The sequence below is a fragment of the Camarhynchus parvulus genome, chromosome 4A (genome assembly GCF_901933205.1).
Source record: "Camarhynchus parvulus chromosome 4A, STF_HiC, whole genome shotgun sequence".
Lineage (NCBI taxonomy): Eukaryota > Metazoa > Chordata > Aves > Passeriformes > Thraupidae > Camarhynchus > Camarhynchus parvulus.
The window spans coordinates 14,669,160-14,740,752 of record NC_044600.1 but is presented as its reverse complement, the minus strand read 5'-3'; the positions used below and the strand labels follow the sequence as shown (position 1 = coordinate 14,740,752).

The window sequence follows — 71,593 nt, the reverse complement described above, 5'->3', positions numbered from 1 at the left end:
TCTCTATTTTCCAAGGTCACTAAAGGAGTAAGTAGAAGGGAAGATAAGGGAAGATAAGCTTCCAAGGAGTGGAACTGTAGAGAAGTGAAAAACATCACACCCACCAGATTGTTCTGCTTCCAGCTCACAGTGAGGCAGTCAAACCATGCAGGGAACAGACCCAGTGGTTTCACAGGGCACAGCAAATTTCCAGTGCAGCATGAACTTCAGTTTCTGCTTCCAAGCACTATTTGATACTGTTAGACTGAGAATTTGGACTTTTAAACAAACTATTTGGCTTGACAGAGGGGAGGAAATTATTTTTATAGTTGATGGCTCTGATTTGGTTTGGGTTCAATGATTTTTTTTTTTAGTTTCTTTAAAACCTCTACAGAAAACACTCCACTTACCCCAAAAACTATCATCTGCTGCAGGTAAAAAACCCTATCAACCATTCTTGGTGATTTTTTTTATCATAATAGGTTGGATGCAGCAGCAAAAAGGTGTCATTTAAATATCCAAGGTTGTTTCTGTTCTCACCTGTGGTGAACTCTGCCCCTCAGTAGCAGCCATCCATTTTCCCTTGGCTTCTTTGGGCTCTGTGCACAAGAACCCAATCAGGCTCCTTCTAGTGGTGCCCAGTGACAGGACAAGGGCAATGGGCACAAACTGAAACACAGGGAGATCCATCAGAACAGCAGGAAAAGTTCTGTGAGAGTGACAGAGCCCTGGGGCAGGCTGCCCAGAGATGGTGGAGTTTCCTTCTGAGAGACCCAAACCTGTCAGGATGCGCTCCTGCCCAACCTGCTCTGTGTGAACCAGCCTGAGCAGGGGGGCTGGACTAGATAAACTCCAGAGGTCCCTTCCAACACCAGCCACTCTGTCCTTTTATGACCAAGCAGCAAATTTTATTCTCCTGCATAGAAAATGCACTGCATTTTTGTCCAGGCCTGGATTTTTCTTTCTTTAATGCTGGTATAAGTAAAACAAGCAAGTCCTGGAACACTAAATAATTACTGACTGTAGGTGTTTTGGTTAGTGAAAAGATGCAGCAGAGTCCCAGTTTGTAGTACTGGGTTTATTTTGATTGCCAGAGCCCAGCACTGCCTTTCCAGCAGAATTCCTGTCCACAATGTTCTGTTCCTCCCCCAGCTGATGTGTGGCTCTGCAGCAGCAATGCCTGGGCTGGTGGAAGGGCTGCCTGTGCAGGGCAGGGTGTGCAGGAGGCAGCCTTGGTGCACAGGTGCTGGGTGAGCACAGAGGTGATGCAGACATGGGGATTGTGGGCACCAGGGTTAAACACTGCTTTCACATGCCAGAAGAAACGTTGGCATCTAATTGGAACTTGTCACACCAAATCAGCCACAAAATTTAATCCCTTATGATTCCAATCTTTTTCTTTGATTTGCTGGCCGTGTATTTTTTCTCTGTGGAGCGTTACTGTGTTGAAGCCTGGTTTTATTGCATACTGTGGCACAGTAATGATTTTTTTTTTTGGTGTACCATGCTGTGAACATCCAAGCCAAATTGTTGACAGTCTTAATGTGTTTTGGAGCAAATGCATTTCCTGAGGTACAATGTGTTCCACCTTATCCTTCAGTTAATATATCAATTCTTCTGCCTCAGGCAGAGATAGTTAGGCTCATGTCTCTTGGTTGTTGCTTTTAATTTGAATTCAGTTATGGACATTGAAGAAACTGCCTCAGACATTACAATTGCTTTAAATTCACAACAGAAATGGTCCATGAGCCATCAGACTGTTTTCAGACATTCACAATGAATGCTGAAATTCAGGCATCTGGCTTAGACTGTGCCAGGCAGCTGCAGAGTGATCACAGACAGCAGTGATATTCAGATTCACAGACAGCAGGGATATTCAGGTTATGCTGTAGTTGAATAAGGTGGGTTGAGCTCCTCTGCTCAATTAACTGCTGAGCATTTAGCTGCTCTTAAAAGGAAGGGTCCTCTTCAGGTTCCCCCACCCTGCCTTCACTCATGGCTCTGTGATCCCAGCACTTGCATTAATTTTTGCCTTCACTGAATCCATTAGTGACTATTTCAACTCATTAAGTAGCTGGGATATTTCCCAGCTGAGAAAAAACAATAAAATCAAGGCAGAAAAAAGGGGAAAAAAACCCTGGGCTAGTGAGCTGATACCGCTCATTCAAAAGTGCTGAATTTCAGGCATGATGAGTTTCCAGCCCAAAACATGCCCAAAATCATGTTTTCCCTTGGGTGTCTGATGGAACAGCACCGAAGCATGAAAGTTCTGTGACATAGTCACGACTGTCTTAATTTTACCATCTCCCTCTGTCTTTCTGTTACTGCTTCTAGTCTGACAAGCAGAGTGGTTACCAAAGAGTTCCAGTTTGATAGAAAGGTGTGCTTTGCTCTCATGGCTGAGCTAAAAGAGTGAAAACCTTGAGTACATGCAGTCCAGGCTTTCTGGAGAGAGAATCCAGGATGAACCCAGCTGGGGTATTGTGTCTACTCTATTACTTCTCCCAGATTTTATTTCCAAGATACTGGGTCTTGATTTATCTGCTTGTAAACTGAACATAAGTGTGGTTTACATGTTGTACAGATATTGTGTGTCTGAAAGGCTGTTTGAGAGCCTGAGATAATAGAGAAGCTGTGTAAGAACTTGTAATGAAGGAATCATGATAAATTAGCTGTTAGGCTTTCTCTAAGAGTTTTCCTTTGAATATACCCATATATTGGTGTTATAAGGATACTTTGAGATATAGTCTGGTGAATTAGTTCACCTGAAGAAAGAACATGTCTAAAATGTAGTCCCATTTCTCTCTGTAGCTAACACAAGCTGATTTCTAAGACGCAAAGCCGGGTTGTGGTGTTCTCCATTTTGCTCTTTCTTTCCCGTCCAATTTGACAGCTTGCATGGCTCCTGCCACTGGCCCAGGTATGAAAGTGGGAAGCTGGTTGTGTTGGTCACAGGACACCTTCAAGCCTGGCTTAAAGCAAGACTTGCTGAGGATTTTGTGGGGATGCTTCTCCACCATGACCCTGCACTTGCTGTGCAGTTCACCAGAGCTGCCCTGGCCCTGTTGGATGGGACCTGGGGCTGCTGAAAATCCATCAGTGTCATTAGGATGTGGTGCTGAGCTGATTAGTCATGCTGATTTACAGCAATGACTAATGGTTGGTGAACTTCTGGGTGCAATCTGAATTTTGGGCAAAGCTCTTTGCTCTGTGGCACTTCCTTGGTTTTGCATATGATTGAAAGAGAGCGGCCTTTCATCTGTAGGTGAAGCAATTTTGGCTGCCCTCTGACAGCTTCTCACAAGGATACTGGGCCTTGAGACAAACATGAATCAATTGGCTTCTGAGAGAAATTCTGAGAACTGGCTCTCTGCCACTCTGCCTGGAAATGGGACAAAAGTAATATCATTGTTCCATTCTCTTTCACTTTGCTGAAAATTTTTCTGGCCAAAATCCTCAGGCTAGAAAAACAGTCCACAAAACCAAAAAAAAAAACCCCCAAAAAAAAACCCTCGGCAATGTGGTTTTGTTGTCAAAAATGACAGGATTCAGGGTGACTGAAAAAAACCTAAGTACTTGGCTTTCCTTGGAGAACTGAAGCAGAGGAATATGGATTGAACAGTCAAGTGCTAATCTGTGAAGAGCAAGTGGTGTGATTTTTGCCTCGGGAGGAACTGGTGGTGGGCTGTGAGCGGAGCAGGGCTGGGGCTCTGGAACTGCTCACACCTAGCAGCTTCACTCCCCAGCGCTCCCCCAGAACCTCCTGACCTGAAACCTGGGCTGCAGGGAAGGTGTTGCTTCAAAGACGTGGTTTCAGGTTATTTAGTCTGTGAAAATTTGGTGTGTGAAAGAGAGGAAAGGGTCAGGGCAGGGGAGGATGAAGCAGGAGTTTGGGGAAACTCTCCCCAGTGGTTGAGGGCTGGGACTGCACCTGCGGGCAGCAGAGGTGATTATTCATCAGTGTGGAAGACAGTTTACTTTTAGTGATGCAAACACACTTTTAAAAAGTTTTAACAAGTTCTCAGAATCTAATTAAGGGAGTTTGTGCAGTCAGCAGCGGGGCAGAGCCCCTCCTGGAGCTGGTGTGACACGTGGAGCAGTGTCACCTGCTGGGTTCTGGTGCCAAAGCTGTGACATTCCCCTCTGGAGTTAACCTCTGGCAGCTGTGCATCTTTCAGCACCTTAAATTTTGTCTAATTTATTGACAGGATTAATATGTTCATATTTCATAGCATTTTTGAAGATACAGAACCAGGCTTGTTTCAGTGTCATCACTGGAATGTAAAAATGCATTTTTCAGGGTCTGTTATACTCAATAGCACATTTTTTTTTTCCATTCTTGTTTAATTAATTTTGGATTAAAAGGATACCTCTAGAATTAAGTATGTGCTTGCCAGTTTAAAATCACTTATTAATAATCTATTTGGACCTTGAACAGAGATTTAGTGTTATTGTATTATTTACTTTAAGGCAGCTTAAAAATGTTAATTGTGAGAAAATTCTGCCTTGAGTAACTAAGGCAATAATTCTAAATGAAACTGATTTAGCTGATCTCATAAATAATTAGTGAAATTGTAAATCAGAGACATGCTGATTTATTAGCATCTGGTTTTAGATTGTGAATGTAAGAAAAATATGAATGGGAAGAGGATGCTGGAAGTGTGTCTGTTGGTAAGTAATAATTAGAGAGGGTAGAAGTAATTTATTTGAGATTTAAGATGTCCTTAGCTGACATTATTCAATTCTTTCCCACTGTGAAACGGTGCTAGGGAAAGATTTCCATTCTTATAAAATAAAAGTGGGGGTCATCAAAACTGCTTTGAAGACCATGAATTTATTGAATAAACTTAGATGAATCAGTAACTTGTATTGAATAAGAAAAAATGAATTTATTGATTATTCTCTGGATTTTCATCTGGGATTTTGGGGATTGCGTCATAGAATTGGTGAGAGCAAGATGAGGTAAATGAATTGAAACACAGCAAAAGCTGAAGGAAAAGCTTGTCCCCCCCACTGCAGGGAAGAAACTTCATACCAGCATTAATTTCTCTTAGCTTGGTATCTCAAATACAGCACACACTGTGGTTGTGCAGCTGCTTGGTGTGAGCTGTTAGGTGCTGCCACTCTTCTTCCACATGCAGGGTTTTCTTCATGGTGTTTGTGGGCAGCTGGTTATTGCATTTGCTGGGAATGTCCCCACGAAGGCAGGAATGATGCATCTGATTCCATGTTCTCAGCAGGCTAATTTATTATTTTATGATACTATATTATATTAAAGAATACTATACTATACTATGCTAAAGAATACAGAAAGGATACTTACAGAATGCTAAAAAGATAATAATGAAAACTCGTGACTCTCTCCAGAGTCCCAGCTTGGCCCTGATCGGCCAAAGAGTGAAAACAACTCACAGCAGAATCCAATGAAACAATCACCTGTGGGTAAACAATCTCCAAACACATTCCACATGTGAGCACAACACAGGAGAAGCAAGTGAAATAAGAATTGTTTTCCTTTTCTCTGAGGCTTCTCAGCTTCCCAGGAGAAAAATCCTGGGCAAAGGGATTTTTTCAGAGAATGTGAATGCCACAGCTGGTGATGTGGCTTCTGATCCTCACTTTTAATCCTGAAAATGCATGAAGTACTTCCTTCATCTCCCTCTTCTTTGTGGCAGAGTTACCTCAAGGCTAAGAGCTCTCTCTGTCCTTGGCTCTTGAGCCTTTGTTGTGTTTTCTCTCCCCTGTCCAGCTGCAGAGATGGAGAAGCTCTGGAGGATGTCTGGCATCCAGCCAGGGCCAGCCCACTGCAGCTTGGTCTGTGAAGGGCAGGAATGACAAGAGCCATGGGATTGTGTGCCTGCCTGGGGTCAATTTGTGCTACAAAAACTGTCTGGGAATCTGATATGAAACACCAGAAGATATCCTATTGCTGTAATAATTTTTTTAAGTGTTGGATCTGCAAGAGACTCCCTGCAAACCAGCACCTCTGCAGTTTTCACAGTGCCTCTTTCTCACACATTGCTGTGCCCTAGAGAGCAGAGAAGGATGGTGATCTCATCTCTTTGGAAAGTTTATTCTCATTCCTGGCAGTGGGGTGGGTTCCCATTTCACATGGTCCTTTCCACCCCCTTACACCCCTAAAAGGTTTTATCCCCACAGTGGTTATTCTCTTCTCTGAGCTGCCTTTTGGTGAGCAAGCAGAGGTTGTGTGCATGTGGAGGAACTGAGCTTTAGGTGCCAAAACAGACTTTGGGCAGGCTGAGATGAGTGCACTGAGTCTCTGAGCCCAAGCTGGAGGTGAGGGATTGCAGGGTGCTGAGCTGAGAACTCAGTAATGCATCCTGAAAGTCCTTGGAAAAAAGTGTCAGAGACACCATTGACTTAAGGTCTGTGGGAAGCTGTTTTTAGCTCTTGCTCATGATGTTGGCATAAGCTACAGATGGCTGGGTTTTTTGTCCTCTGCTTTGTATCTAGTATGCAATGAATACTTTGCTCAGCCTGTAGTGAGACAGTGCTGTCATTGCAATGATTCATCACCTCACTATTGTTCTCTACACGATTTGTCAACCCAAACTCAACTTTAAGAAAATGCCCAATAGCTTTACAGGATGGGAAAAACGCTCAATAAAGAAATGAGCTCAGTAGATAATTAGAGATTGTGCTCATGGCTAATACATTATGGAAATGGCCAGTTCTGTAGATATATGGCTAAAATTCAGAAGTACTGAAAGGTAAATTAACAAATAGGAATGGTCTAACCATTCAGTTTGCCCCAGTGTAGCCCCTGAATCTCTGTGAGCAAATGTTTATGAGCAGAATTAGCCCGTTTGGCTATACAGTCTATGCACTGTGTACTTGCTTCCATTTGCAGTAAATTTGCACAAACCCTCTGTATTACAGCATTCTTCTCACAAATAAATCCATGCCCTGGGTCTGCAGGCTCTTTGGTGATGCACAGTGTAGCTTGGGGCAGAGGCCAAACTTCAGATGAGTTCTTGAAAAGGTGACCCAACAAGGGAACTGCAAAGCTGTGCTCAAGTTCTGCAGTTATGGTTTTGAAGAGCAAAGTCCCAGCTCTCTCCTTCTCTACGTCCTTTTTCAGTACCCTCGTTGAAAAACTGGGAATGTTTGGAAAAACTCAGACTGGGCATGCTTCCTTCTTTAAGGGTTCTCTATTTTTTATTGGCCCTTTTAAGAGTAACTAAATGCATCATAATACACTTTCAATAGCCCTCTGACAGAAATCTTTCTTTTGCCCTTCTTGCAATGTAGGTGGCCTTTATCATGTTTTTCAACACACTCAAGAAAAAAATATTCACAAAGTTTCAGAAATCTGAAGCAATGTGGGCTTTTATTTTGCTGCTTCCTTCCTGTTCCCATCCTATCTATCTGAAAATCAAGAGATTAAAAAAACCACACTTTTCCATTTCAGACATTTATTTTGTAGCAACCAGAAAAGGGACCCTGCCAGGTCATGATTTTCTTCATATGGTTCACACAAGTCAGTTTCCTTGGCTGAGTGTTCTCGAGGATGATCTCTCTGTAGCAGAAAAACCTCAATTATTGCTTTCAGCAGAGGTTAAACACGTTGCCATCTCGAGCAGCTTGGAGGTAGTAAATTGTTGTGAGTGGAGCTGAGCATCCCACGTGAGGCTCTGGCCCTGGGCGCACACAAACTGTGAGCTGTGCTCTCCATGCTCCAGGGAATACTCAGTTAAGAAACATTTCTCTTTGTACAAAAACTTTGTGGGTGATATATGCCAGAATGACACACGGATTGTCACATTTTTGGGGCTCTGATGTGTTCTGTTTGCCAGGGAAAGCATCGCTTACAGGCGGAGTGACAGCCTGTGCACCTTGGGAAGCAGTGTGTGTAATCCCGGTGCCACCACAGAAGGAGGCTCCCAGAAAGGCAGCCCCAAATCTGTGCAAGTTCAATAAACTTTTGGGAAGTTCAGAGGACTCTCAGTTGAACCATAACTAACGGCAACACATTGGAAAAAAAAAATTATCAGGTAATTATTAGAGAACAATAACATTGTTAGGCTGATTGGGCTATGCACCAAAGAGCTGTCAATCATGGTTGTTATGAAAAGCAGAGCATTTAGAGGCTGTCAATCACACCTGTTTGTAAAAGCCAAAGGACTTCAGAAATTGTTAAGCCTGAATTTACCAACTGCAGGAATAACAAAAGCAGCCGAGTCTCACGCAAGCTGATATTACAGTTTGTGGAGAGGCTCCTGCGTAAGTTTGTGCCTTTATTAATCTGAAAATACCTCATGGCACTGGCAATTTGGAAATGTCTCTTTTTTTCTGATAACTCCTTTATAGCACTGATATTTTATTTTTTTTAAGGCTGCTTAAGTGTGTCAAATCTCGTAACAAAAATTGACTTTTGCTACATTCCTTTTCTGTGAAGCAAAAATGTCTGAGTTAGTATCCAAATAGCAGAGAGCTGGTGCTGGAGCCTTTCAGCTTCTTGAGGTTCACACATTACTGCATATCCAAAACACTGTAGCAAATACCAGCTGGAGAATTTAAAAGGATTCTGGAAATCCTTAACGTGGAGGTACTCACCCATAAATGTTGTGGGAAATGAGCTGACAAAGACCTGTAGAACATTTACTTTTGAGAAAAGTGTGGAATGTACGTACCCACCTGATTTAAACCAAAAGTAGAAGTTAGTTGTGTGTGTGTGTGCATATTGTGTTTCCCTTCCCTTCCCTTCCCTTCCCTTCCCTTCCCTTCCCTTCCCTTCCCTTCCCTTCCCTTCCCTTCCCTTCCCTTCCCTTCCCTTCCCTTCCCTTCCCTTCCCTTCCCTTCCCTTCCCTTCCCTTCCCTTCCCTTCCCTTCCCTTCCCTTCCCCTTTCAAACTCAAATTGTGGAGTTTTTGGGAGGAAATATCTTTCTGAAGATACATTTCTGCATTTGAAAGGCTGTACTGTGCATCACCCCACTGTGCCCTGGATTTGGAACTCATCTCATTTCATAACCAAGGCCAGGTGCAAGCATGTCTGTGTGTTCAGTGTTTACAACTGCTTGAAAACCTGTTTCTTACTGAATAAATCATGGGTTCCTATTGCTATGAAAGGTTTCCATCAAGGAATCAGTGTAGTTTGGGTTTATCTCAGAACCCCTGGGGCTTTCAGCAGGTTTCTTGCTGCTCTGGGCCCTGCGGGAGCCCCAGCATGAATAATTGTGGCATTAAACACTACCTAGGCATGAAGTTTTTTATTTATTTTTTCTCATATTGGGAGCTTCATATTACCAGACCCAGCATCAGGAGCTGGGTACTAATACCCTCCACCCTTGCCAGGAGTTATTATTGCAATTTTTACCTCGGTGTCCTGTATTGGGCACTTTATTAATCCTGGAGGGAGGGAAGGAGGAGAACGAGGAGGAGTCCCTGCTCATGGCTTGACTGTCTTAAACAGATGTAGAAAGGAAAGGGAAAGAGGAAAAGCTGCCCAAAGCCATCTGGTGAGCTGATGGCAGCCCCAGGGGCCCAAACTCCATCTCTGCAACATTCAGAGGAGCTCCTTAGGTGGACATGGCCCTCACCACCTCCTCAGTGCAATGGATGCTCCTCAGAGCATCATCCTGCCAAGGCAGGAGCTGCACTCACACAATGGGTAGTTAATTCAGTGAGTTATTAATGCAAATGTTAATAATTGAGCTCAAGTGGTTAATGAGTTTCTAGAGAAAAGATCAAATTATACTCTTCAGATGCGGAGTTAGAATTTTGCCTAATTAGAAGAAATATGTTTTTCCCGTGAGGGGCAGTTGCTGAAGTGACAGTTTGGAGTCTGTTGTGACAGCATTTGCAGAGATGGGCTCCAGCCAAAGAACAGAGCTTTTTTAGTATCTCTGATAGCATAGTAGTTTCTTTTGGAGGCATAATTATGTTGCATTCTTTGCAGAGTTCATTAGGGAAAGAAAAACAAAGAACTTGTGTTCCATGTGGTTGATGTTCACACATTTTTATCTTAGTGTGATAGAAGAAGCTGTTGGATCCTGAGAGTAACATGGTGTCTCTCTCTTTCACTGCTAGCCTAATAACTCAAGCAGTGCTAGATGGAAACAGCTCTTCTAGCCCACAGCTGTTTTTTCAGGAGTCCATTTTTTTTTTTTCTGAGTGAAATCTCAGAATGTGTAAAAATGTTTGAAGGCTTATGTAAACTAGAAAGAAGTTTGTGGAACTATTCCCAAGCAGCTACAGTATTAATTATTTCCTTCCTTCCATCTTAGCATTTGCAAGCAAATGTGGTGAGTGAGATGCTGGAGGGTGCTGGCACCCCTAAAACACAGCCTGTGCCAGGGCCCAGGGGAAAGTGATGTGCAAGAGCTGCTCCTTTTCTGACTCTTGTTTTATGAAATCTTCTGAACCTGGGACATTTACTGCAGACATTTTATGAGGTAATTTCTTAGAAAGCCCAGCCAAACCCTCCTGCAACTCTCTGTTGGTTTATTCACACTTGCAGAAGCCTTTTCCTCTGCCTAGGGCAAAAAGAAATTCTTCCTGCTGCAGAGGCTGGAGAACTCACCAGAACTAGGTACAGCCCTCCAAATTTTCTAGAGAAACATAATGTGGGTTTAGTCACTTGGTAGGGCTGCTCCAACCCTTTCAGGCAATTTGCAGCATCCTCCCTGCCACTGAGGAAACTTTTGCAGCATGTGGGAACACACAGTGGAAATATTCTCTTGTTAAGTGTATTTTCTGTCTGTAACTCTAAGCTATGAGCTGTGAAGATAAATTATAGCAGCTGTGGCACATTTGTTTTGGAAAGAACCTAGTGTTACCCCAGGATACAGCTGTCACTGGGAAAAGGAAGGGTGGAAGTTGCTTTTTAAAAGTCATGTAGGAAAATGGTGCTCAGCATTGAATTCATCCCAAACCTTCTTCCAGGTAAAAAGGTTCTTACACAAATAACAGGGATCTGAGGCAGAGATTGTGATAAGAAAAATGACCCAAACCCAGAAGCCTGCTATTATTCTCATTCCTTTTTTTTTTTCCTTTTGCCCTTAAATTTTTTAGAATAATAAATTATTACTGTTATTTATTAATGACAAGTGGATTTAGATCAAAATCACGCATGGATTATATATTTATTGGTGCAAATGTATTTACAAACATGTACAGAAAACTTATTACCTTCCAGCCTGAGCTGGATGGTGATAAACTGGGAAGAAATCTTAGTTTGACATGGCAAAGTGTTCTGGTAGGGCAGGCAGGCTCTGTTCTTAAATCACAAAACAGTGCAGAGCTTGGTACTCTGTGAAATGTGCAGAGTTTGGTACTCTGTGAAAAACCTCAAAAGCACCAAAGGGGGAAAATAAACCAAACCAACAAACCAACTCATAAAATAATGGATATCCTGGCAGGAGGAATGGAAGGATTCAGGAATTTCCTGGTGGTTTGTTGGTATCACTGGATCAGCTCTGCAAGTGGGGCACGTTGAAGCATGGCAGGAAGAGAGGAAGGTGGTTAAGTGCACAGAGGTTGTTACTCAAAAATCGGGCTAAAGCTCATAAAAATCAGCACACCAGGCACACAGGGGTGGGTATGGCTTTGCTTTTGATGGCTCTGTGTGAGGTATACCACAGCAAATGGGCTTCTTTTTACCTGTATTGATAAAGAAGTTTTCTAAATAATATTTTCTGACTTCACAAAAGGTCAGAAAAATAATCATGCAATCAGGAGCTCCCCTCTGGTGCAGTGTGATCAGGGAGGTGCTGTTGGGGTGAAATAGTGCAGAGCTGTTATTTGTCAGTGCAGCATTGGGGGTCCCAAAGCTCAGGTTAGGACTGGGGGATTGCCTTTTTTTCTGTGTGTCTCTAATTTTTATTTTGGCTTCTTTAATTTCTGCTGTGATGCTGACAGCAGAGATTAATTTATGGTTAAAATGGTTTTAATCTGAGGTGATCTCACTAGCAAGGAAATGTTCAGCTGACTGCTGACACAACATCTGCAGGCAAAAGGCTGGTGAAAAAGCAAGCACATTCCTCTTCTGGGAGGTATAACCTGTGGTTTTACTCAGGCTCTGTGGACTTTGGCTCATATAAGGTTTCTGTTATGCTTTTCAAATATAAAAAAAAAAAAGAAAAAGGTGTTCTGGATGTGGAGCTTTAAAAAAATCTCTCATTGAAGTTGTTGAGTGCAAAGTCACTGGCCTCAAGATAACTTTAAGAAACAGGAGTCAAGTGTCCAAGATCAGAAAATCCAGAAGATAACACACCCTGCTTTTATATATATTTTTGCTTTCTGTTTCTGAAGCCTTTAGGAGGTGTATTTTTCTTGTTTTGTCTGCAGCCCTGAGACCTTCTGTCTCAAAGGACTGGAATTTAAAAACCCAAGACACAAGACACTAAAAGACTTGCAAGGAAAACCTATGGCAGTTTGCAGTACTGGACCAGTTTCATTTTTCCCAAAGTAATATGAAAGCAGGAATGGAATAACTCACACTGCCATCACTTCTCATAGCTGGTCTGGGCTTTTGCAGCTTAAAAGAAAGGAAGTAAAAAAAATTCGTTTGGTATTAAATAGTAGAGAGTAGGAGCAAGAAGTATTTTAAGTTGTTTACAAGAATTCCTTATAATCTTTAAAAAATAAATTTTATGATTGAAGTTCAGCCTTGTCCTGTATTTCAATCATTTCAGTAAAAACAGCTTATTCTGTGTTTTTCCTGTTATGTATAAGACTCAGATGTGTGAGGGGCTATCTCTGTTTCCCTCCTGGGGAAGGCAGAATGGAGCATTTGGCTTTGATGTAAGCTCTTGCTTTTCCTTGGTCTTTATTCTTCTGTTTTTAAAGAAGTGTATTATTTTAACAAGCAGGCCACCAAAATAGCTCTACTTCTCAAGGAATAAACCTTGTTCTCCCAGCTTTTCCCAGCCTGCCCTCCCTGCTGCACTCGTGGCTGTTGCTGTGCAGCCTCCCAGCCCCTGTGGAGCAGGGTGAGGAGTGAGCCTGTCCCTGAGCTCTCAGGGTGGTGCTTTTGTCTCACCCTGCACAGCAGCAGATTTCTGCTGGCTCTGGGTGGGGAGGGCAGCCCCTGGGCTCTGAATGAGCCCTGGGCTCCCATTCAGAGCTGGGGCTCGTGTTTCAGGGCTCTGCTGTGCACCACCAGGATGCTGTTGTTGGCAGAGCAAAGCCCTTCTGCATCCAAATGACTACAATAGTGCTTTTATCTGCAAAGCACAAAGTATAATCTACTTCAGTTTTCTAAATGAGTTTAATGCTATGGAAGCATCAAAGAGAAAAACTTTTGTTTGGTATTGTTATGTCTTATGAATCCTCAATGAAGTTACAAGCTCTAGGTTTTGGTAGTGGGTTTTTTTGGCTTTCATCCTTGGTTCTGCACTTGAACAATGTCTTCCCACACAGCTTTGCAGGGAAGGAAAAGCAGGATTAAGTTAGTGTTTCTTTACTTTCAGAGCTCTTCTCTGCCCAGCACAGAGTTCTCTTCAGGTTCTGTGAAGCTTGGTCCCTGCATTTGGTGAAATTTCTATGCCTTACATCAGTGTATGCACTGGTAATAATACCTGCATCATCCCTTGGTCTTCAGCCAATATAAGTCTCACAGCTTGGCAAAAATGAAAGAGATTTAAGGTAACATGTCTTCATTTGTGCTTGCCATCAGCTCAAACAGGATCCTCTCATGTCCCATGCTTATTTTTGATTGATACAAACTGCTGCAAGAGGATTTCTTGGTTTGCTTCAGCTGCGCATAGGTGACTTTCTCCAGTGTTTGAGAGATGTTTGGTTTCCAACATCTTCCATCTCCACTGCTCTCACAGCCACAGATAAACACTGAGACTGCAGATAGGTTTGAAATGCTCAGTTTTGCTCACAAGCTGTAAACTGATATTGCTACCCACTGTGTTTGATGACTGTGATGCCTTGTGAAGGCTGACCTGGAACAGAGGCTAGACAGAACAAAATAATAAAGTAGGGATTTATTGAAAGGCCTCAATGGATCCCCCTTGGGCAGGACAAGAGCCCAGCCAGGGCTGCACCCAAGGTAAACCAAAACGGTTCCAAAATGCACGAGCGCTCCCGGGGTCTCTCCCTTGGATCAGTTCTGCTCCTTTTGCATGTTGGAGCTAATTGTCTAATTATAGCCTTAGCTTACAAAGTCCCATCTTTCTTGTATTTCTCTCTTCAGCCCACGTTGTTTGTGCTCTTGGGCCTGAGATTTGGATCATTTGTCCTTGGTCCCCAGCTAGAGCAGGAATTGTTTTGTCTCCCTGCTCTGTGCAGAGAGCTCACCATCCCCTCACATATGAAGCTCAGAAGTACACACTAAAACAGTACAGAATCTGAAAAATATAAAAGCTCAAACCTGAGGCATCAACTGCTGGTTGCCTGATCCATCCCTGAGGTTTTTAACAGCTTATATGGTGCTCCCCTCTTTGGTGAACATGTGTGCCTTCACCCAGTCCTCCTTTCTGGTGCAGTGATGGGTGTTCCCAGGTTTTGGAAGTGCTCTGGAATAATGTTCCCATGTCTGTTTTGCCAGATCTTGCTTTCTTTGAAGCTCTTGTGAAATGTTGTGCAGTGGCACATCACCACCAGCAGTTTTTGCTATCCACCACTGGATGATGTTCTTGCCCAGAGGGGTTTTCCATCACAGAACATCCTCCTGTTCTGTGCCAGTGTCTGTACTGAGCTCCTTGGCTTTCTAACAGCTCAGACTTGCAGAACAAAGTGCTTGAGTAAGATACTATTTTTAAGGACATTGAGAGGTCTGTTATAATTTGGAGCAGAGAATTCTGCCTGGGGCAATCTCATGGAAGCTTTAACTCTGTAACTGGAATCCTGGCTTGTGGCACACAATTTTCCTGCAGTAAAGTTCAGATGTTCCTGTAGCCCTGTGTGGGCTTCTGCATCCCACCTTCTTCAGCCTTAAGGAAGGGGCACATATGAAAGGAGGGAATTAGTTTTTACTTCTGGGATTTTTTGAGATGGTTTACTAAAGGCCCTGTAAGAGCTACAGGCACGAGTTCAAACCGTGCACCTCACACATGAAGGTCCAGAGATTCTTCCTCTCACTTAAGGAGACATCAAGGAGTGGTGGCAGCAGGTGTGGTGCCATGTCCCCTGGACTGAAGGACACAGTTTCAGCCCCACAAACTGATTCCCAGCATCAACAGGCTGGGACATGCTCCTGTTGACCTGTGTGGATGAGGTTGATTTCAGCCTCACTGAGTAGTTACGACTTCTAATTTCTATTTGGGCTGCTTTAGCAGATAAAACTGGGATCTGAAAAAGTGTTGGCTACTTTTTTGCCCTTTATACCCAAATCTTCTCTGAGGGTCAGATGTGTGCGGGAGAAAAACATTGCCAGTGTAATTTTTAAATTACAGGATGATATTTGTTAGGTCACCTGCACAGGGAAGTATTTTATTGCCTGCTAATTAATGGAAGCAACATAATTGTTTCCATTTTAGACTACTACTATTTATCAAAGTGTGTTTGTAAAGGTTACATTGCCTGGTGTAGAGCTGCTTAAAATATTGTTACTTTAGATATTTCCATGATCATTTGTTTGTAGTGGTTTTGGAAAATGAAAATGTAGGATACAATTTACTGACACAGAACTCAAGAGGTGTTTGTGTTATTGCACAAGTATACCCAGGCCCTATTTCTCCAAGTATTCCAAGCTGGCTGATAGAGGTGACAAGACCTTCCTTTGTCTGTAATGTGCAGGAAATGGGCAAAAAAAATGGTAGCAATACAGGAATCAGGGCTTTGGGCTTTTGCTTCTTGGCCTTTTTAGATCAGCAGGTCAGTGTAATTAATTAACCCAGCCTGCAGAGCAGTTGTGTCTGTTTGTCACAAAGGTGAGTGTGCAGGGGAATCCCAAACTCCCCTTGGCGCAGCTCAGCACTGGCAGGGCTGAGTCCCAGGCACAGCCTGGCTGGGGTGGTGTGATCCTCACCCCCCCTCTGACCGCACAGGTAATTAATGGGCTCAGTGCCCAGAGAGATTTCTCTGCTGCTGATTCCCTGGCTCCCCAGCCTCATTTGATGTCTCTCTGTGCAGTGCTTGCTGTGTGCTGTAGTTGTACTTCTGAGCTAAAGCAATTTCTGTCTCAAACTGTTCTCGTGTTTGATCTTTGGCAAGAAAGGGCCCCACTCCTTGCTCAAAGACTTCAGATGTTGCCTCCAAACACGCTTTTGCTGCACTCACTGGGCACAGCAAAACTCTCATTCACCTATAATCAACAGTGCCAGTGCCCAAATTATTTTGGTTTGTGGTGATACTGAACTTGTTGGAGGTCAGGAATGATGAACCTGCCCTGTTGTTTCTGATGGAGTATTTCCCTTGTGTGAAAGCCTTGCTGTTTCCAGAGGAACAGAAGTGTTTCTCTTTCAAACCTACTTTCAGGGTATGAGGATGTGTGTTTTTCTCCACTTGACAGCTGGTGGTTTGTCACTTCCTTCAGTCTGAGCTGTTCACAGAGATATTACGTTGCTGACAAAGTGGAAGCAATTTAGTAATCGCTTACAAGAGAAAATCGACACCATTAGAGTTCAGCTGTCTTTGTTTCAGCCATTAAAACACAGACACTACCTGATTCATATATAAATTGCTACGATAGTTTCATTGTCTTTCCTCTGTGGGGTTGAATAAAAGTGTATTTGGTGCCCTCCCTTTGAAGGAGAGCCTGGCCCCTGGCACATTGCTCACAAGGGGACAGTTCCCCTTGGTCTCTGACCCCACACAGCACCCACTGCCTGTCTGGGAAGCACTGCTGATGCACCTGAGAGATTTCACCCACATTTTAAAACATGTAGGAAGAATACTCCTTTTAAAAATGAAGTGTCTGCTTTGGATCCTGTTTGAATTTCTAAATGAAAGCTTTCCTTAGACTGTCACTGAGACTAGAGGTTGTCTTTTACATATCTTTGTCCGCCTTTAGCCTTCATATTTTCTGCACCGTTCCGTTGCTGAATTGTGGTGAATTGTGTACATTGACACGGGTGTTCGCAGGGGTCCCAGGACGAGGGAAGAGATGAGAATCTTGACTCCATGGTTCAGAAGGCTGATTTATTATTTTATGGTATATATTATATTAAAAGAAAATGATATATTAAAACTGCACTAAAGAATAGAAGAAAGGATTTCATCAGAAGGCTAGCAAGGAGCAGAAAGGGATGATAACAAAAGCTCGTGACTCTCAGAGAGTCCAGGCCAGCTGACTGTGATTGGCCATCAATTAGACACAACCAACATGGACCAATCAAAGATGCAGCTGTTGCATTCCACAGCAGCAGATAATTATTGTTTTTCTTTTCCTCTGAGGCTTCTCGGCTTCTCAGGAGAAAAGTCCTGGCAAAAGGATTTTTCAGAAAACATCAAGGCGACGCTGAATTTGTCTGCAGCTTCTCTGCTATTTCCATGTTCTTCTCAGTGGTCCTAACCATCTTGTTAAATGCAGCCAAGCACCTGCCTGCTCTTTTCAGCACCTCAGGACTACTCCCCCTGCTGCAGCTTCAGCACACCTCAGCTGGGACAGAATCTGAATTGTACAAAGTCCTTCTTCCACGTGTTTGCTCATACGGAGAAGCAGGTTAATCCAAATTACACCAGCTTTAACAGCCCTCCTTTGCCTTTCATGTCGTGCTGGAAAATGAAGTATTTTCAATTATGTTTTGTCTCCTTCACTTCATTTTCCCTGACTCATGTATTGATGTCAGAGATGCCAGTTTGTGTCAGTGCAATTTGCTCCCATGGAAATGCCTCCTGCACACGCGCCTGGCTCCTCGCTCCTGTGCTTACATAATCTGGGAGCTGTCACAGCCCTGCCCCAACGTTGCCCATCTGTCTATTCTCTCAAAGCTAATGAGCCTTTTTCTTCCTGCTCCAGGCATATTACACACCCTGACTTATTCATAGATGATGTCTATTAAAATTGTCAAATGCTTTGAAAATTTAATTATTTCCCTAAATAAAGAGTCTGCTTCTAATCACATTGAGGATGTTTCAACACAATTGGCCTGTTTTCTAGTGCAAATCAAGAGTGACTACGCTGAGCTCTGTCTGGCCCCCTGGGCGTTGTCATTTAATTGAAAATACTCGTGATTTACTATAGTGTAAGAGCTCAGAGGTGTCCCCTAGCTTGGTCTGTGAGCAGCATCACAATGCAGAATTTATCTGGAATAAGGCATCCAGATTAAAGTGGCATCAAACAGTCAGTGTGTGATGGGGGTGGAAGCAGGTATTTGTTTGCTTTTGGAGTGATGGAGCATACAGAAATCCCTTGCTTGCTATATCTATAGCTTGGATTATGTTTGTCTGTTTCATGTCCCATTTGTGCCTGCATATGGCTCAGATGCTGAAGTAATTATCTTTGTTTCTGACTGATAAACTCATAGTTTACAGCCAAATTCTTTTAGTAATTCATTGTGTTATTATATGCATTGTGTTATCATATTTCACTGTTATTTGATTTATTCAGCCCTCAGTCATTCTGACTTTCCTGTGTTACATTCCAGCCTTTACTGATGTGGGTGCTGAATCTTGGTTTTGAATTATCAATGTATTTAGTTCTCAAAGTAAATGTTTTGGTTAGGCAACATTAAAAAAACCAAACCAACAAAAAAAACCCAGTTTACTATCAAGGTCAAACCTTATCAACCTCAACAGACACCTTCCTTCCAGACCAGGGTTTGTTTTTCCAGTCTAATCCATTTTCATCTCCTTTGCAGCCAATACCGTGGCAGCTTCACAATTGCTCAGTTCATCTTGTTCTCTGGAGTTTTCATAATAACTTCCCTGGTGACACCATATCAAATGGTTTAATGAAGTGTGAGCTAGAGACACTGCCTTTATTATTATTATTTTATTTTATTTTATTTTCCTAAAGAATGGAGTGTTACAGAACAGATCAACAAAATCCCAAGACACCAAGGCAAGACTTACAATGTACATCTGGGAAACTCATGTTGCCTTTCACAGCACTTTCCACACATTTTTGTGTCTCAAATTTTCCTTTTAAATCTGTTGTGAATTTTTGCCTGGTTAAGGTCAAACTAAGAGTTTTATAACTGTGTGGATAGTTTTCTATCTTGAAATGAAGACCAGTTGCTGTAACTGTTTCAGTCTCATCTTCTTTGTCCTTTTCCTGTTTTTTTAAATACCAGTTTTTAAGAGTTTTGTTTTCTACCTACTTTTATCATTAGAGTTTCCCTTACTACAGATATATCAGGATATCCAGTTATATATATAATATACTTACATCAGAAAAGTGTTGGCTTTTTGAATTTATACTGTCAGCCACTCTGTTTGGGGTTTTTATGGGTCAGTTTCCCAAGAGAAAAAAAAATAAAAGGAAATTAAAAGGGAAAACCCCCTATGAGTAGCTGCATTTTCTATGTAATTATTGTATCAACTGTTGCTATGCATGAGATAAAGATAAGTCAATTAACTTATGAATGTTTCAATCATCCTTTCTCTGACACTGCACAGGTATGTGAAAACACATATTTGATTAAGCTATTACAGTAAAAGCCCTGAGCCATTTGTCAGTTCATTAGGCACACTTTTTATTACGCTTTGAGCTTTGTTTTCCTCTTCCTTGGCTTATTTGATGCTGTAATTTATTCTTTTTAAAGACATTTGGACAGCAATGACAACAGGAGAGGCACTCTGTAACCTATATTAAGAGTGCGCCACCACAGTAGGAAGGACACCTCTATTAAAAAATCACTCCCTGAGCCTTGAGTTGGAGAGTTCTGCAGGGGGAGGTGCTCACTGCTGTGACCGTGTTCACAGGGGTCTTAGGATGAGGGAAGAGACGAGGATCTGACTCCATGTTTCAGAAGGCTTGATTTATTATTTTATGATATATATTACATTAAAACTATACTAAAAGAATAGAAGAAAGGATTTCATCAGAAGGCTGGCTAAGAATAGAAAAAGAAAGAATGATAACAAAAGCTTGTGGCTCGGACAGAGAGTCCGAGCCAGCTGACTGTGATTGGCCATTAATTAGAAACAACCACATGAGACCAATCACAGATGCACCTGTTGCATTCCACAGCAGCAGATAACCATTGTTTACATTTTGTTCCTGAGGCCTCTCAGCTTCTCAAAAGAAAAAAACCCTAAAGAAAGGATTTTTCATAAAATATCATGACTACCCACTGGGAAAACGGATTTGGGGGAGAAGCTGTTTCAGCTGTGGGACCCCCACATGAGCAGCCCTGTGCTGGTGATGTACCAGGGCTCAGAGGGGAGATTTTCCCCTGGATCTCATGTGGGATGGGGTGCAGGGCGAGCACCATGTCACAGCATCAGAAATTTATGTCTTCACTGGAAAATTAGGGGTCCTGAGGTGTGATTTCAGAGGGCACGGAGAGCTGGAATGAAGAGAAAGCTCAGAGGGAAACATCAAGGGATTTCTTGCCTGATTAAGAAATGTGACTTAGTAAGTAACGAGTGAGTCAGCAGCAGTCCCCAAGCAGAGTGGGTGTGCTCAGTGTGTGCCAGGCTGTGACTCAGAGCTGCTCTGTGCTCACCTGCTCCTGGCCACGCTGCTGCTGCTGCTCCCTGTCACTGCTGCAAACCATGCACAGTGATTAAAGAATGCCAGTGATACTGGGTGTGATATCCCCTAAAACATCAATTGAATGTAAATCACTTGATGATTATTTTTTATTTAGAGGCATGTACATATTTAGGTGTGTTTTGCTGTGGTTGCACAGAACTGTTGTTGTAGAGCTATGAAGTTATTCAACCACACATGCGATAGAGAACTGTACATCAGAAGCTGCTGAAAATTGTGGAGTCTTCTGGTTTTTAAATAAGCCTGGCTTTAAAACTTGCAAAAAAATTAGCTAAAGAAAGCTAAGCAAGTGTTTTTGTTGCTTTGGTCTATTATGTTTCATTTTGGGTAAGTGCTCACTTCCAGACTTTAATGATGTAAACAAAGAGCTGCCATGCAAAACATTCGAGAGAAGAAGAAAAATTGGTTTTCTAGAGAGGAAGAAAGTTTAGAAAGAGTAAGAAAAAGTTAAACAGTAATTTACTGCAAGAGCCCTGAAAAGCTGAGTGTAGAAAAGCTGTCACACAGGATTTTCCCAGTAATGTCACACGTGATGTTTGCCACACTGTGCAGCTGAATTAAAAGGGACAGAGGGAATGTCACTGCAGTGGAGGCAGAAACCAGGTCCTTATAACCACAGGAGCTGCCTTGGGAATCCTGGGGACTCAAAGCTCCATGGGCCAGGGAGCAAATACCCACAACACTGCTGCATTAAGGGTATAAAAGTTTGGCAGCAGATAAATGTCCCTTGTGTTCCAGCTGGTTCTCAGAAATTCGAGGCAGGGCTCCAATTCAGGTTGTAGCCAATTCAGGCTGTGGGGCTGGTCAAGCTCAGTAAGAACTTTCAGGAGCACAGGTGTACAAATAGTGCAGGAATGTGGGTTTGATTGCATTCAACAGGACTTTGCATGATCCAGATTCATGAATAATGTGATTTATTGAAGCAACAGGAAAGCAGGGTCAGGACTGTCATGATAAATGCACTAACTGCAGAGAGTTAATATGTGCTTCGAATTTCAGCCACTGGGGACGTGTGTATTGAAAACAAAAAAGAAACAAAAAACCAGAGAGGCAGGTTGGAATTATATCTACCCATAGAAAATATGAACAACTAGGGTATAATCATTCCAAGAAGTTAGAGCAGTGTGTGATGAGATTCTGATTTATTCTGTGTGGTGTTTCTGCATGTCTGAGCCAAGAGAGAAAGTTTATCATTGCAGGGAGTGGCAGAGTATCTACATCTTCTTGTGAGGTTCTCAGGTTCTCTTCCACAAAGGGAAAATAACAAAGGATACTGGTCTTACAGCCAGAAGGTGGATTAAGATCTCTCTGTGTGTTTGTATTGCCTTGAAATGTCTGGAAAAGAAATTAATGCCTTTCTGACTCAGTATGAGGGAAGATACAGAGAGGGAAATTGATGCTATTTGCTTTTGGACAGAATGCTAGTGATTCATTATTATGACCCTACAAAATATCACTGCTTGAGCTCATATCTGAGAAAATCCATTTTCCCCTTGCTGTGAAAAAATTAAATACTCTTTTTTTTTTAAATTTACAAGTAATTAAATAGTTATTTTCTGTGTCAGAATTAAAAAAGACTGGTAGAAGCTGTATTTGGAGAGGTTTCCCTAAGGTTTTATGAAGTGGTTTTTATGCTGATTTCCAGTACCTATTGGGAAAAAATCCAGAATTTCTTGCAAAACAGAGGAGGACGTATCAAATTCTTCCTTGGAAAGAAAATCTCCAAACGAAGTGCTAATAATATATTCCCAAATTCAAGAGTAGCTCAGGAAAATAGTCAAATTAGGTATAACCAGTTCTCTGGATTGCAGCTTCAGTTAATTTGCAGTGGGTATCTACAGAATAATCATTGGGGTTTGACTTTTCCTTCTCTGCTGCAGTGACTGTGAAAACGCTGCCTCTGTGTTGGCACTGGAGGCATTGCTTCCAACAGAAAGGAGATTTCCTGATGCTGCCAAGTGCCAAAAATGAGTTGGGGCTTTCCAAAACTGCCACTTTTCAGAGGATGTTGAGCTATGGGATCCTCAGACACAGGTGGGGAAGGTGAGGAGCTGGCTCTGGTGTGAGCTGGGGCAGCTCTGGGGCCCTGGATCCCCCCCCGGGCACACTGGATTTGTTTTCCCTTTGTTTCACAGCTCTGTTTGCCCACCTGGCCGTGCACTTTTATTTCTGGCCATGGGGAAAGTGAAGGGGAGAGGATGTGCTGGTCTGATCCTGAGCTTGAGCAGCAGGGACAAGCACAGGAGGGGTATCCAAGGGTAGGAGCTCAAAAACATCCCTGTGCTGGACAGCTTTGCTCAGAAACACAATTCTGATCCAATTATGGGATAATTCAACCTGAAAGGGACTTTTTGAATGTCTCTAGTCCAACCTCAAGGTGCTCAAGGAAGAGCTGACTTCCAGGTTAGATGGGTGTTTGGGGGTAGATGCCAGCTGTGTTCTGAGCTTCTGCAAGGATGGACATCCCACACTCTCTGTCTGACCATCTGCACTGAGATTTTTCTCATTTTTTTCCTACTTCATACATGATTTCCTAACATTTGTCACAATTGCTTCTTGTTTTGCTGCCCAGCTTTTGGAATTCTCCTGTTTCCTCTGGAAGTGCCAGCAGGTAGATGTAGGCAGCAAAGGCATCCCTGTTCAGAGCTTTTTCTCTGAGCTGAGCCAAACTCAGTATTTATTGTGCTTCTTCCCACATCACCCTGGTCATCTCCATTGGACTTGCAGCAGTCTCACACACTGTTTAAAAATAGAACTGCGCAGAAATAGGGATGTTTCCTAGTGCTGCTGCAAAAAGGAGAAAGATGAGTTCCAACTGCACAAAATATAGAATTCTCTTAAAATAAAAATATGACTTTATTGAATCACTAAAAGGAAAGTGGCCCTTTGCAAGTTTGCCATGAAAATCTGTATTTTAAAGCAACCTTCTGTTCAAAAAAAAGGGAAAATTAAATTGGCAATGAATTTAAAAAAATAATAAAGATGCAAATAGCAAGAAATGCAGGGTTTAGAGTGAAGAATGAAGCCTTAAATCTGCCTTCCTGACCATAAATTGTGTATTCTATTAGATAATTTTAAATTATTTGCCATTTTGAAAAGGACTTCATGGAGCTATAAAAATTTATGTCATCTGACTATCTGGCTCAGATAGTTGTGAACTATCTGCAACTGTTTTCCTGTCAAAAACTGCAGTACTTACAGTTCAGTTTAGTTGACTTCAGATTTATATTCTTCCCTGATGTAGGTCTACCATCAAAGTCAAGGCTGAAGGAAAAACTTTTTATTTAAAAATGTTCTTTATCAGCTTGTTGGCTTTCATCTGGTAATGGGGGAGATGCGAATGTGACTTGGAGACCTGGACAGTGCCAATACTTTGGGAGGAGAAAATCTCTCTTGCATATGGCCTTTGTACCCGTGCTGCCATTGGATGTTTTGGGTTTTTTTGTGGGGTGGGAATTGCTGAAAGCCATCACATTTGATCATTAAGTACTTCTGGGGTTTTTTTTACAGCAAGACTTACCATGAATTAATGTATTACCTCAGTCTGCCTGAAGCTCAGGTTGGTTTTTTGGGCTAAGCTGACAATCCTTGATTTCTCACCCAATTTCAGATGCACATTGGTAACATCCAGAGGTTCCCTCAGTGATTCAGGAGGGCTCAGGGGCTCTGCAGAGTGTCCAGGGGAGCAGGCTCCTGCCTGGGGCTGGGGAACATCTCCAGCCTCAGCAGGCAGCTGCCTCTCTCCAGGAAAATTGCTCTGAGCTTTGAAGGGTAAAATGACTAAAGATGAATGCATTTAATTCAAAGGAAAAAATAATTGTGTTTATTCCAAGAAAGGTTTGGTTTTTTTCCTTTTAGCAAGTGTAATGATGGTAAATAGTCCCAAAGGCATGTGAGCCCCTCAGTGCCCCACCAGTACTTATTAACCATTGCAGCTTCTGTTTCACTCCAACTTAACCTTCTGGAATATCCAAAAACTCCAGCATATCAACCTCTGCTTTAAATAATTCATGTGTTTCTTGATAGACAAAAGTGTTTTTCTACCTTCAGTTTATTTTAAACTAGACTTAAAGAGTGAAAGGAAAGAATGTGCCAAAAGAAATCATTATTTTACTTTATCGAAAAGCAAGAGTGGCATAGAAAAGAATTTGGCTTTGCTGAATGTTTAAATTATAATTCTAAGGACTGTCAGTAGTAGATTGAACTGGAATTGATGATTGACCACAAAATTCAGTATGGGTATTTTGATGTTAGCTATTGGAAAAAAAATCTGTGATGGGCCCATGGTTCAATTTAAAATTATGGAGATGGTTCTTAAATAAATGCAGAATCCATGAATAAATTGTGAATTATTTTTCTGGTACAGTGGTGTGCTTAGAAGACTGTAGCTGAAGGAATTAGTCACAAAGTTTTACCTTGAGGAGACTGAGGGATGCAGTGAAAAGGAAAACTGATGACTTCATGCCAGGATCTGTGTAAAATAATAACTAGAGTATTAGCAAAGCAGTAGAACAGTTAATTCTGAAGGTGGAGCCCAGGCTTGAGCATTCCTGTAATCAAATTCCCACATGATTTTCCAAACTGAATAGGTAAAATGCAAGAGAGAATGACTCTACTCACCATTTCAGTATGCAGACCTTAGCAGTTATAAAAATAGACACTTTTCATTCAGAAGCCTTATCTTGGCATTGTTCTTTGTGGTGTGGTTTTGTTTGGGGGTTGTTGTTTGTTTTCATGATCTAGAGTTAAGTCGTGTCCTGTCTATGATCCTTGGCTGCCCAGTGTCTCCTTCAATGTGGAAAGGTGATTTGGAAAAATCGCATTCACAGCTTTGAATTAAAAGCTGTGTTTTGGAAAAAAATATTCTGAAGTTATTTAGGAACTTTCTAGAGACCTTTTTTTTTTGGTTTTGAGGCCAGCTAAGTTGGAAAAAATAAATGGTCCAGTGACCACTTGTTCATTCATCTGCATGTGCAGCTGCAAAATTATTTTCTGTGTGTGCAAAACTCCTTCCTAAATATGAGGTTTAGAGACCCTCTGGGAGTAATTAACTACAATGCAGAAGCAAATCTGGGTTCATTGTATGAACTGCTCATTTAAGAAATATTTTTGTGCACAAAGCCCGTTAACAAGGTTCCAAAACCTTCATGAATGTTAAACATTTTATTATAGGATTCTGAGCACTTCCTATTTAAATGAAATCTAATGTAATCTCATGAACTACATCTAGCTTTTGATACCTGGGTTGCTGTGTCAGATGTGTGCCACAGTGCATTCAACAGCTAAAATCTGGCTTTTTTTTTGTTATTTATTTAACAGTGATTGAGCAGCTCTTTTCCTGTGGGCTGCACAAAAAGTTGAGGATGTGCTCAAGTGAAGCTGCCTGCTATTGATGTTATTCTCTTCCTGGTCCACTTCCATCCCCCTGCTTGGCTAAGTGCTGTCCTCCTGTGCTCCCAGCCCTGTGCTGCTCATGGTGTCAGGAGCTTCCCCCAGTGCAGTGCAAGAGCAAAGCAGCAAAGCAAAGCTGCTGCTTCTCATCAGCTGTACAGGACTGGCAGTCAGAATTACTGAGTTCATTTAACCAGGCTGGGAATGCATGCCCTTAGCTTCAGCGGCTGCAGCACGTGCCTTAAGTCAGGAGTACATTTAATTTAGCAAATTAGCCCAATGCATGAGGCTGGAGGACCTCAGAAGCAGCAGCATGGTGTTTTCTGGCCTGTGTTACATGGGTGATAATCAGCCCTGCCCTCACTGTCAGCTCCTTTTTCAGGCAGCACAAATCAAGTGAGATGCTGTGAGGAAATCTGACCCCGCTGGGTGTGGGATGGGGCTGCTGGGACAGTGGTCCTGAGCAGCAGCCTGCTGGGATTAGGCTGGCTGGCCTGGCTGTGTGCTCATGGTCAGCAGGAAACAGTGGCACCAAAATAGATGAAAAGCAGAGATAAGTGCTCAGCTTTTATGAAAGTTTGTCCTTTCTTCTCTTAACTCTTTGTTGTCTGTTCCAGAAGGATCATACAATGTTGCCTAATAATATTGCATGTTATCCACCATTCATTTCCCAATACAAATTGAACTATATAACAGTATATGTTATATAGCAATATATAACATATACTGCTATATAGCATATAGATATGTTATAGATCTATAACATTGATAATTTATATATAGAATAAAATATAACATTGCCTAATAAAATTGCATCTTATCCACCATTCATTTCCCAATAGAAATTGAACTGTATAACAGTGTACTGTTATATACAGTATACTATATAACAGTATTTGTTATTATAGGAGAGTTAATCATTAAGATCTGAAGGTTTTTACACCACCTTCATTTTACCTTAGAATATGTAAAATATATCCAAACCCTTCCATTTAAGGTGATGGATTACCCTGTGCTTGGCTGCACTATCTGGATTGGCTGGAATTTTGTGCAATTACTATTTTACACAGCAGCAGAGTATCTGTGAAGTGGATATCAATTGAAACATATTTTGCTCTTCAGACTTGCTTTTGCAGGTTTCACAAAACATTTAATTAGTGATAATCAGCTTTTAACCAGCCAGAGCACACTGATGTGATTCCCTGCCTCTCTCCCCCATGATTGTAGGCATAGTCTGTACCCTTCAGATAAATTGCTGGCAGTCTGGAGAATGTCCTAGCCAGCAGGAAGGGGAAGAATAAGGATGTCAGTTGCATGGGGAATAAAGAAGGTGTTGTGTTTACTGTGGTTTCAGTGAAGAATATCCTTTTCCTTTACTTTTCAGAATGGTGAACTTGGAAACCAGCTGGAGATTGCAAAGTCTCCTTTCCCTTGAGGTTGGTGGTCAATGGTCATCCTCTACCACACCCAAGGAAAGCAGAAGGGCTCCACGCTAACTTCTGTAAGCTCTGCTTCACTATGGAAGATCAAATGATTTTCTGGCTCAGGTTTTGTGATCTGCCTTGGACCTGGAGTTTGGAAAAGGGATCGTCTCTGAGGCACGGTTAAGAGACAGAGCAACCAGCCCCAGACAATGAGCACTTTAAGTAGCACTGGAATATTGCTCAGCTTAACAACAGTGTCTGTTACACTGGATTTTAGTTTGCATGGTGGTCTGATGGCTTGGTCCTTGAGCAGCAATTTGACTCTGAACCAGAGCTTGCCTACATCTGATCCTCTCAACACCTCTGAGAAGGGCGAAGTCTCTCGGATGTCTGTGAGGGAGAAGAATTGGCCGGCCCTCCTGATCTTGGTTGTCATCCTGCTGACCATTGGGGGGAACATATTGGTAATTATGGCCGTGTCCTTGGAGAAGAAGTTGCAGAATGCCACAAACTTCTTCCTGATGTCTCTGGCAGTAGCAGACATGCTGGTGGGTATCCTGGTCATGCCCGTGTCGCTCATTGCAGTCCTGTACGGTAAGTGCCTTCCCTCCTCGTTTGAATTTCTGCTTTTGCAGGGAGTCCCCCGAGGCTGCAGCAGCCTGCTGTGCCTGATTGTCCCTGTGCTGGTGGCCTGGGGAGTGTCAGTGTGTCCTTGGTCGCGGCTCTGTGCTGAGGTTCATCCTCTGAGCTGGTGTTCACCGTGCCAGGAGTGACCTGTGAATAATATCACACTGAGGGGGTTCCTACTGCTGGGGCCACCAGGAGAGTCTGAGACAGAGAGCCAGCTTTTCACCTTGGGCTGGGTTGCCCCAAAACTGAGCTAGGACACAAAAGCTCACAGAAAAGTGAGGAGAGAGTTCATTGTTCATGAGCTGCCCAGCTCTAAGATGGGTCAGGATCTGCTAGGATCAGTGGGATTTGAGCAAAATCGTGGATCAGAAAGGAGGTTTGCATGAGTAGATCTGGCATTCAGATAAAATTCACTCCTGGCATTTGTACCTCAGCTTGCCTCGTGCCTTTCAGGGGGCCATTGTGCCTCTCCGTGCCTCAGTTTCCCTGTCTCTAACCTGAGAGTATGCTCTGTTCTAAAGCGCCCTGAGGCCTGCCTGTAGAGGTGTAAACATTTATTTCTCCCCATGTCAGGGTCAGTGTGTTTGCAATGGAGTGGGGCATCACTCCTGCACTCAGGTGTGGAACCACTGTTAGCACTTCAAAGAAGTAAAATATCAAATACATCTGACTTTCATCTGGCTCCGACTCCAGATCCCTTTGTTCAGGGTGGTGCTAGGAGTCTCCACCCTGGCTATTTCAAAGGAGCATTTTGTTCTCCTCTGTATCTCTGATCATCATGTTTGTATACTCTTGTATCAATTTCATAATCTGTGTATTTTGTAGATAAAACTTTAAATTTTTGAAGTCTTGTTTTCAGATTTTCTCAGAAAGGTATTTTAATATTGATATTTCTTGGAAACAAATAATGCTGTTTACTTACAAATTTGATTAGAAATTGGTTTACTGTCCTATAAAGTAAAATGTAGGGATATTTATCTGACTTCTTCACTTGCCTAAATGAGTAAGTCTGCAGAGATTAATTTCTAAAACACATTGATCAAGCATACATCATTCCAAAGCTTATATAACTTGTCTACAGTGAGTTAAATCAATATGTGATTTAGGTACAGGCCTAGCTATGGAGATCTTATGCACAAAGATCTTTTACTTTGAACTGTCAGAACAGTTCCATCTCTAAATCTTGTGTGCATTATAACATGTGTATTTTATTTTTAGCATTTTACTCCAGCTCCCTGGAGCTTGAAAGGGAGAATATAAATACTGAATTATGTGACAGACCTGCACTTGCATAAATTCTGTGTTAGCCAGTGACTCTAAAAAGGTGAATTTATGGAAGTGGTCTTCCTACATCCATACTTTCAAGGTCTTTGGAAACTAATAGAAATGGATTTTCTGTTCTGCCTAGAAAATGATTACTTAAGGTAGTTTAAAGGTGTAAAGCATGCCACCCTTTAGCAGCAAGGAAATATCACTGGTTTCAAGAGGCATTGTAATGATCCTCCTTTTTTGCTGGACAACATCCAGCACTGGCTGTTGATAGCCCAAACCTTTCTCCACAGACAAACAGTACAACGTAGATTTTTTTGGCAAAAATCGTAATTTCATGGAAGATTTGTGGAAATACTTTGAGGAATGAGGAGGCTGCTGGGGCAGTGCTGGGTGCTGGACCAAAGCTTGTTGCCTCCAGGCTTTGTGAGGGGGGAAGGAGGAGGAAAAGTTCAATTTGGGGAAAAACAAGCCTCAGAGGAACTTGTGGGTTGATCTCAGTAGGACCCCAGTGAAATAATTTTCAAAATACTATTTAAGCTGTGAATTGTGGAAGTAAGGAGGAGGAAAATGTTCTTACATCAGCAGAATTCTTGTGAGAATAACAGGGGTGCATGGCCGTGGACTGAGCAGGGAGAGGGTTAATGCTTGGAAACATCACTGTGAATGTTCAGTCACTTTTACTCTGTAAATTTTACCTTTTACATTCCATACAATCCACATAATTGTACACTGGGCTGTTTCAAAGGCTGTACTGAGAAGTGTATGCAGCACATCTCTTCCAGATTTGTAGAAGTCACTTTTAATTTATGTAATCAGGAGGGAACCTTAAAAAATACATATAACAAACAGAAGAGTGAAGAAATTACTTTCAAGTTTCCACATCAGCTCTCTCAGCCCCAAAGATAAATTCTAGTTGACAGAGTAACTAATTTCAGAGTAGCTCATTTCCTTACTTTTGGTTAATAAGGTAAATGAAGTAGATTTCACTTCAAGCATAACCAGAAAATTGAATAGACACCCTCCACAAATACTTCAGTTTTTTGGTGGTTTTCTTAATTAAAAGAAGGCAAAATCAAGTTTCAAATTAATTCAAGAGTCTTATTATAAAGGAAAGGACAGCAGGATGCAGCATGATGGATTTTTCAGCAATTAATCAGGGCTTGGATATATTTATCAATTAGTCTTAAGTGTCTTACAGTAATCGATGAGTTGCATTTGACAGCTGAGAACATTTTCCCTGGCATGCAGTTCCTAAAGAAGTAAGCAAATTAGTCTGCTAATTAATAAGCATGTATTGGGGAGAGTAAATGAGAAATGTACACAGTGTTTCATCTCAGTGAAGGAATGCCTAATTAATTAAAAATACTGGTATTTTTATTAAAATATTGATAGGCATCAGGTATGTCACACATCATGGAGTTTCAGAGAGCAGGTGGAGGTTGTCTCCTCACCCCTGAGCACTCAGGGACAAGCAGCAGTGGGTTTACATCCTGTCATGGGTTCATGAGCAGGAAAGAGAGGGCTGGTGGAGGAATGCAAGGGAATCTCCTCAGCTGATCTGAGTTGCAGGGGATATTGAACTTTGTGGGTTCTTGCAGAAGCTGTCAGCGTGTGCCCAAGGAGTGGCCAGCAGACCCCTCTGCACTCCCAGCGTGGGCTCTGCTCTCCCTCCCCTTGGTGGTGCCCGGGGCTGAGGCAGCTTCCAGGGGCTGGTGGTGGATGCAGAATTCACCAGCCCCAGCTGCCAGAGCAATTTACACCCACAGTGTTGTTATTATTGATAATTACCATCATTATGGTGTGGTGGCAGAGATGTGCTGAGCACTGGGGCACACTTGGATGCTGGTTTTCCTGCAGAGGGGGAGCAGGGCAGCTCAGCTCTTTGATGTGACACTCAGGTATCTGGAAATGATCAGGCATTTTAAAGACCAGATCAAGTCATGGGCTTAAATGCATCTTGACTACACCAAGTTCCAGCTGACAGCTGCATTACTTTCAGAAATTATTATTTATTCCTGTTAGTTTTAACTGTGTAATGTTTCTGTTTGTGCTAAGTAACCACTACATTTTATTCTTCTGCTAGGGTGTGAGTGAATGGAAACTCCTACACTGCTTGCGCTATCTGTGTCATAAATTCAGAGGTGGGATTATTTTTTTTCTCTCCAGTGACACCTTGTAGCTGGGGTGTGTGCATTGAGATTTATATCCAGCAGGAAGTGTGAGTTTATCTTTTGCTATCAGTAGGATCCTTAGGCTGCTGCACTCTGTGCTCACCCAGCAGCATTTATTCTCTTTCCAAGTCCCTAAGCTTTCTTGTCCCTCAGCTAACCTAAATAATTGAAATTTGAAAATCCTACTACATCATTATTTACCCTCTTTCCAGATTATTAGATTCATAGGAAACTTTAGCTGAGATATTGAGTGTCCTGCTACTGAATTTACTCCACATGAACAACTGCCTGTTTGCCTGATGTGACAAATGGGATTAAGTTGTGGTGTATCTGTGTTGCTGTTGGGAAAGAAAGCTCTGTATGATGTGCCCTGAATCCATAGAACAGCTTCTTTTCTGCTACCCAAGGTTTAAATTGTGCTTAGAGTGAGAGGAGGGGGCAATACTAAATGGATACTCTCTGTACCTTGTTGAATATGCGTCCCTGGTTGTAAAATATCTGGAGGCAGCTAAATGTTAACTTGCAGGGTTTTTCAGAGCCTCTGAAAATGTGGCACCCTGTGATGATTCCCTGCTGGAAACAGCATTAGGAACCTGCACAGCTTTGGCTTGCACTGGGGGAAAACTTGGTGGCTTCAGGTCAAGTGAGAGTCAAAGGCTGAAGGGCTGAAATCAGCACAAGAGCTCAGCACTGGAGAGGGTGATGATTCCTGTCAAGAGGAGGGAGTGCTGCTCCACACCCTTCCTCAGCAGTGATTAAATCTATTAAACCTATACTTACATCACCCTCTTCAAAAACATTTGACTCAGAGCTTTTAATTGTCATATTGAAAGCTGGATTTGCTCCACACACATAAATTTCCTCTTATTGTAATTTTTGATTTTATCTGAGATTATCTATACTTTATGTCTGGCTTTTTATCTAGTTTATTTAATTCTTTTTTGTTTTGTTATACTTTTAATGTTGGACAATAAAAACTGGAAGCCAGATGAGTGAGGAAAGTGTCATTATCTGAGGAGTGCAAAGCACTTTGAAGGAAAGGCCACAGTGCTCTGTGGTACTTGAAAGTCATCTTCTCACCAGTCTTATTAAAGCAGAATTGCTTTCAAAAATTGTCAGAGCAATTTAAGTTATTGTAGCCGTTTGTTATTCTTTCTCATTATTTTGATGTGTGTGTTTTAGTGATGTCTTGTCTGAAAATCTCCTCAAGATTTTTATATGCTTCTGTTATGAAAGATGAGAAGCAAAATTTGATATTTGCAGAATGACACCAATATGAGATGGATGCAGTCATTTGGACTTGAGATATATATATTTTTTTTGTCCTAACTGATAAAATTTCACTTATTCATCCATGCAACAGCCCCATCCCCAGGACTTTTTTGACAGCCAGGCTGTGTGTATGGCTCTAGTGCAACATTCTCCATTGAGATAAATACTTCATAGGAAATTAGCAAATTAACATGAATGTTTTCTACTCCTTTCCATTTCTTTCCTTTTATCTCAATTAATTTCATAGAAAAATCTGCTAGACACTCTTCTAGAGGCATGTTGCAGTTTTATAGTAGTTATGCTAAAGACCCAAAAACCAGCTTGATGGTGTGTTGAGGGCTGACCAGAAATGGAGGCAGAAATGGTGTAAAACCATGAGTGCAGTTAAGCTGTTTGTGTGGGCACAGGTACCCCATGATACCATACACGGTGCTTAAAGCAGTTTTTATTTTCAGTGAAGAGAAATGTCACCAGTAATGCTTGTGCTGATTGTTCCTCTTGTCTGGGAATGTTGATTTAAGTGAAGCGGCTTCCTCATAGACACCTTTCCAATCCCTGTTGAAGCTTTGGTCCTCACCAGGTTGAGTAAAAGAAAAATGCAAAAGTGAGCAGCCCATAGAACTGGAGAAGGGTCATCTCCACCTCCTCCACGAGGAGCTGCAGCTGTGCTGGGTGAAACAAAACACAGCACTGATGGGGAGCTTCTGCCCTGGGCACAGGGAAAATTTCCCTGGTCAGGCTTATGTCTTGGCTTGTTTTCTGTTGAATTCCTTCTTTTGGGAATGGATTTTGGTTACAAGACTTGCAAACAATGGAACAGTCCATAAATAAATTGTATAAAGTCAGGAAAGCAAGTCAGGGAAGTCTCTGCTGTCTGCAAAGAGATTGTTGTCCATTTGGAGTTTATTTTACTTATGTTAAGGTATTAGATGGATTTGTATTTGTCTTTTGAACAGTGTCTCTACATTTGGGTAGAGCAAGAAGAGCTACAGAATGTACTTGGATCTTCTGGAAAGCAGTTTTTCTTCATTTCTAGCACCTGCAGGTGTTAGATCTGTCTGTCTTCTGGTAGATTAAATTATAGCAGCGTTCAGCACTTGACCTGCCATCACTTCTTTGGGCAGATGGTCATGTACTTATTGGTAACTGAGCTGTTTTTTCTCCTTATGCTGCACCTGTACAGACAGATCGAGAAATCTTGTCACTTTTAATGTAATAAGAACCAGCATCATAAAAATTCAGATTTTAGTAAAACCTTGGCTTGAATTGCAAATTCCTCCTAAAAAAAATCCATGGAGACCTGGCATAAGTCTTCTGTATGGATGGTATGGATGCTCTTTTCTCTCCCTCAGGACAAGGCTGTCCTTCCCTTAGCAGGCCTCTGTGCTGCTGGTAAATTTGCAGAGTTATGGTGAGCAGGATGTGACCACATCTGAGAGGAGCAGGCAGTGCCCCAGGTGTCACCTGAGCTGCATCCTCAGAGCCCTGTGCCCCACCAGGAGGGACAGCAGGCAGCCCCTGGTGTCAGCAATTGCCCAGGTTTGTCTGGCAGCATGGTTTGAGTCTTCCCCCACCCCATGTGAGAGTGCAGCCATCCCAAACCCTGGCCCAGGCTCTTTGCTGTGTGCAGGGGCCAAAGTCAGAGCAAGTGTTTGGGGCTACAACTCCTGGCTGCAGCCAGCTGCAATATTTTCTGGCTTCTGGGATATTTTGGAGTCTTGCCTGCAGTGCTGTGTGTTAGCTGAGGCAGTGTGAGTGACCTGGGGTTAATTAATAATAATAATAATAATAATAATAATAATAATAATAATAATAAGAAGTGCACGTCTCCCTCCTGGCCTCTCAGCAAAGCTTTGTTTTGTCCTGGAAGGACACATTCCACAAGGTGTTCTGCTCCACACCTTCCTTCTGGAAATGGATGCTGTTATTCTTCCTTAGATGCTCTGGAAGCCACTGCTCTCCCCAGGGCAGCCCCTCTCCCCTGCAGCTCCTGGGAGCCTGGCCTCTGTTTTGCCATGGGTGTCCTGTGGCAAAGTGGGAGATTAGGGGCTCTCTCTGGATACTGCTCTGGAGGCATCCTGAGGAGCATGTCATGGCAAATAAAGGTGTTGAGAGTGCTTTTGTCTAATTCTGATTGAGGCTGTGGAAGTGTATCCCTGTCTGCAGCCTGATTGAGGCTGTGGAAGTGTATCCCTGTCAGCAGCCCTTCCCCTGGGAAGCTGGAAGAGGGATGGGGTTATTCTCATTGCTGGTGAAGTACTTTGCAGCATGTGGAGCCCAAGTCCCCATTCTGCCAGCTTTATGGTGATCTGTTGCAAAAAATTAAAACTTTAGCCAGTGGCACCAAAATCACCGGGGTGCATCAGACTATAATTTAAGCCATAAACTAGAATTTCTCTCTTGAAAGTAGGTATTTTTTAATATAACTCTCTTCCTGCAAAAATCTGGTAACTTTCGCGTTTATTCTAACGCTGAATGAAAATGAATTTCCAACCCTGTAACGCTTCTGGGAAGCTCAAATTCTACCCAGCATGTCCAAGCAGCAGGAGCCACTGCAGGGCCATGGAGCTGCTGTTTTCTGGTGTGAGCCATGAGCTGGGCAGCTCTGAGGAGCTGCTTTCTGTGTCAGCAAGCACCTTCCTCCAAGGACAGGGCCCAGTGTGTCCACCTGACAGTGGTGCCAGCAGCTCTGCATGAGCTCCCGGGTGTCCTGTGTTCACCTTCTCTGAACTTCACCAGGGGTTTTTCTCCTGGGAAGATGAAAGGCAGCAAGAGGCCTCAGAGAAAAGGAAAACAATTCTTATCTCATTTGCTTCTCCTGTGTCAGACTCATGTGGAATGTGTTTGGAGATTGTTTACCCACAGGTGATTGTTTGATTGAACTCCAGTGCGAGTTATTTTCACTCTTTGGCCAATTAGGGCCAAGCTGTGTCAGGACTCAGGTAAGAGTCAGGAGTTTTCATTGTTATCTTTTTAGCATTCAGTAAGTATCCTTTCTGTGTTCTTTAGTATAGTATAGTAATCTATAATATCATATCATATCATATCATATCATATTGTAATAAATTAGCCTTCTGATAAGATGCTGTCCTCCTCATCATTCTCTCCCCTCTCTGGGGTTGCCTGAATTTACAACAGTGCCCAATCTTACACAGGAGCTGCTCCCTACAACTTCTTGCCCATTGCTCAGGGCCATTTGCATGTGGCAAACCTTTTCTTATTTCCAGGAGGAAAGCAGCAGACCCCTTGCCTTAGGTCTCTGATCTTGCTTCCTCTGCTGTTGAGCTCTGGATGATGCAGCAGAGGTTTTGTGGTGCAAAGATAATTTTTGGAATAAATCAATGCCAGCTTCAGAGAGAGTTCAATGGCGCCTTGCTTACTGCTGTGGGTAGGGCCTGGCAGTTCTGTGCCAGGTCCTTGTGACTCATTTGAGCTCAGCCATTATCCATCCACATTTTGGAGCATTAGTTTATAGGACTCTGAAGACCAAATTCTGCTGTCAGATAAAAAGGCAGAGCAGTTGCTATTTAATTTTTTTTACCACCTGCCTCTTGTTATTTCTTCACCCTGTGCCACCTGTATATCATGGAGCTCTGACTTTGGCTGGCTTCTTGGAACAGGCAGAGATATTCTTTACTGTCCCCTCTGTGTTTGTTCCTGTTGACAAGAGGATCTTGTCAATCTGCCAGCATTAGGAGAAAACATCAGAGAACAATAAACATTCCACATTTGTAAACATGCTTTTTTTGCTCCTCCAAACCCCTTGCTGTTAAGTAACCATCTCCTTTGCCTGCTGTGGGTTAATGGGACTTTTAGCCTGTGATCTGCCAGGGATGAGGCTGCTGCCCATGGAGCTCAGGCTGCTCAGTCCAGCACAGATGAGCAGAGCACAAACACTTCCAGCAGCCTCTGTTTCTGGTAGCTTCCATTGTGAGAGAAGCTTGGATTGTCATGGAGAAGATTGTATGGCTGCTCTGTGATGGCTGAGATTGTTCAGATTGCACACCCTTTGAGTCAGATTGTGTTAGATTTGGATAAATAACCCCTCCAGAGAGAGGCAGAGATCCCAAAGGCCCTGGGTGTGGCCTCCATCACACCCTCCATCACATCCCACATCAGGGAATGAGGGGCTGTGCCAGCATCCCAGCCTGGCCCTGGGCAGGTCAGGTATGTGTGAGCCACAGCCTTGGCACGTGGCAGCACTGCCAGGCTGGGAGCTCAGCCTGGCCTTTCCCAGGAAAATCTGTAGCCCAGATTTTCACAGCTTGCCGAGGGAAACTGCAGAGACTCAGTGTTTGCCCCAGAGGTCTAACAGGTTTTCTCACAGACAGAGGTTCTTGCAGAAAGGACTGAACAAAAGCAGTTTTTCTGACCTGCATGGGAGCAGGAGATCTGATTTCTGAGATTTAAAAGGACATGTCCAGTGCTTTCTTTTTTTCCACCTAAATATGGAAAAATGAAAACCAGGAACACTACACAACACCTTAGATTTTATTTTCTAGACGGATTGCTCCTCTGTTTTGCTCAGTGGCAGCAGGCTGCAGGTAAATAACTGTAAGCATAAGGGACCTGGGGAGTGGTTTCCTAAAAAATCCATGAGGGGCGATTCTGACTGTGCTAAAGCCAGTGGGAACATTGACAGGACATGCAGAGAGTCTAGGACTTCTGCCAGGGCAATTTTCTGTCTCCTCCAACCTCTTTACTCTCTTCCTGCCTGGCCATGACTGCAGCTCTTGGCGTGACTGCAGCAGCATCCCTCAGCCTGAAGGGTCTGAGATGTTTTGCTGCTCTCCTCCGAGCCTGAGGAAATCTCTTTTGCCACTGCAGTGCAGCTCCTTTCATGGCACTGCTGTTCCCTGGGTCCAGCACCACCGTCCAGAGCACGAGGCACTCTCCTGTGGGAGCTCTGTGGAACACACAGGTGAGAGAAATGAGCTGGAATTTGTCCAGCTGAGGTCACCCAGAGCTGCACAGTGTGGAACACTCAGCTCAGTGCTGAAATGTGCTCCTGGTCTGTGCAGGGCCTGATTCTAAAGTGTGTTTTTGTGGCCATCCATTTGCTTAATGTGGTTTGGCATGAAACATTTACTTTATGTTGGCTTGGTGAGGCTGGCTCTCCCTAAGACACTTGTGTTTTGCTTTTCCTGCTGTGAAAGGAGTGAACTCCTCTCTTCTGGGCTGGCTGAGACTGTTGAGGGTTTTTTGTTAATTTTATTGGTTTTGGTTAGAAGCCAAAAATATTTAAAATATAAAGGAAGCAAACTCACCTTAGAAAAATATTGTGCTGAGCTACATAATTCAAAAGAAAGAGCAATTACAAAGATCACAAGGGGAGTTTTCTGATCCCACAGGAATGCAGGATTGAAAAGAACTTTCTGACTTCTTGTGTCCTTGTTTGCTAGCAAGCATCATTAAGACACTGAGCTGCTGCAGTCATATCTTCCATTTTCCAGAGCCTCTTTCCTTCCAGCTGCCTTCTTTTGGGAAGCTGAAGACAAAATATGTGTGTTTTAGAGTGTAGCAACAGAAAGCCAGGACAAATGTCTGAGCAACTTATTATGAAATCAAAACCCTTAACTTTCTTGCAAGAAGTGGTTTTTAAATAGAAAATCCTAACACTGCAGTGTGAACAAACAGAGCCTCCATTCACCTTGGTACTTCCTAAGAGGCAAATGAGCTTGGAAACTTTCCTTCAAAAGCTGATAAACTGGGCTGCTTTCCCTTTTCAGATTTATCCAGTGAAAGCTGCTCCAGAATTTCCTCTCTCACAGCTACCAGGGCTCAGAATTCACCATGGGGTCAGTCATGTCTGCACAGTGTGAGGCTGGGGTGTGCAGCAAAGCCAGAGGCTCAGAGGCAGTGAGAGCAGCAGAGCAGGGTAGCTAAACCCTCCATGTGCCTTTGGAGGCTTGGGTGAAAGATTTTTCCAGCACTCCCAGCTCCACAGCTCACCTGGAGGTGTGGTGTCACCCCAAAACACACCGTGGAAGCAGTTCTAGGTAAGCACAAGCCACATAAACCGTCACCCAGGCATCTCCTTGGATGCTGCCTCTACAAATGTGGAGAAGAAACTGGCAGAGTCCACTCTTGCCCTGCCTGTTCCTGAGAGGTGAAGGAAAATGTTAAAATACTTCAGATGACTTCAGTGAAATAAATCCTATTATACTTGTTGAACATATGGCCTTATCTTATTCTAGTTTACCCAAAGCTCGTGTGTTGCATCCAGTCAGGGAGCTATTTTTCATATGTTAGACATCAAATTGGATGGGTCTGTCTTGTTTGCTTGGTGAAATTGAGAATTGCCCAACCAAAATAAATCTTTTATGTGCAAGAATGACTCATTAGAATATTTTTGAATTGCACTCATTTAAATGTTTTTATTTAATGCAAATAAAGTTTTAGATCCAATTATAGTTTTTATTTCCTCCTTTTGATCAAAAATTTTGGAAGATACAACAGGTTTTAAAACTCACAGGAGTGTAAAGTCCCCAAAATCTGCAGTGTGTGTAGTTACATTTCTGTTTTATAGATCTCTGTTTTACTGATGTCAATTTAAATACAGCAGCAGTTTTAATGCTCTCAGTGCAATCTTCTCATGCCCAATTTCCTTCTAGATCAGTGAAGCTAAATGTGCTTTAAAATGCATGAATCTTTATTTACTTTTTATTACAATGGCCTGTTAGATCCAGTATTAGTTTTGTAAGTGCATTGCCTCATCGTAATCAACTTTTATGAGTTTAGTTGAAAAGAAATATAAACTCCTATGCTTTGTAGCAAACCAGAAATTGATACAAGATAATGAGAAAACTGGAACTGTCATGTATAAAAAGAAAGACTCTATGATGATAAATGGTTCCAGCAGTAAATTTGGTGCTTCATAAAGGCATCAGGCAGATCATGCAGATACCAAATAAAATGAAGACAGGTAATGTGTTTCCCACAGACAGGTTTAGCCTAATCTGAGAGGATGAACAGCACTAGCTCCAGGCACTGGAGCCATGTGAGACACACCCAGAGTCCTCCTTGGGTGTGTTTCATCCCCATCCTTAAAATTTTAAAATCAGGAGAAAGGATTTAAGTAGAACTGCAAACATTGTACCAAGATAGGGTTAATTTTAGTCTGTGTCATTGTACACACAGATTGACCTTTCTGTTCCTCATCTGGAGAAAGTCTCAGTTAAATGTTCACTCCTGGTGTCCCAGCAGCGTCCCAGCAGCCCAGAGAGCAAGGACTGCACCTGACTGAGAGGGCAGCAACTCCTCCTAATCTTTGCCCTAACATTAGTTAAGTGAGAAATAAAATATTCCCCACTTGGAAGCATCATATTTGTGACCCAGATTTTAAGACAGAGCTGTGATCACAGATGAGCTGTGACAGGGGAGTGCATCTCAATGGCTTCAGCCACTCTGCCCATCCTGAACACCCCACACCAGTTTTTGCTTTTACTTCTGCTTTCTCTTACCCACAAGCTCCTTGTTTTCCTTCCTAGAAGGTGTCTGCAGCTAAATCTAGCAACACTTCCATGCACCAAATATCTGGGACATATTATCTCATGCTGAGAACTTGCTCCCAGCAGTGAAATTGGGCTGAGGAAATAGTCAGTAGGATGTGTTTCTCCACACTTGTCAAGGAGCAGCCACACTTTCCAGGAATGGTCCTATTGCAGTCTGCTGTAAAGATTAACAAATGGCTTCATCTCCCTGGCTGCACCTGCAGATAGCAGGAACTTGAGGGAAAACCCAGAACGCCAAGGCTGGTCAGCTGTGTTTGTGTTCTCTGCCTGGACTTCACCTTGAACAGCTCTTTCATCCTTGTTCAGTGTCTGTTCTGTGTTCACAGAATCATCCAAGCTGGGAAAGACCTCTGGGATCATCAAATCAAACCATAAACCTGCCACAACCAGCAAACCCTGTCCCTGAGCAGCACATCCTCCTATCTCTGAACTCTGACAGGGACAGTGACTCCATCACTTCCCTGGGCAGCCCTTTGCAATGCTTGACCACCCTTTCAGTGAAGGATTCTTTTGTAATATCCAATCTAAACCTCCCATGGCACAACTTGAAGCTGTTTCATCACCCAGGAAATTTGTTATTGGATGTAGATGGATGCCTCATCTGCATTTTGCTGTTTGGTGCCTTTGTGTACATCCTAACATATTTGGTGCTTTTGCTATATTATATTATGGGAAGCACTGTGTGAAAATAAGTAAGATTTATTTTTAGTGCATGGTAACTTTATGTGATCAATACAATAATATCATAATTTCTTGCCTTAAGGGCTCAACCTGAATGCTGGTGAAATGCCAAGACCTGATCAATAGTCTGCTGCATTTTTAGAAGAGATGGATGTGATGGGCCAGCTCAGCCTTTGTGCTCAAAAATATGGGGAAAATCACTGCCATTAGGCAGGCCAATACAGCTACAGATAGCTGCTTTACACAACATGCAAAGAAATACAGAGAAGTGAGGTTAAATCTCTACCATTCCCCTGAATATGTTGTAAGACAAATATTCCAGTGTAAAACATTAGTTTAAATTATTCATGTTTCTAGGATTGGGGTTTAATTCTGAGTAATTAACTCAGAATTAACTCAACTTTTTCATTCTACTTCCTTTCCCATCTGTCAGTTGAATTGATATCATTAAATTCTACTCAGCAAATTATGATTTTACTGTTTCTATCCAATTCACATAATATATTCCTTAAAATTCTGGTTCTAGAGTTGTCTATTATTCATTAAAATACCCTCATAAGTTACTTCACTTCCCTGACACCTAGCAGTAAAAGTAGCAGTAAGTTCCTGCTTTGTGGTTTATCAGCACATGCTGGGAAACAGGCTCTTTGTAATTCATCTGCTTGCATGGAAATTAAATAAAAATTACATAGATGGAAGAGGGGCCACATGCCAACTGCTCTGCCTTGCACTATTTTGCACACTGCCTCATTGACAAAATCCAATCTTTTCCTGAATGGACAATTTACAAGAGGAACCAAATGGATCCTTACTGGCTATTCTGCCAAAATTGTCATTAAAGATGCTAATGGCATGAGGGGAATTTGTGCATGAACCTGTCATGGAGCCTAGGCTGTGATTAAAAATACGTGCTGTGTCAAAATTTGGGTTTCATGCATTCGTTTCAAAGATATATTCCGTTTTTCCACTCCATGTTTTCTGCTTGTAACAAGTTTTCTTGTTGGAAAAGTTTACTCTTCCTGCAGGCAGTCTGATAAGCACAGGGACAGCAGTGGGTTCAGTGAGTGAGTCTCTCACCCAAGATGCTGTCTTGCTTCCTAGATGAAAAAGGTTCAAGACTAGAAAGTTCAATCAGTAATATACAAACATGAAGTGTTCCTCTATCAGCTCTTAGGTGTGGGATTTGATGGGCAAGGCAGGGTGGTTGATAAGGCTCTGTTGACTCATGGTTGTTTTTTTTGGGTGGTTTGATTTCCATTCCTGTTGACATATTGGTGAGAGCCCCAGCTCTCCTGCAGCGCTGGAGTTATCAGGACAGACCAGTTGTTATTCAGACCAACACCTCTCCATCTTCTGATGTATAATTTGTTTTGCAACGTGTTTATTTTTGGTAAGATTGGGGTGTTTTGCTTGTTTTTATAAATGTCTATTTCCATCCTCAGTCAGAGGCAGCAGCTGCATGGAAAGGTCTTGGTGTTGCTGAGATATGAAATTGCATGACAGGCTTTCACTGGACCTGTTTGGGATGCAGGAGCCTGTAAATGTGTCTGACTGTGGCATTCACATTCTCTGAAAAAATCCCTTTGCCCAGGATTTTTCTCCTGGGAAGCTGAGAAGCCTCAGAGAAAAGGAAAACAATTCTTATCTCATTTGCTTCTCCTGTGTTGTGCTCACATGTGGAATGTGTTTGGAAATTGTTTGCCCACAGGTGATTGTTCCATTGGATTCTGGTGAGTTGTTTTCACTCTTTGGCCAATCAGGGCCAAGCTGGGACTCTGGAAAGAGTCGTGAGTTTTCATTATTATCTTTTTAGCATTCTGTAAGTATCCTTTCTGTATTCTTTAGTATAGTATAGTATAGTGTAGCATAGTATTCTTTAATATAATATAGTATCATAAAATAATAAATTCACCTTCTGAGAACATGGAGTCAGATGCATCATTCCTGCCTTTGTCAGGACATTCCCAGCAAATACAATATCTGACACCTGTGAATATTGATGGCTGGGGCTGGGAGGCAGCTGAGCTCTGCCCTTCTGCCTGTGCGCTTGTTCTGAATGGGAATTATTCCTCTCTCTTCTATTTAAATGTTGGATTTGTTGGGTAAAGTTTTGAATTTGCCGGTTGGACTTATGTTTGTTTCTTCTGATCAGTCAATTTGAAATTAACAGAAAGGGAGATTTACATTTAACACAGGAGAAGCCAAGAGCAGTGAATCACTTTCTTGTTCAAATCCAACTGTCTATGTCCATCCAGGATGCACAGCAGCAGAACAAGATTAATTGGTTGATAGAACGCAGCAAGTTGATGTTGACAAGCATAAATACAGGAAAAACAACTTTCAGGGTGAAGTCCTTGAAATATACCTTTTACACCATACTTTATCTACTTTCCATAATGATTTTTCCAAGATTTTCTAGTCCATATTGGGATAAGTGCCTCTTGTACATTGGGAGTAACTAATTATACTACAGCACTAATATTATTCATTTGTGTTTGTGAAATTTTAGACAGCAATTAGAATTTTAGAATCATGGAGTATCCTATGAGTTGGAAAGGACCCTCAAGGATGATTGAGTCCACCTCCTGGCCTTGCATGGGAAGCCCCAAAAATCCCACCATGTGCCTGAGAGCGTCCTAATTCTCCTTGAGCTCTCTCAGGCTTGGGGCTGTGTTCACTTCCCTGGGCAGCCCCTTCCAGTGCCCAGCCACCCTCTGGGTGAAGAATCTTGTCCTAATATCCATCCTAGCCCTGCCCTGACTGCTTCAGGCCATTCCTTGGGCCCTGTCTCTCACCAGAGAAGGGATCAGTGTCTGCCTCTCCTCCTCCCCTCATGAGGAACTGCAGACCCCAGTGAGGTCTGTCCTCAGTGAGGTCTGTCCTCAGTGAGGTCTGTCCTCAGTCTCCTCTTCTTATGGCACCCAGAACTGTCCCCAGCACTCAAGCTGAGGCCACCCCAGTGAGAGCAGAGTGGGACAGTCCCCTCCCTTGACTGGCTGGCAATGCTGTGCCTGATGAACAGCACCTATTTTATTATGTTTAGCTAGATTATTATGTTAACACATTATTTTATTATTGTAGTTATCACTGGGTTTGATTTGTAATCAAGTGCAAGATTACACAGTAATAATAGTATAACCATGATAATAAAATAATGTTGCACTTGATTAGAAAGCAAAAACAAGCCTATCAAAACCCCCAATGGTATAACTTAACTAAATATAATTTCTTTAATTTCCTTTACCACCTCATGAGACCACTGTAATTTTCTGGGTAATAGTATTCTTTCTAATATATCAGTACGCCCACGCTTCATTTATCCATGTTAAATTAAACTTCTACTTCATGTGAATGGACCTTGCAACAGGCCCACAATTTCTGCAAAACTCAGAGGAGCACAACTGCACCCAGAGGGCGGTCGCATGTTAACTTTCACTTTCTCTGATGTAACCCATGGGGAATAGGGTCCCCATGCCAAAACATTGTTAAGGGAAATGGGATCACTTGTCCTGAACTGCAGTTTTCAGCAGGTTTTTTAAATCCTTCTGAGGATTCAAAACTGGGTATTTGCATCATTTGTGAGAGAGACAGAAAGGCAGGACTGATGTTGCTGCCTGTTTGTTTTCTTTTTGGCTGAGGAATGCCGCCTGAATTTCAGGATGTGAGGATGGAGGTACATGTGATAGCTTAGTCTGAAGTGTTTCTAAACCTTTGGATCTGTAAGAAAAGCTGTGCTGAGTTGACTCATGTGTCCTCATCCAGCAGTTTGACAACAAGTGAGCATATTATGGACTGTAAGCACTGCAGTAGGAAAACACCATAACCTCAGGTTAAATCACATTCCAGCTTCAAGTCTTTTATAACAGACTGAGAGAAGTGAGCGGTTTTAACTACTAACAAGGTGTGCACAAAATGCTTACAATCATGGAAATCCTCAATGTCTTATTACGTGGTTTTATGTGTTGGATTGTGACAGTAAATGACAAATCTGCTGCTTCGAGTAAAGAGATGATTTTAAATGACGTTTAATCTGGCTGGTTGGGGTGTAACAGCTCTTCTGGGAGGGCATGGGGTGAGCAGGGTTGCAGGAGCCGAGTTCTTCTTCCCCAGACAGCCTTCCCAGACCCCAGGGCTGCTTTGGATGCGTGGGTGCTTGTGACAGGGTGAGCTGCTCTGTTCACAGCAAGGGGCTTGGGACAAGCCGGTCTTCTCTGAGCATCATATCATATATCACATCATATCATATCATATCGTATGGGAGACTGATTCCCAGCTAGTCTGAATGGAGAATCCTGCAGGAGGGCCAGCAGTTGAGCCCCCTCTCATCTGTGGCTCTGGTGCTCCTGGGCTGAAGATGGAATCACCCTGCAGGCCTTGGCAGGTGCAAGGGGAGGCACTGCCACATGCCAAGGTGAGGGCTGCAGGCCTTCTTCCCGCCAAGGCTTGATGCAGAGACATCCCCAGGCCATGATTCTGCCCACACCCCCCATCATGAGCCTTTAATGTTGGTCCTTTTTGCTACCACAGAAGTGGGGGGTTGCAGCAGGAGCTCTCTGCTGTCTCTTCTCGTGTCCTGTGGGTGTCTGGGCTGTCTAGGAAAGCCTCCTGTGCTGCTGAGAGAAATGAACTCCCTGCTAGGATTATCAGCCAATAAAGCTTTCAGACCTAGTCTCCTTGTGGAAAATTATTTTCCAGGCCTGTGAAAGAAGCCTCCAGGGTTTCCATGGTGTGGCAAAATGAGGAAACATCTAAGAATTATGGGAAAATGGGGAAGAAGTGGAGAGGGACTGCTAGGTAACTGGTGTTAACTTCAGACTTTGAAACACTGCAAAACACCCCAATCTTACCAAGATAAAGGCTACTGAAGTAATATTTTTCAAGTATTGTTCAAGATTTGAGAAGAGATCGAGTAGTTAAATAACTTGGTCTATTCCGGTGGCACTTGTTTTCTTCCTCTCATTTCTACATCTTATTCTTCAGTTAAAAGACAGTTATCAGCAAAATTCCCTAAGTTTTTGTCCGGGTCACACCACACATCAAGAATCCTAGTGCATAATTGTGCATTTCTGGGTGCAAACTGGGTGTGTTTTGCATACAGGCATGGTTCAGCAGGTTATTCCTATAGAGTACAGAACTGTTTAGCAATACAGTCATTTTCTAGATTGCTGTTAGAGTTCTTTAATTAAATGTCTGTCTCTTGTTTACATACAGGATGCATTGTCCTCCCTCCTGTTTCAGGGAATGACCATGATCCTTCGTTGTGCTGCCTTTTAATTGGGGCAGGTGGAACCTCCACAGATTTCTCTGCTGAGCTGGTACATGGTGATCAACAGACTCCTAGAGAAGTGACACTTGCTCACAGGCTCACACACTTCCTTGGGATTACTGCACATGGAGCAGGGTTCATTAGCAAATGAGCTATTATTATTATTATTATTCCCTTGAGAGAGCCCCGAAGGTGCTGTTCCCAGTGTGCTGAGCTCCAGCCTGGTGTTTCTGCTGTAATGAAAATTGTATTCTTGGTTAGGAGAGGTCTGGGCACAGGGGCAGGAATGCTTTGCAAGTGGGAGGTGATGCCTCAGGTTTCAGCTTTTATATTTTTCAGATTCTATTCCGCTTTAGTGTGTACTTCTGAGCTTCACATCAGGGGATGGTGAGCTCTCTTCACAGAGGTGGGAGACAAAACAATTCCTGCTCTAGCTGGGGACCAAGGACAAATGATCCAAATCTCAGGCCCAAGAGCAGAAACAACGTGGACTGGAGAGAGAAAAACAAGAAGGATGGGACTGCATGGGCTAAAGCTGTAATTGGACAATTAACTCCAATATGCAAATGGACCAGAACTTATAAAAGTGAGAGATCCTGTGACTTTGGTTGTCCATTTTGTGACCATTTTGGTTCATCTTGGGTGCAGCCCTGGCTGGGCTCTTGCTCTGTCCAAGGTGCATCCATTGACGAGATCCTTTTAATAATTCTCTACTTTATTCTTTAGCTCTGTCTGGTCTCTGTTCTAGGTCAGCCTTCACAAGGCATCAGAGGTGTGCACCTAAGGGATGCAGTGACAGCAGGACAGTAGATGGCACTAAGGATTAGGACCAGAATTTCTTGGCTTCTTAGCAACCCCCAAATTTCTTTTGGCAGTGGCTGCTGTGGAACACTCTCACACTGGCATTCCTAGCTGTATAATCACTTAGAATCAGAGATGGAGGAATCAGCTTCCTTGGAGGAAGCTAAATGTGGAATGTGTTTTGCAAATCCTGAGAAATATCAAGAATGAAAATTATTATCTCTAAGCATGGCCAAAATATGACTTCTTTCCTTTGGCTGAGGTGGTTTCTTGCCAGCATCAGTCTCACCAACTGCTTGTACTGGCTTTTGACCTCATCAGACAGCAAACTGTGCCTCCCACTGGCATGGAGTGCAGCAGAGCATGAACCCACTGTCCCTAATGGGAAAGCTGATTCACTGAACTCCTAAATTCCCCAAAGCTCTTGAGTGTGGGTTACACTCTGCTTTTGTACAGGGCTGAGCAGGTGCAGGGCTGCACTGAATAGGGGCCAAAGCAAGGATCACATCCTGGGCACATCAAGCAGCCTGCAGCAAGAGGGAGGCAAAATCACTGACACTTTTCAAACAGCAAATCTCACATCATGCTCTATATCCCAAGGCATAGGGGAAAAATACTGAGTGGACATGCCAGGTATAGCAGACCTAACATCTGCATCCTATGCTCAAAGCCAGCACTGCTGGTTTGCAGAACAAATTTTGCAGTGAGTATGCAAATTATTATCAAATTTGTCATTTTCCTGGAAGATTTAATAAAAATGTTAGCTGGTGAAAGATGGCAGATCTGTGTTCTCTGAATAAGGAACCCTTTATATCCAAAGAATATTTTATCTGTTACTGATATCAGGTATTTTATCATGATTTGGAGGCCAATTTGTCCAGCTGCATTGTCAGGAGGGAGCCTGAGCTGAGAAAGAGGATTAATCCCGTGTAGGCTCCCAGGCAGCTGTCAGCATAGCACAGACATCTGAATTGCCACTGGGTTATGCTGAAATAAAACCAAATAAATTGGTTTTAAAACCTAAAAAATTTCCTCTGTATGGTTTTGTGCCCTTTCCCTAGCCCTAGAGGCAGTCCTAGGATTGAGGCAGAGTTTAAAAACTTTATTTGGTATTAGGAACTCTGAGTTCAAGCAGATGGCTTCTGCTCAGCAGACAGCTGTAATTGAATAATGCCACATCATTTTCAGTTCTGAATTTTAGTTTCCTCAGATGATCTGTACGCTTTGGCAGCTATTTCTTATGATAATGGATCTTTCTCAATTTCATCAGAACCGAGGAAAACCACCTGTTGCTGACACGTTTGTGCACTTTGTAATGAGACAGATTATTTGAAAATATTTATATTCTCATGTTTAGAAGGTATTTGTGTGAGGTCTGTGTTTGCTTGTGGGCTTACTTTCCAGTGCGGTGTTCATCCAACTGTTGCTTTGTTACGTGTTTAAATAACAGGTGAAGGCTGATCTATGAGCTGCAGGAAGGAAATTGAAGGAGAGGATGCTCTCCTCATTCTGTGCTGACATACAGAACATCAGTAGATAGAAAATGTTTACTGTTATGGATATTTTATTAGGCAGTGGTTTCATTTAGATCAATTACTATGAAGAACATGTAGCTCAGAAGTGTGTGAAGAGATCACAGCTCTCTTGGAGTTAAAAGGCTGGAAGGAACCCTTTATATGAACTTGCTGAAACAATTCAATTAATTGTCCCATTGCTCCGTTAACTGTCCTTATCCCTCAATGCAAAAATTCCAGATGCAACTACAGATGCTTCAACTGTGAGCAGAGAACAGCACTGAGCCTAGAAATTTATCCTCTGGCTTCAAACATAATTTTAGTCTCTGCCAATAAATGAAAAAATTAATATAACACATGGCTTTATGGAATGACAAATTGCACCAGAATAATTTTATATTTCCATAAGAGAAGAGATGCTGACATTGGGATGAAAACAACATTCACTAGGTTTGCTTCTTAGCAAACATCCCATTTTATTAACAGGGTTGTTTAAAGTATAGTATATGGAGAGCTGGCTCCTTGCATTTAAAATATTACTTAAATGGTATTCAAGCAACCTTTCCCTAGCTCAGATAATTATATCTGTTCTAGCTTTAATTTTCCTTCTTTCTTACACGTCCTGTCAAGACTGCAAGTCATTGCAATACTGGATAGAAAGGAAAATCTAACAGTTAAAATTCTTATAACAGCACAGCGAGTGCAATTGTTTAATTTGCAATAAAATACAGTCCCATCAATTAATTGCTGTAACTTGCGAGACAAGAACCAAAATATCTTTGGGGGCACATTCAGCTGCTCTGGAGTTTCCCTTGGTGGAGAGGGGTTTCCAAAGGAGACCACGCTGCTCCATGCCCATTTCCTGCTGCTCCCTGCCACGCTGACAGCTCCAGGAGCTGTAAAACAAACAGCTCAGGGGAAATGCAAAGCTCAGGAAGAGTGTCACAGCTCAGCTGGATGTGAGCAGTGGCACAGATCCAAATAAATCCCTAGTTAGTGTGGTGTTGCACTATGGCAAAGCAGCATCCTCTCCTCCCAGATGTTCAAGCCAAGTGTGGGGTGCCAGCAGTGTCTCCCTGGACACAGGGCCACCTGCTTTTCTTGCTTGGTGGTCTCCTCCATTCCCTTGGCCATCACCTGAGAGCCCATCCTCTGTTCAGACCCCCTTGGGACACTCAGGCCTTTTTGAACTTGCAGCACTGAAGAACAGAGTCCTTCTCCTGAAAGTCACCATCGTTCTTTGTGTGTAGGTTATGTCCCTGTGCTTGGCTGGGCTGGAACATGTGATGTTTTAGGGATCCAGATAGCCTTAGGACAACCTTTTTTTCCTCTAGAAAAATGCAGGCTAGAAACTTAAAGGTAAACATTATTTCTCATGTAACTTGATGCCCAGGAGTTCAGTATGTTGGAAAGACTTTAAATTCCACTCCATTGATGATGAAATCAAAAGGATTGGCAGTGCTGCCCCTGAGATCAGTTGTTGCTTTAGCCAGGAGGCTGCATGTCCCTGGGCCCCTCTCTGGACAGTGGTAAACACTGATGGCTGTGGGGGACCAAGCAAGGTGTTCTGTACTTCTTGGGCACGATGGAGATTTTCAGCACCCTTGGGTGTGTGACTCTCAGGGTGATATGGATGTCTCTGAGTCATTTGTCTGTGTAAATTTGAGGAAAACAAACTAGCAGAAAAGAGATAATGTAGCTTTACACTTCCTGGTGTGGTATTTCAGACTTAGAAATGCTTTACTTCCTAGATAAGAGAGAGAGAAGATAATAATTTAAATTCTTTCATTCCCTTGGGAATAATGCAATGCAATAATGTTAAAACTATGTAATTGCTTTCTATTTTTGTAAAGCCTGTGGCAGCTATGAACCTTTAAAGTGAACACTGGAAAGTCTGGTTTGTACGAATTTCTTCAGTTGCATCAATGGTGCAGTGGGGGTAAAAAGCAGTGGGAAAGTGTGAGCTTTATTCTACAAAGCACAGCAGTGGCTTTCCCTGGGATGTGTGAAAGAATCTTCAAAAGGAGCAAAACCCTTCAGAAAGTGACAGGTTTGGGGTCTGTCCTGGGTTGCTGTTTGCATTGTCTGCTGCTGCAAGGGAACCCAAGCGAGTGCTGTCATTGCTTGGGGCACTCTGCTCCTTTTGGAATTCCCAGGGAATCATCTGAGGCATCTCCTGGATCTTTCTGCTGACCTTCCCAAGGGCCAGAGCACTCTGCAGAGCAGTGGGTCAGTGAATGGCCTGAACCAGACCTGTGGCAGCTGCAGGGTGATCAAAAGGTGCTTCAAGCACACACGGTGCTGCCATTTTAATTGCTGGGAGGTTCTGCTTTGTACTGGGTTTTATTTACTCAAACTGCTGCCTTTTTTCATTCAATTCATTAAAGTAGTTAAAAGTGAATTGTAAATACAATAAAAATCAGAAGCCTAAAATTAGAAGTATTACACGTATTTTATTTTTTAGCCAACCCAATGAACAATGTTAAAAAAGGCTTTTGAGTACACATAAGCATCTTTAGTACTTATTTTGCACGTGTTAGCTCTGTTTCTTTTACATAAATAGTATATATAATGTGTATATATGTCAAATGTCATAATGAGATAAAATATATAGTTTTTCTTCCTGTGTCATTTTGAAGGATGATTTTATCCTTTTATCCATCCCAATAGATACGAGGCACTGGCTAAACACAACAAATGTGTGCTGAAACCTTTTCCAAATTCCTGTTTATTGCTGGAAAATAAATGATTGATGATGATTGCTGTGAGTTTCTCATGAAAAACTCTTGAAGATACAGAGATAAATTTTACATAATTCTTCACTTTATTGTTGTGTAAGCAGGTATTTTGTTGCTGTTATTCCAGATTTGTCCTAGGTGTTATACTAGATTTTCTCAGGAGATATCCTGGAGCAGATTGCCTTGTAGAAGTACTGAACATGTACAAGAAACAGACTTTTTTTTTATTATTTTTCTGTACAACCATTCTCCTACAGTCTGGAGTAATTCTGTTTTACCATTTGACTTAATTAATTTTGCTTCCATTTGCTGTGTTTTGGATTATTTAGTCACCTCCTTCTGCAGTAGCTGGTAATTCTGACTCTCATGCACTGAACAGCACAATGCCAATAACAGTGCTAAGCAACTCTTTTTACCCGTATGCATAAGGCTCTGACAAAAGTGACTCCGTTTCATAGCTGCCATCTTTCTTGATGAAAAACACAAAAAATGTAAGGAACTCTTATCTGACAGCAAATTAACTCCACACAGAGATGGTCTGTGACTATGCCAAAATGCCTTTGAGCTTCTTTGTTTTTCTGCCAGCAGTTTGTGCTCATCTCAGCTATTCAGTGACACAAAGAAACTGTGGTTTGCTTTTTCCTCCTGGGGCAGGAGATGAAATCCCACCTGGGGACGATGACTCCTGGTTAAATATGAGTGTTTGTCCCATGTGTCCTGTGAGGAACCACATCAACCACAGATGCCATGAGATGCTATTCAGTCCTAGAGGCTGAAGCAATATTCTGCAGAAGTTTCCTTCCTGCAAGGATTTTTGCATGCTGATTTTATTCCGATCAGAGCCAGAAGCTAGCACTGACCTCAAAGTAATATCACTGCAATAGTTTTCTATACACTTTTCTCTGTTAATTTGGCCAGTGTAAATTTCTACCACCCACAAAATACCTGGAGGCAAAAAAACCTGTGGTTTGATTACATGCTGTGTAAGGAAATACCAACTTCTGTTTTGATCTGCTGCATTCATCTAATTCCTTTCAGCACTCTCCTATCTACCTATCTACACTGCTTTACCTGCCAGTGCATTAAATACACGATTTTAAGGGCTCAGATTAACTCAAGGTACAAAAATCGGTGTTTGTTACAAAGAATTTGGTTTTTTGCTTATGCAGGTGTTTAGAACTGTTTCTTTCTTGGAGCCAGATTTGGACTGAGATGAATGTTTTTCACTGGAAATGCAGTTACTATATCTTAGAGGTGCTGGGGTCCAAGAATTAATTTCATTCAGTCATCTGCTCTTCTAAATATAGGGTAATTGCTATTCTTTGTAAATGAAATAAGAGAAAAAAGAACAAATTAGAGAAATGTTACCCTCTGTAATTAGAGTGTTTCTGAGGATAAAATTGTTTTAAAGGTATAACATCGTTAACAGATTTTTTTAATCCTTGTTTGCTTCTTGGCACAGTCACAGGGCACATTTCCTATGTTTTGTACATTTATTCAAAACAGAATTAGAATAAAGCTGTTTTTCTTTTTTTACAAATTACTAGCTTTGTAGGCTGTGTAGGTGTTTTTCAAAGGCACACACCATGCTTACTTAAAAATAATTACATTTTGAGCTAGAATATATATTATGCCCTTCCTATCGAGCTGCAGTGATGTGTTACAAGCTGCCATTCTACAAAATTCCAGAGTGACATTTTGTTATTGCAGATCATTTTAGGAAACTTCCTGAGAAAGTAAAATGTCTACTTGTGGCTGTTCAGGTGGAAATGTAATGGAGTGCCCTGGGACAGGAAGCACTAAAAGGATTTGGCTTTAGGAGAATTCTCATCTCACTTTTATCCTCAAAAGCATCCTGCCAGTTTGCCTGGGCAGTATTGTGGGCAGCATGGCTTGGGTCTGTTGGTGTCTGTGGTTCCTGCAGGGCCAGGGCTGGCAGCAGGTGATGTCTGCTCTCCCCACGCTGGTGGCTGCTGGGTTGGGATGAGTGCTAGTGCACTTCAGCCCCAGAGGTTGTTCCAGAGGGAATCAGTCACTGGAGGTGTTTGGATAGCTTGAAGGAAGAGGTAAGAGAGGCTGTTCATCATTCAATAATGCTGGAAAGGTGGTTGCTGTAGAAACCTCTTCCAGGTCTAGCAAATGTCAGGCAGCAGCATGGCTCAGCCTGGAGAGGCTCCCACGCACAGGAAGCCTGGAGGCTGGCTGGCTTTTTCTGGAGACACTGGGGGTTTCCTGGCCATCTGCCTGATGTGGGGAGTAGCCATCAATGCCGCTGTTCCCTCTGCAGAGGCTGCTGCACAGCCATGATCACGCGCCACCTCCCGGGCTCGCCCACAGCGCCCCAGGGATGGCTCCTGGGTCTGTCAGCCTGAGCAGAGCTGAGTTGGAAGAAAGACTGAGGGGTAAAGTGTCCTGAATGTGCTTTGCTGTGGGTTGGCAGTGAGAGCCTGGGGCTGTGCAGGGAGCACAGCTCCCACTTGTAGGATTTCTGACTTGTTCTCCCCCAGAGCATTCACTGAGGCATCACCCAGCAAATCCAAGGTGTGCTTGGCCGCAGCTCTGAGCTCAATTGCAGGCTGATGGCAACGATGTCCTCAGCTGTAACAAAGTGTGAAGGGAGCAAGAGGCAGAGAATTTGATCCTAGTGTTACAAAGGGGCTGAGTCATATTTAATCAAGCTCTATTCATTTGTACAGCAGAGGTGCCTTTTAAAGTAAAGATGCTCCAGCCACAAAGTGCTTTACTTAGTTCCCTTTGACAGGGACCTCTCAAATGCTTGCTGCTGTGGATTTCAGTCCACTCACAGTCCATTTAATAGACATGGTGCACACTCCCTGAAATGAGTGGTTTATCTCCCCAGAGCTGAGGTCTGGCTGTGTGGGTTTGGTGAGTACTTAGCACTTTATCTGCTTGTTTCCCACTGGTAAAATGAGCTAATGTGTCCATCTCGTTCTGCTGTTCTCTTTGTGAAAGTTTCCTCAGCTTCTCTGGGACATTTCATAATAATTTACCCTGGTTCAGTTAATCTCAGGTTTCTACATGAAGGTATCCTGGGTCTTTCTTGGCTGGGTAATTTGTTTCAAACTGTGATTTCTGAGACTAATAGTTTCATCCTTTCCATTTGAGATCAGTAGGATGGAGCTGCACCATTCTTAATATAACATTGATTCTGCAGAGTGATGATTCTAATCCTTGGGGTAAACTTCAAGATTGCTTTAGACATTCATGTTCTGAATGAAGACACAAGAATATCTCATTATTCAATTATTATGAAGTCTCTCATGTTTTCAGCTGCTATAGATACTCTTGATTTGTTTTGATAAGAAGCCCAGATCTTGGCAGGACATGTTATTGATCTCACACAATCCATTCTGGACACTGACGTGGGGGTATCATTCACAAATCAATTTTCTCTGAGTTTTGATTTAAGTATCAGTGGTCTTTGAGGATCTTTCTGGGTCACTTTTATTCTCAAGCTGTACTTCAGCACTGAGTGAACTGTTTAATAAGTGCAGGCACCCAAATGAGCTGTGTGCCAGCTGCTGTCAGATGTGGCCATTGAGTCTGTTCTGTTTGCTAACATAGTTTCTGTAAAGAATAACACCCCACTCTACCTTCAAGACAGTTTTTGAACTTCAGCCACTCAGTCCAGCAGCTCTGTATGGAGGCAAGTATTCCTTTGATATCAAGGCACACTGCCTGGGGAGAAAAGGTGAAGTAGTGTCATTTAGCTATGTGTTAGACTGTGCACAAAAACTGTCTGCTACCTTTCTCCTCAGCAGACAGAAACTGAGACAGACGTATCAAGGGAGTTTTAGAAAGGATTTGAGTCAAGCTAATGCCACAAAATGCTTTGCAATCCATGAAAACAATGTGATGAGTGAGTTATAAAGGAATGTAATATTTGATTTTGTAAAGATATGGAAGAAAGGTTAAGAGTGGGGAGCAGTGCTAAAATGGTCACTTGCAGGCACTGCCCTTTGGTTACTGGTCACAGAAACCAGATGTGTGGGAACTGGCTATGGGTTTATGGAGTGTCCAGAGCCAGGAACTTCCTATAGAGAAGTCCCATGAGAGGTTTCCTGTCCACCCCTCATGCACGTGTCCCTTACTGGTGTCACAGACCTAAAATATCCCAATGGTTCCTCAGAAATGATGGCCTAGCTTCCCAGATCACTTCCTTTCCTTTTTTTCCTTTCATTTCTTTTCTCTCTATGTTTCAGATTATGCTTGGCCTTTGCCTAAACAGTTGTGCCCTATATGGATTTCCCTAGATGTGCTCTTTTCAACTGCATCTATTATGCATCTCTGTGCCATCTCTCTTGATCGGTACGTAGCAATTCGCAATCCCATTGAGCACAGCCGCTTCAATTCCCGCACCAAGGCCATTATGAAAATTGCTGCAGTTTGGACCATATCCATAGGTAAGCAACGTGGCTCTTGACTGTGTCTGAATGAATAATAGTGTTACTCCAATTTTCATTTAGGATTTTATTTTTTTAAGAAGATACTCAAATTAATTTACCTGGCCTGCATGCCTGAGCGGAATAACTGGAAATGGAAGCCTTTCCTTGCAGCTGGTGGGAGCAGTCCTTTTTCAGAGCACCACACTTCTCCACTGGTGCTGTGTCCCTGTCAATGTGCTGATGACAGCAATACCAGGACAAGTGGTGCTGTAAAACTGCTGTGTAAACAGAGCAGCAAACAGCATTAGCACAGCCCGGCATGGGGAGCCCGGCCAGCTCAGAGTGCACGGCTGCGCTGCGGTTGCTGCAGTGGAACTCTCTCAAGGCCTGGTAATGGCCTAAGTGGAGCTGCACAGGGTTGGAGGCAGGCTATCAGCCAGGTATTTACTGCTCCTGCTCAGCCTTTATAGCCTGGGCTGCTCCCTGCCACAGCTGGACTGCTGCTGGTACTGAGCTAGCACGTTTGAAGTCTTGGCAAATGAGGAGTAGGCATAACATAAGACATGTTTGTATTGCTTTGATAAAGCACAATAAATAAAGCAGCAGTAAAATAGGGAAGAAAACACAGAATGATGGCAAAATGACTCTGTAATACTGAGAATTATGTGAAGAATTTTTTTTTTTTTTGTAGAACTCTTTAAATGTGCTTTAAAAAAGAGACATTCGAGGCAGGGGCAGAATTTTATGACTACTTCCATTTGCTGTGTTGCCTTTTGTGCTTGTTTAAAATGCAGTCTTACAGAGATTTAACATTTCATTTCTATTTTATGAAGTGGTTTTTGCTTTCAGTGCTGTACTGCAAGGAAAAGCATGTTCCAGGTATTTGAATTTCTCCTGAGTTTTTGCTGGCTTTAGAAGTGGAATATGATTCTGGATATCTGGGTGCTACAGGGACTGATTTTGAAGAAGCTTGCCTTGGGAAAAGGCTATGAGAAAAAACCAGAAAATGATAAAATAGGGAAAATATACTTTCTCTCCTCATGAATGTAACAAGAATACCTATTATAAACAAATTTTCATGTGTCACAGGCCTGCTACATTTCCCCTAGGTAACATAATCCACAGTGAAATTGGATTTGGTTTAATAAATTCATTTAAGAGTTTTTGGAATTATTATTACTATTATTTTAAATTCTCTGTGCTCTCTATTTGACATGGGAAAGAAAGCTGCTGAATTCAATACATAAGCAGTCACATGAGGACAAGTTCATGTGGGCTTGGTTTGCACAGGCAGCTCAGAGTCAGCACAGAATTTGTGCTCCATGTTGCACTGGAATGCAGAGGGAGAGCTGATAGACACCCCCCCAGGCTGAGATGTATAAATCACATTGCAAAACTTGGGCAACAAAACTGTTCTGCTTCCATTTTTGGAGCTAACTTGCAGATTTCTGCCTGTGCTGCCTTAGATGTTGCTGACGTATCCTTAGAAATTTGGCTAGTGCTGAAGCGGCTGCCTGCACCAGTGCCTTGAGGAGCAAGTTGTGGTTTGGACTCTGACTCCAAGGGATAAAGTAGCTACTTCATGCATGGTTCACTGATTCAGCAGATTGGTAAGGGAATCTGGTGCCTGACCAAGCAGTAAAGACACAGGCCAGTCTGTTCATGGAGCTGTTTGGAGAGGATTGGGCTCATGATGATGGAAAATAGGCACATGGTGACCTCTGTTGTACTCCAAGGGAGGTGACTGTGCTGCTGTACAGTGCAAGCACCTCACCCCTACCCAGCTTCCTCAGGAGATGTTTAACCTCTCTGCACTGGATAGGATCTCAAACAGGTGAAAGAATGAAGCTTACAAGGCACAGCTTGGAAACGAGATGGAATGGCACTTTTCCACAAGGCACGTGGTTTGTCAGTCCTCCATAAGGCAATGGCTGTTGCAGCTGTTCCCCAGCACCCCAAAGTCTTTAGGAAGAAGCTGTGAGCAGTTGCTCTGGGATTTTTGTGGTGCACAGAGCTTTGGGGGGCTGCCCTGGGCAGCACTTCCCTCCCAGATGCAGCTGTGCCTGTGTGCCCTCCTGTGTCAGGATCACAGCTGGGAGCATGTGCAGCACATCTGGGCTTCATGTTCAGTTTGTTGTCTTTGATGCAGCTACTGCTGACCCAGGAGAGCCTTTTCTTGCATCCATTTTTTTGAAGATGCAGGCAGAATCCATTCTCCCCAGACAGTCTGTTCAGGGCACTGAAATGCTGTTAGATTTCCTCCCCAGTGCATAGGATGGGGCTTACCCTTTTACTTGGGCTTTCTGCAGTAGGTTGCATTAAATGGAGAAAGAGAAGTACTCTTGGTATGTATCTAGCTCATTTTAGCATAACTATTTGTACTTCATAAATGAATTTAGAAATGGGGCAGACATGGGAGAAAACTGAGCATGAAATGAAAGAGAACTCACTCAAAGTGTATTGTTGCTGGTTTCTGGTTCTTAACTACCTTACCTGTCACCTGGAAAGGCCTGCTGAAATCCTGTGCTCATTTCAGGAGGATGAAATAGGTTAAATTAATTCATCCTCACTTTGGTGTTAAGTGTCACAAAAGAATTTGGGCATTTCTGTTTGTGATTAAGCTTCAAATTCAAAGCAGCACTTAAGTGCAGGATGGTCAGTTTGCAATTCCTAAATCCCGCTTCAGATGAAGAAACTTTTAAATGCATTCCATGCAAAGAATCCTGAATTCAGTTTCTGAATCAGAATTCAAAATAAGAAGTAAAAAGCATGTAATTTATCTTAATTCAGTAGCTTTTGCATTCCATTTTTCTGAAGTGCTAATGCTGACAGCAAAATATAAAAGAGGTTCTTTGCTCATTGAGCTACAAATTTAACAACATGCACAAGCTTAAACTTATGATTAGGCTTTAAAGTAAGGGAACATAACAAAGTCCTCCTGTCTCTTGACAATTTCTTTGTGAATAGGTCTTTTCCAAAGTTCTCTTTGTTCCAGATTAAAGTACATCACAGACAATTGTCCTGTGCTTTAGCAAACATAACTTGAGCAAGATCTTCGTCTTCAGTTAGAGGAAAAGTGGCTGCTGTGAAGGGCTGGGCTTGTAAAACTTAGTTTTGTGGTAGATAGCACTGTGGTGAGGCTGGAAATTAAAACACAGGCAACAGAAATATCCTCACAATTGAAAATGAAAATCAATTTTAGGTGTGAGCCTGCTGGCAGAATCTTGGTATTGTTTCAAGATTTCAGACTTTGTGTGGTTTCAAAGTTTTCACCAGTAACTTGGAGACTTGGCCATGTCACCAGCCTCCTGTGCTCTGCTGGGAGGAAGGTGAGTGGAGTCCCCATGCAGGGATCAGCAGTGGTGAGGAACAGCCAAACCCTGGGAGCACACCGGGTCATACAGGAGAAAGTGTTAATTGGGTAACATTAAAATAAACAAATTATCCCTTTGAAAATCTGAATGAAAGCACTTCATTGATGTGGAGGTACACACACATTGCTTCTGATATGAAAATAACTGAAACATTTTAATTTTGCAGTTCCTTGTGACCCAAATATATGTTGAAAGGCTTTTCCTCTGCTTCCTGGGATGTTCAGGTTTGGCCATTTACTATAGAGAACTGAAATCACACATGCTACCAATTTTCCAGCTCACAGTTTCACATCCTCACAAGCAGTGTAAATTCAATTTAGTTCATAAGTGACCCAGATGGGGCTATCCTTTAAATTTTGCTCTGTGTGTCAGCGTCATAGGCAGATGCCACAAATTGTGAGTGTGTCTGTGGGTGTGTGTGTGTGCATGTTTGAAAACATTTTCATTCTTTCTCTAACTCATTAATGAGATTATCATTTTGATTTCAGGGAGGTACCTGAGGTTTGTGTATACGATAAACCATTCAGGTTTAAAAATGAAATTTAAATCCCCATTTAACTTTCATAGTGCTTCGTTGTTTTACTGAGGAGAACTATTTATAGAAATATGGAAGAATATGAAAAGTATAAATGTGTGCTGTGAGGATCAGTACACACTCATCTCAGACTAAGTGAACTTACAGCTTTTTGTTTCTGCCCTGTTTGTCTCTCTCAGGGGCTGAGCAGCCTCATGCTAGCAAGCTGCTCTAGTGATGTCCTTCAAGAGCCTCCAGGTACCAGCTGAGCCTTCCCCTCTCTCACTGGAGACAATCCTCAGCCAGAGGAATGTGCCTGGATTGTGTGCCTGGCACCACTGATCCAAAAGGAATTGTGCTCTCCCAGGGCAGGGGGATGTGCTGGGGACAGGTGGTGCATGGGGACAAAGGGGGCCTGGAACAGCTCTCAGAGCTCCCTGAGGTCACAGTTCCAGAGCACGTGCAGGGTTCTGGTTTGCATTTCTGCCCATCAGTGTCTCTGGAGTCAGGAGCTTTTCCATGCAAGGCATTTCCATGGCTCCTGTGCTGGTGGGATGTGTTTGCTCCTGGCACCCTTTGCTCTGTGCTGGGCTGGAGCTGCTCCTGGGAGATCATGCTTTGGGACAAGACCAAAACCCCAGGAATTTCTTTGCAGGCTTCAGGTTAGCACAAACCTCTAGACAGATTTCATGGAAAAAAGGGCAAAACCACTGCTGATGAAGACAGCATGTGGAAGGTCAAAATGTGTTCATTTGGGGTTTTGCTCAAACCTTTCCCACTAAGCAGGCAGGCTCTGTGGCTCATCACTTGGACACAAGGAAGCAGTGCTGGAACCACTGTTACTGGCAAAGCAGAGGTTAGACAATCACCCTCCATCTCCTGGAAAAACATACACATTCCTGACTATGAGCACTGCCTTAACAGAAGGACAGCAACCACATATATTGCTGGGAAAAATGGTTGCATACTAGTAAAGCCTAAAGGAGCTTAATATCTCTCCACATCTGGGAGATTTAAAATATGCTGTGTGAATGTATTTAAATTTTTTTTTTGCCTTTTTATATTTGACACTGAATGTCTGAAAGGGTATGTTTGACTAAAATTCTTCTCTTGAGAGCATGGGGATTGTAGTTGGTTGGTCTGTAGGCAGAGGTGCTGTGGTGGTGCTGATCTGATAACTTTTGTTTGCCTCACCAGAGTGCAGAGGTGGCATTAGCAATGCAAGCTGGGCTGCAAGTTGCCTCTTCTGGAGCAGTAGAGCTGGTTTCTGCTCATAAAACTTTTTCAGACCTGCCTTCTGGTCCTGGATGAGACAGAAATATTTGCTTTATGACACTAAGGTGCCATCTGCCTGTTTCCCAGTTGTTTGAGTTGTCTACAAAGTTATTTTATCTGTAGACTTTTTTTTGATTGAGTGCTTGTTCCATGATTCCCAAGAGGGTCATTGATCTCCCCAGCACAGTACCAAGAGTTATCAAGGTGAGGAAGAACATCTTGGCTGATAACAAGCTGAATTCATAGCAAGAAAAGTACCTTGGGATTCCAGGTGGTTTCAGGGTGCTTGGATTGGTTTGACCTTGTCACTGGATGTCAGTGAAAGGTTTTGCCTGGGACAGCAGCAGATGGTGACAGTGTGTGAAGAATTTGGACAGAAATTAGACTGACCATCCCACCAGGTCTGTTCCCATGAGCGAGGGGGATGCTGATGTTTGTGTCTGAGGTTCTGCTCCTGAGCATCAGTCCAGGACTGCCTGGGACAGCCCAGCCCTGGCAGCAGCTCTGGTGTGAGCAGGATCCTTCAAATGCACAGTTAGAAACTGTGCAAACCAACAGAAGTAATTTAGCAAAATAGAAGGGCAGGTGGGAAAGTAATTTATTTCTTCTGTCTTATACTGTTGTTTGCTGGTTTTCCATCTGGCTCAGGTTGCTCAGTGCCCTCCCAAGGTTTGAGTAAAGGTCAGCAGCTCATCCAGGCACAGTCACTAATGGCTTTCATCTGTTTGCAGTTGTGCTTGCTGTGGGCAGGGAGATCCTTCAAAGTTCATCCCCCTTTTATCTTTGGCTTTCAACCAATAGAAAGCTGGCACAATTGTTTTATTGGAATGGTCAGATAAAACTAGAGCTAATCCAGCCCTGAAGGGGCATTGTTGCAATATTAGTACATGAAAGGCACTGCAGTTAGTCTGCTGAAATATGGGGACAATATGGAATTTTAGTGATTTTGAGCACTTCAGAAGCCAACATTCTTCAATTTTCCTCTGAAGAGCTTTGGTTTCTAAACCCAGTGTCTTTTCCTGCACAGTGCAGGAGGCTGCTGGCTGGTGGGGTTTGCTTCTCACTGTCTGAATGATAGAAATGTGCAGGAACTTTGTGAGACAGTTAAGAAACCAAACAGATTTGCTTTAGTTTAAATATGAGGTTTATTTTCACTTATGTTTGTTTAAATATGAGGTTAAAGATGGATTAACACGTAGTGTTCAGCAATGTTCTTGTTTTACACTGGTGTATTTGTGGCAGCCACAGACTTGTTTGGCACACAGCTTTCTCTCTGTTTTTTCCTTTTCAATTGTCTGTAAATGTCTGGAGAGTGGCAGTGAGGTCCAGAGCCACCTGCAGCAGCAGAGCTCTTCCCATGGACACAGCAGACTTTGCATTCAATGCTGACCTCAGGAGAGGTGGTGCCTGGCCCTCCCAAGCTCCTGTAGCTGCAGCAAAATGTGACCACTCTTGTATTCAGCCCTGAGAATTCCACACATGGAAAGTCAGAGAAAACCCATGTGCCTCTGTTTTCTTTAGTTAGGTAGTTGTCCTTGGAGAAAATGTGTTCTTGTAGAAGAGTGAAAATTCCTGCCTTTTTTAGTGGATACAACCATCAAAGACACAGCTATTCAGTAATCTCTGTAATCTCTGTCAGGCTCCTGGGCTTTCACTGAAGAAGACAAGATATTAAACACAAAAATTATATTGTTTTTCATTTAAGTCAAAGTATCTGTGAATACAAATTTGGACTTTCTAGCCAACTTTTTCTCTAGTAAATATTTAATAAATCTGTATTTGTAGTCATTTGGGTTTTGTTTTATTAATTTAAAATCTGTGAAGAGCATCTGTTACTCTGTGCCCACAGATCCTCTCAGGCCCATTTGGTGAACATTTCTACTGGTTTAAGGACATCTTTAAAGCTGACAGGCAGCAGTTAGGACAACACTTGTAACTGGATTTATAACCCAGAGGATCCTTCTCTCTGTGGCTTCCTGCTGCTCTGTCAAAAAAGTTAAAGGAGGGAAAAAAAAATCACATTCACCTTCTCTGCTGTGGTGTAAAGGGACGTCCTGCTCAAGCTGCTGCCTGGCAGGAGGGTGCCCAGAGCAGGGACCTGGTTCTTGGCTTACTGGCTGGTAGTGGCTGGTTGTCTCTTCTTGGTGGGGCAAACCCAGCTGTGCCAGGCACTGCTCAGACTTCAAACAACGGGACCAGGTTTGCTCTGAGGAGCACTGTGATATGCAGCACTTCAACCTTGCAAGTTTTTGGAGCAGCACTGCCTCTCTTGGTGAATTTGCTGCCACCTTAGTTAGAAAGGGTTATTTGACACAACTGGAAAATGCCTCTGAGGCTGGAGACTTCAGCTCACTACGTCAGCCTGATGTTTGCTGATGAAGAGTGTGTCAGGGAGAAGCTCAGGAAATGCTCTGCACTCGGGCTCAGAGGGCTGTGCTGACAAAAGGCTGTGGACAGCAGGCAGCTTCAGAGCCTCTTGCCTGATTTGACACTCACCCTCCTGCACTGCTGTGGGGAGTTTGGTATTCTCTGGCCACCTCAGTTCTTAAATTATGGACAGGTAAATCTGCATTGTTAGTGCTGTGGATTGCTTGAGTCAGGTGGAGCCGGATGCCTTCTCTGCACTTGTTCAAAGAGCAGAACTCAAGTCAGGCAGGTATCCATGTTCATCCACAGCCAGGAGCCCTGGGAATGCTCGGCGTGATCAAGGCACCCCTGCTGAAACTGGGCCAGGCTGTGAGCTGTGTCTGCAAGCAGGTTTTAGTGCATTTGGGATGGTGGCAGCAGTGATTTGCAGTAATCCCTCATGAAGGAAGCCCCTCTGAGGTGTCTGAGACCTTTCACACTTCTCACTGTGAGTCAGTCCTTGTTACCCAAGGTGTGTACAGAATTGGTTCCCTTTCAGACTCAATTGTGCAGTGGGTTGGTGATAAATCATATATTAAAGACAAGTTTCAAAGGAGAGGTGTGAGGTGAAGGAAGGCCTTAGAGATGAGGGTAGTGCTGCCCCCTGAGCAGTGCTGAATCCAGCTCACAGCTGAATCAAAGCATGTGGCCAGTTTATCTGAGGGCATCTTTCTTCCTACTGCTCTTAATGATGGGATTTTACCAGACTGGAAGAAAGTGCAAATAAAGGCTTAGTGCTGTCTTTCTTCTGTGCATTCTCAGTTTGAAATCTCACTTTCTTGTGTGAGAGGTGAGAGATACTTTTCCATTTTTCCACTTTTCCAGCAGCTGCCCCCTCATCTCCTGTCATTAATGCTGAGCTATCTCATGCTCATGCAGAGTTTTAGGCTGCCATCAGTGCCCTTGATTTGTTTATCCATCATATCCCAGAACTACGTTATTCTTCCCAAATGTACCTTATGTGTGTCACATAAATGTCAGTTTATGTGTGAAGATCTCCCAAAACCTCATCTCATTTCCCTTGGCTAAAGCAATAACACCAACTTAAATAATGACTACTTCATGAATGAACTTTCATTCATTTTGGAGTTTCATTTCAAAGGTTAGGTGTTACAGAGGGCACTAAAGCATAAAATTATACATGCAAATATAACCCCAGTGTAATGCCATGGACCTAATTTAGATTTCTTCTTCTTTCTAGAGAGTGCTCAGTCTAACTTCCACCATTTCCCAAATGTCTGTGTTTTGATGGAGCCAAGGCATTAGGATGATGGCTTTAATGATGGGTTTATGAGGTGATGGTTATTGCAGTGGCAGGGAATTGGCACAAGCAAGATAACAGCTAACTTATCAGAAAGGAGGCAGCTGCCTTGCCAAAGGTGAACTCATGAGCATTGGCATGTAGAGGGAAGGAAGAGCAAATCCTGGAACTAGTACTAAGCTAAGAAAACACATGCTACAGTCACAGAAGGCATTTATCATCCTTAATTTTCAGAAGAAATTCCTTCACTTGATTACTGCCAAATGGTAATTTTCTGGTAATGACAAATTGCAGATGAATTCCCCAGAATCCTGAAAAACACTTAGCTGGAGTAGTAAAAATGCCCTGGTTAATCTTTTAAGCATGTAATTCTTCCTGTTAAGAAATTGAGAGTCCCACAGGATTAGCTTTTTGAACCTGTGATGTTCACAGCAACTCAAAAAAAAATCAATTCAGACACAACAGTGGCCTCAATGTTGTTATTTCTCAGGTGGAGGAGCTCAAGGAGGGCATGGCCAGCCACAGACACACAGTCCACTGAGGAGTGGTGCTCCATGGCAGCCAGGTGCCCAGAGGGGAGCACAGAATTCACTGTGTTGCTCTCTAGCTGCTCGGATGTGCAGGGGCTTTTTTGTTTCTTTAAAAGGACAAAAAAGAACTTAAAGAGAAATAAAGAGAGATATTCAAAGGCATAGAATGAGTGTGGCATTAGGAGAGAGAGTGAATAGAATAGCATTCTTCAGCTCCAAAAGAGATGTCAGACAAGAGAGATGATAACAGGTCTATAAAATCATTAAGAAGGTGGAAAAGGTGACCAGATAGTGATTATTCACTGTTTCTCACAGTAGACATACTGAGGGGAGCCAAAGGAAATTATCAGGCAGCAAATTTAAATGAGCAAGAAGCACTTGGTTCAGATGAAAAACAGAGAGGTTGAGGAACTGAATGCCACTGAGTATTGTGGAGTTAGAAATGAGATGAAGGATTCATAAGATTTATCATGAAGATAAATCTCTCAAAGGTTATTTTAAAAATGAGATCTGGATGCAAATTCTTACTTTGGAATTCTCTAAGGTATAATGCTTACAGCTGCCCCATTTTGTACCCATTTTGTACCATGGCCCTAAACTTCTGGTACTTGCCAAAGACACGAGACAGGACTAGATGAACCCATGATGCTTTAACTAGCTCTGTTATGTTTTCCTGTGCACATGGGTTATGGCATTCCAAAATATGTTGTTGCTTCTGGAAGGTTTTGGGTCTGTCTTGATGTGGGACTGAGCTTCACAGATCAAGGGATGAAGTTTGGATCTCAGTACACGTGAAAAATATTTGAGTGATGTCTTGCAGAGACCACTTTCTGTTTGCACTGAGATTGTGTACAACTCTCCTGAGATCCAGAACTTTGCTTCCATGTGTCTGTGATGCCATGGCAAAAGTGGCTATTTTTCTTTCAGGATTATTTTAATCACTGTAAGAGTCTTGCTCTTGAATCTTCATAGCTGTAGCACTTTCATAATTTGAAAATTTTTCTCTTTAAAATTTGCTCCTTTCTACCCTATGACAGTGATTTCAAACTACCCCCCTCAAACTGGTGGGTATGGAGAGGTCAGCTGGAACACAGCAGAGTGGTGACTGCCTTTCCTACACCCACAAATTCCAATTAATGCTGGAAAAGTAGGAGTTAGCCTGCATTCACTGAGTCAGCTGTGGAGCACAGCAAAGCTTCTGCTGTTCCTGGAGGAGGGTGTTCTAACCCTGGAGCTGTGCTGGATGTTGTTGGATGCTTTCCCTTTCACCTGGAAGCAGTAACTTCTCTTCCAAGCAGCTTTAGGCAGTGGGCTGAATGCGTGCAGGACCTGCATTGTCTCTGCTGCCTCTTTGGAGCCCTGTCTCCAAGGGTAACAGTCTCCTTTTTGGTTTCATTTTCCTAGGGATATCCATGCCTATTCCAGTCATTGGTTTGCAGGATGACTCCCGGGTGTTTGTAAACGGGACCTGCGTCCTGAACGACGAGAACTTCGTCCTCATTGGATCCTTCATGGCTTTCTTCATCCCCCTCATCATCATGGTGATCACGTATTGCCTGACTGTCCAGGTGCTGCAGAGACAGGCCACGGTGTTCATGTGTGGAGAGGTGCCCAAGCAGAGGAGGAGCAGCGTGAACTGCCTCAAGAAGGAAAACAACACAGAGAACATTTCAATGCTTCACAATCACGAGGGGGCCTCCCACTTGAACTCCCCTGTCAATAAGGAGGCGGTGCTGTTTCGGAAAGGAACGATGCAGTCCATCAACAACGAGCGAAGAGCCTCCAAGGTCCTGGGCATCGTCTTCTTTCTGTTCCTCATCATGTGGTGCCCGTTTTTCATCACTAACGTCATGTCTGTCCTTTGCAAGGAAGCCTGCGACAAAGACCTGTTGAGTGAGCTCCTGGACGTGTTTGTTTGGGTGGGGTACGTGTGCTCCGGGGTCAATCCCCTGGTGTACACCCTCTTCAACAAAACCTACCGCAGGGCTTTCTCCAACTACATCCGCTGCCAGTACAGGCCTGGCAAAAAATCAGCCCTGAGGCAGAACCAGTGTCTGAACGTGGCCTCAACAGCTTTGTATGGGAAAGACCTGACTTTAACCAGTTACAGAAATGGCAACGAGTTCAATAGCATGGAACTGGATGAAGCTGAGGAGGGCCTTGAGATGCAACCAGGGACTTCAGAGCTCTCCATAAACAGCTGTAATGTTGTAAGTGAGCGAGTGAGCTGTGTGTAAAAGTGACTCTCACAGACCTTTGCTACGGGGTATCTGTAGCCAAAATATATTGTGTAAAAATGTAAGTGTCGGTCAAAGGACTATGTAAATATTGCATTCTGAACAAAGCTTTTGGTTTTTTTTAAAGAGAAAAAAAGAATTGTCTTTCCAGTCCAGTACTTAAAATAATATATATTAATATACTGCAGTGAAGTTTAAGGTTCTATATTTACTGTTAATACTAGATCAGAACTATTAGTTACTTTGCATATGTCATGGACAAAATGTTTGAATTCTTCTTCCAGTGCATGAACAAAAATGCTGAATATTTATCTCAGGTGGAATTTGCTGGAGTCCAGAATGGCACGTTAATAGTTATATATCAAATACTTGCTATTAGACTTGGTCAGTATAACTTTCTTTTTCAAGTTGACAGTAAATATATACTTTAAATCCTCACCCCTATTTGTGCCGTGTAAAGACTTTACAGAAACCTGGCAGAGAGACATCAAAACAGCGTAGTGGCCGTGCAGGCACCTGGCCAGACATGTCCTGTTATGTGTAGTGGCTTCTGCCATGCTGGGTCCATCTTGCACTTCAAGGGACCTTTGTTAGATTCTGGCTCCCTCTCCAATCCTGCTGTTTTCTTTCCATCCCTCAGGAGGCTCTGGCTCCCCTAAGAAAGGCAGGGAATATGGTTTTGCAGTCCTGGCTGGGATCACTTGGGCTGGAGAAGAAGTGTGAGAAGCAGAGTGATCCCCAGCTATCTAGTTCAAACATCCAGTAAATGGAAGGCCTAGGATTCATTAAAAGCCCTCCTCTGGTCTTGCAGATAGCCATCAGCTCTGGGCTGGAGCAGGCTGTGTGGCCGGCTCTGCCTTCACAGATTGCTGGAGGACCAGGGGCTTTGGCCTGTCTGAAGAAGAACACTCTGCCTTTGGAAGAGCCCAAATCTCTGCTCTTCTCACTCCTCACATCTAGATATTCTTTAGCTGGTTTGGCATTTGCTTTTATTTTCCATCCCAGTGCTGGTGACAGAACAGTGCTTTGGGCACGGAGCAGAAGGTTCTCTGTGTGTGGTGCTGGTCAGGCTATGAGCAGCAGGATGTGCCTGCCTGGGGAGTGCTGGAGAGAGGAGTAAGAGAGGGCCCCTGCTCCTGTCTCAGGAGGGGCTGGGCAGAGCTGAACAGAGCATGTGACTGGAATCATTTGCTGGTGACACTGTTCTAAAGCAAATGATGACCAGGGACAGCAGGGAAGCAGACCTGGAGTTAGTCTGCATGGAGTATGAATCTGGAGTAACTTTAAAATTTGATTTATTCCATTTTACTCCCAAAGTAAATTAGAGTATATCATATGAACACCACTTACATCTTTAATGAAAGCATCCACATTGGGATTGAATGTATTTTAAGTAATGTCTTTTTAATACACACCATGTATAATTTGAATTAATTTTCCTCTGCATTCCTGTGTACACAAACCCTCCAAGGCACTGTGTCTTTCTGGCACTGTGCCTCTGGGGTGATGCCTCTCATGCAGATTTCCTTATGTGGAGTATTGTCTAATGCCAGATATCACCCATAAGGTTTTTATATCTTCATTAACTACACACAGATGCTGCAGTGCCCATCTAACATGGATGCATTTAGCATCACTGACGGCCTCTGGCTAAGATAATTGTCAGAACACAGAAGCTTACACTAGGCATGGATAAATCACATTTTATTTACATGAATTGTTTGTACTCTCAGCTTCCTGTGTTCATTCCATTAAAACTAACTTGTGGAAGAACTGGAAAATTCTGCCAGTGCTTGACGTGCTGTTGCATGGCTGTGTGCAGCTACAACCTTGCTGAGGCCACTACTAAAACACAACATTTGGGTTGTATCTGCTGCTGGGTTGATCCCAGAATGATGCACTGAAGTTGATCATCTTTTCTCCCTCATCCCCTCCTGGGATAAATCCGTAGTACTTCCCTGCAGGCAGATGAGGTATCCCAGTGCAGAGTGCAGCTCACTGCTTGCAGAAGACAGCAGAGGTGTGCCAGCCTGCAGATACCACCATGGGCTTGAATGCTTGGGAATCCACTTGCCTCTCCAAAAAGGTCAAGTAATCAGCAGGAAAAACACTAGCCAGAGACACAGTTGCATCTTCAGCAACTGCTCTTTACCTTGAGTCAGATTTTATTATCTCAAAAAGTACAGAAAAATCAGAAAAATCACAGTGCATTTAATTTTTTTCCCCTTTGGGTGAATTTATAGCACATCTCTTCCAAGCATGTATATGTGTGTGTATATATATATATACACACGTGTGAGTTTGTACTTATATATATACACACATATATATATATCTTTCAGAACCAACCACAGACTTTGAAAGCATTTAGCAATAAGTTGAATTACAGTAGCTTCTAGCACATGTGTAAGTTGTGTGAATAGCTCATTTTCCAGCTGGAGCTCAGTGTAAGTGTTCACACAGGCATTGTCTTCGCATGGGAGCCTTCATGTCTCACCCTTGCCAGTTCTGTTGTATGGGCAAAAAGGGAACCTGCTATATTTGGATGTAAATAATGAGAATTGAACAGAGAATTTTCAGAATTTTTATAACTGTTTTTAAAAAAAATTCAGCGCCAGAACTGTAAATATGCCAACCTCAGCTGGACCTGTTCTGATGTCCATCTCTTGTCTGTATGAAGAGCCAAGGGGACTGACTGCCTTACAGCGCCTGCGTTCCTCCCAGCCAGCAGGGGAGAACATTTCTCTGAATGGTTAAAAACTGTCACCTACCCAACTTTCTTTGGGTCATTCACATCAGGGTTTTGTGATGCTGCTATTATTTATTAAAGAAAGTTTGTTGGTTTAATCATTCTTCATTATTTATTTTTTTCATGATCTATCAGAAAATAAATAAGTGAACATGCCCTCTCTTTCATCTGTCCCCATCTGTTAAAATATGTCCTAAAATATGTTAAAATATGTCCTGTCCAAAAAACCAAACCAACAACATAAAGGAGGATAAGGATCTATACTTGAAGTATGGCCCACAGCTGCTTAATCAGGAATTAGTGCCAGCAGATGTCCCAACACTCCCAACCCCAAAACTTGTTAAATGTGAAAGCAGTGATAGACTATTCTCCCTCTTCAAATTGCTCCCTTTCAGGAACAACTGTTAAAATTCACAATTTTTTAAACTATGTGAATGTGAAGAACTGATTTAATTTTCTGAAACTTAACCAAAGTCAGGTTGTTCCCACAGCTCCTTTGCTTCTCCTGAGATGTAACCATTAACTGTGGTGGTGCCTCCAGAAGCCCTGCCTGGGGCTGCCTTGTGGGAACACCTGCTGGAAGCTTTGTGTGAGTCCTCAAATCCCAGCTCAGGTATGGTTTTGTCTTACAAATAGTGTCCGTGGCAGTGTTTTGCTTTAATTTGGACTGAAGAAGTGAAGATCATTCCTTGGAAATGGTTGGAGGCTGAGATGTGCTGGCTGCTTTGTTTCCCAAACCAGATGGAGCTGTGCAGGCAGGCTGCCCATGGGACAGCACACACACAGGGGCTGTGCCCCAGCAAACACACCATCCCCTTGGAACTGGGCAATCTGCTCTGGGGACAGCCCTGGTCAGAGCTGGCATCCTCCTGAGCTCTAGGGGCTTGCAGTCTTCCCTGCCCAGGGTCAGAAGCAAGGCTGGCTGTGGGGTTCAGGCACAAACCCTGTGGCTGGGCAGCCTGGCTTCCAGACCCGAGCTGCTCATCTGCATTTGTTCCATGCTGCCCCACACAGCCAGGTCTGGGGGGGAACCATTGGATCAGCTGTGGTGGCTTTGGGGACCCATGTGTGACTCACAGACTGTGCTTTGAGGAGAAGGACAGCTCCTCCCATCCTGTGCTTGCTAAGATAAGAGCAGCTACCCAGAGGCTGTGGCATTTGGGAGGTGACAAGGTTCAGAGCCAGTGCTGAGGAGTCCTAAGGCATCCCACTCAGCACAGCTCTTTATTGTCTGAAGAACTGTGAGTCTTCAATAGTTTTCATCTGAGTGATAATTCAGAGATGTAAATGTGAGGTGATGTGTGAGTAAGCACTGTGAACAGTGTGGTTCTTGCTGTTTTCTCTGCAGAGACACTCCTGTCAATGCTTAGAGCCTTTCTTCTGGACAGCCCTGTGAAGAGTTTCATCACTGGTGTGGAGGGTGCCTGGTGCTCTTCCCAGTCATCATCTAAGGTGTTGGAGTCATGGAGAGACACAAATTCCAGAGAAGAAATATGTTTTTTAATTAAGAAAAGCAAACCACAATCAGCCCTTCAGAAACACCATTTCACTTTGAGCTGCTGAGGGGTGTGTGATACTGTGGCAGACAAATTGTGCATTCCAAAAGCAGAGCCCA

At 42.9% G+C, this 71,593-nt stretch overlaps 1 protein-coding gene across 2 annotated transcripts; it reads left to right on the top strand.

Annotated features, from left to right (window-relative positions):
• Positions 1 to 27,327: 27,327 nt before the first annotated feature.
• On the top strand, positions 27,328 to 67,420 carry HTR2C (5-hydroxytryptamine receptor 2C). 2 transcript variants are annotated; one of them, XM_030967677.1, is made up of 3 exons: positions 27,468 to 27,961; positions 55,450 to 55,650; positions 66,397 to 67,264. In XM_030967677.1, the coding sequence occupies exons 1-3, from the start codon at positions 27,577 to 27,579 to the stop codon at positions 67,227 to 67,229; spliced, it is 1,419 nt and encodes a 472-aa protein (XP_030823537.1). In that variant the 5' UTR covers positions 27,468 to 27,576; the 3' UTR covers positions 67,230 to 67,264. The 2 variants fall into 2 exon arrangements, with proteins under 2 accessions (XP_030823538.1, XP_030823537.1); XM_030967678.1 differs by lacking the exon at positions 55,450 to 55,650 and having other exon boundaries at positions 27,328 to 27,961; positions 66,397 to 67,420.
• The last annotated feature ends 4,173 nt before the right edge of the window (positions 67,421 to 71,593 follow it).

Coding starts and splice junctions, on each gene's coding strand:
- HTR2C (XM_030967677.1), top strand. CDS start 27,577: ATGAGCACTTTAAGTAGCACTGGAATATTGCTCAGCTTAACAACAGTG. Junction 27,962..55,449: donor GCTCATTGCAGTCCTGTACG/GTAAGTGCCTTC, acceptor TCTATGTTTCAG/ATTATGCTTGGCCTTTGCCT. Junction 55,651..66,396: donor AGTTTGGACCATATCCATAG/GTAAGCAACGTG, acceptor TCATTTTCCTAG/GGATATCCATGCCTATTCCA.